Raw genomic sequence first — 70,036 nt, forward strand, 5'->3', positions numbered from 1 at the left:
TTTGCAAACAACAAAATCAATTCCCTTTTCTGTATGTCTGTAATCTGCAATGGTTCAATCGAGCCATAGGACTTCTCTTGTTTACGAAATAGATTCAAATAGGATTCCGTCTCACACCTATAGAGAATTGAGGTCCCAATGAACTTTATAGTAATGTGGGACCGGTTAACTGGTATGATACTAAACTCCACGAAAGTAGGCCAGAGCCTAGATTCGAACATAAACTGTGAACAAGAGGTCCAAAACACTTTCTGCACCTGGTTGCATTATCATAATATCCTTTCTTATTGTGTAAGCAAAGTTTCAATGGCATCAAACCGGCATTGAAAGATAATATCCCAGTAAAAGAGGCCAATGTTATCCAATGAGCGATCTTGTTCGCATAGAATTAGCATTTAAAATGTTACCTTCAAGACATTTTATTGTTATTGGCAGAGTTGCACGTCTTGCTATGCTAAGCATTGGCCGATTATCTCCCCTGATAGGCGGCTTAAGCGGCATGGAACCATGCGCGACCCGAAACATAAACACTTTAAAAACCAACATGAAATACTTTTTGTGTGTTTTATCTGGTGCTTCGTAAAATGATAAAAGGTCAAACCTGTTGCGTTCTGTCCGCCGGGTTCATCATCACCGCTTCCCGAAAGCTGTTATCCACATAGGACGCCATTTTCATCGTCTTGGAAGTGGACGGTGCGATTTAATCCTGTTCAAAATGTTAATTTAGCTCCAAAAAGACGGGAGGGGCAGAAAGATAAAGAAAGGCCTCCACCTCTTCCTCCAGGATCCGAGAGCCACTTGGCCGTCTGCCCGAAGAGACGAGTGGGGCTGGAGGCTTTGGGAGTGCCCCGGAGCCCCAGGCCCAAGCTTAAACCCCCTGTACAAACACTATCCCCTCGGCGTGGACTCCTGGCTTCAGCCCGGCACTGGACCGAGTGACAACCGAGAATCGCCAAACTTGCTCTCGACTAAGCTCGCCTCCCCTTTTATGTACTGTTCACCGCCATTCTGCTCGTTGCTACCAAAAAAAAAAAAAGACAAAAAAAGGAGGGGGAGTGGGGCCAGAAAGACTAACCCGCCGACAATAACGCGGTGCCCATTTTTCCCCCTCTATTTTTCTTAAGAGGCCAAGCCACTCACGGACGAAACATGGTGCTCCGCTTACGGACTCTCAGAAAAGTGTGGTGCGTGTTAACTCCACCGCCGCTCCCACTGTGCTGATCTGTTGTATGCCACCATGGTGACTGAATAGTGGCAGCGGCAGCAAGAAAGAAGTCAAACACCGTGACTTGTTCCTGCACGTATTTTCGAAATAAACTTAGCAGGAAGTACGTGTTTTTGCTAATAACAATAATAAGATGCAAATACATCATGCTGGTTTTTATATACACCGAATGTCGTTATTTTAACCACCTGTGGAGGATTTTCCACTTGGTAACATAGAACGATTGCGCGTTTTTTTCTTTTAATCTGATGGAAACTTCCGTCATTTTCCGTCTTGGGTTACGTCGGTCATCGTTTTACCGCTGACTTTACACGTGTGGAACCCTGACCGATTGCAGCCGCGTCAAAGCGTGAGATAACATTTCGAGCCATTCCGGTAACAACTTTACAATATAAACGACCAGTACTACAAGTATTATTAAGTCTTACATTAATACATATAAGTATATAGTCAAAGTATTATTATTCATCTTCCAAATAGATATGTTTACAGTGTTCAAGAACAGAGAATTATTTTGGAACTATGTAGAAGTTAAGGAAGTCTCGTACTTCAAGAACGTTACGTGATGTCTACTATGCTTCAATAATGATGTAACTAATGCATACTTATATTGTGCCTCGGATCGACTCTGTTACAGAAAGAGGGGAAATTACAGCTATGATTTTTAATATGACAGCTATAGAATTTCTAGTCGTGGAGTCAAGGTTGGGTTTACATAATTTACTTTGAAAGAAACCTCCGGTCACTTCCCGTTTGGCAGGCGGTGATCTTTCTGCCAACCCCACACAGATGAGTGTCACGGGGAGGCCCATAGACGAGTCCATGTAGCAAGACAGAAGAGGGGTGCGGCTCGAAGTAGGAAAAACGATGCTTTAGCTCAATCTAGTGGCAAGATATGGAACAAAATGATAGTTTTATATTTATTTCTGCGTTCTGTGATCAAGTAAACACACGCCTCTTGTTGTTTAATCGTTTAAAAATGCACTTTGAAGATAATTGTGTATTTTTACGTCATTTACTGATCATCAATGGTGCTTTATTACGTTTACTAATTCTGACAGTTTTACCCTCCCTCCCCTAGTCACAAAGTAAATGAGGCCATCAGCAGTTCGGTTCCCATGCCAACCGATCATGACCCATGGTCACAGAGGAGGACCTCGCTAACGTCATCTCTCAGCGGGGCCCAGTCCTGCGCCTGGCAGAAACGTCCCGAGGAGGACATCATGCAAAACTGCAAAGAATCTGCAGGACAAAGAATTATTTTTACAGGTAAGACAGAGCTGTCATTAAGCTTCAATAAAACCATCTTATTAGAAGTAGTTATGGTGGTATAGTAGTAGTATAAAAGCATAAGATGATATTTAACACAACTTCAATCATTTTGGCTGCCTAGACTGTATCAATTTATTAGATCTTATTTGTTAATTCGAGAATGAACAGTTATTTGTCAGCATTTTTTTTTCCAAAACATTCAACCATTTTTTAAGTCTTGATTTTTTTTTTTTTTTTTTGCTGTGCTCAGAAGAACCCTGACGACATTCAAGCTCCTATATAAGTAACTTGTATTAATGGGTGTATTTTTTTTCCTCACATGCTCATTAAGGGCCGGATGGTATCGGTGACTACCGCCCGAGGTTCAATCAGTCCCCTGGGGCCACAAGCGACCTCTCTTACCTGTGGAGGGCAGCCCCGGACGCGCCCCCGCCTTTACCCAAGAATGGCTACGTGGGTGAAGTGGGTTGGTGCTGGCAGTACAATTCAATGTTGAACCACAACACACTACGCAGTGGCATGCAAATTAAGGTAAAGCTTCAGAACACATATATGATCAAAATGATTAATTAAATACTAATTACAATACATAACTCAAATCAATTATATCAAGTTGGCATTATTTTTATTTGTTTACACATGTTGCTAAATTCCTTTTAGAGGGGCATGCTTAATTTTAAGTCTGTCAATGTAAAATATATTTTTAAAAAATCAGTTTTCTTTCAGAAAAGCATCACACGAATGGAAGTAGAGGAGCAAGCAAGCTACAAGTTTTTGCAGCAATCGTAAGTCAACAAAGACCGTGTGTTTATTCGGCCACGGCTGTGCAGAATCACATGACGCATGCCAAATGGTATGGCAGTGTTGAGTGTCTTGTGTTGTTAGCTCAACTCATCCATAATGCAACACTACACTTTGGCATCCACACACGCGCAGAGCATCAGATAAGAATACCGCAGCGGATAACCATGTTTCCTCCTTCAGCGAGATAGTCATTTTTAAGATTTTGCAGTTTTGAAAGAGGTTGGGAGCAATAAATCAAAAGCTTCTTTGCAGTCAAGTGGAGCTGATGGCCTGTCAAAATGGATATTATGATGAATTTTTGTTGTGTATTTATCCTCGAGGGTTTGAAAAGATTTAAAAATGAGGAAAAAGATTAAATCAGACAGCACTATCTGAACATGTTTAATGGAAATTTTAAAATAAGGAAAAACACATTTTTAAAAAATGCTTTCAAAAGAACAATATTCCAATTGAATGGAAACATCTTTGAGAATCATTGTGTTTTTGTTGATTTTTTTTCTTTTGTTTTTATATCCAGATCATATACAAACGGGCCATATAAAAGAGAACATTTTCATTTTATATTTTAAATTCAACATGTAAAATCCCATTTAATCTTTTTTATTTTTATTTTATTTTCCTGATGCCAGAGAGAAGATGACCGCTATGCAGAAAACTCAAAACAGAGACTGGCAGTAAAATGGCAAGCAGGACCAGACACTGGATGATTAAAATTAGATACTACTAATGTTCTTTTCCTTTAACACCAAAATATAGATACATGGCTCAGTTTGATGGCTCCTTTTATGATAAAAGTGTTAATTCAGGACAGAAGGGACTTCTTATGTATATAGAAACATGTCTATTTCTGTGGACATTGTTATAATACTGTATGTACATGTACAACCACATCACGATTGTGTGACGCCTTCAAAATAAAGTTGTGATGGGCTGAAAAACCGCGTAGCTCTTATTTTGATGGACCATACCAAATCTGCTACTTCCGGAGTACTTCCAGAACTTTCCCTCTTCCAGTCACACCGGCCGGCCGCCGTGTAGCTAGCTTAGCATAGGCTAACGGTTCAATAGTGTTTCAAAATGTCTCACCCAGTGCCCACCAACAAGCCGTCCAATCCTGAAAACCCTCGCGTTTTCCTCGACGTTGACATTGGCGGTACTAGAGGTAAGAAGACCCATAAAATTTAATATAAAATGGTAGGAAATATCGTAGTTACCGCTAGCCTTGTTAGCTTAGCTGGCTCGTGCTCTATCGGATAAACTTGTTCATGTTAATGTGCCAAACAGTGTAAACGGATTTATTTTAAATTGAATTAGTGGGCATATCAATGTTTGCATATGGCTTGCATACGGTATGTGTGTAATATTCCACTCCATGCACATGATTTGAATTTGGAGAGGCAGAGTGCGCTCCATTCATTTCCTTCCCGAATGCAGAGCACTGGCGCAAGGTTTCCCAATTCGGTGCGCCTAGTGCGGTTTTTGGTTCACTCTGAATAACTAATTGAACGTCACATTTGAGCAACGCTTGTCAGAGATGGTGTTAAACTGATGTTCAGGTATTAACAAGCACGTATTATTTTATAACTATACACTCCGCAGCTTGTCGAAGGAGGTCAAATACAATCAATGCACTGAAAATATGGCCTCGTACATAAATAATAAAAATGTTTAAATACCTTACAAATGGAGCTCTTGTACTGAAGTGCATGTCTTGTTGTTGTTTTTCCTTAGCTGGCCGAATTGTTTTGGAGCTGTTTGTTGACGTCACTCCCAAGACGGCTGAGAACTTTCGAGCCCTCTGCACTGGAGAAAAAGGCCTGGGGAAAACCACAGGGAAACCTCTGCATTTCAAAGGCTGCCCCTTCCACAGGAGTACGTGGCGTTACCGTGGTCAACATCCTGTCTTGGATTACTGTGCTTTTACTATTGAATTGTAAATTGACTTTTCTCAACAGTTATTAAGAAGTTCATGATCCAGGGAGGTGACTTCTCCAACCAGGACGGCACAGGTGGTGAGAGCATCTACGGGGAGAAGTTTGAGGATGAAAACTTTCACTACAAGGTAATAGAGACAACGCTGGTCTTTGTCCACAAAACCACAACAGTAATTCATCAGATGGAATAAAAGCGGCCTTATTGTGTGCATGTTGTTGTCAGCACGACCAAGTGGGCCTGCTGAGCATGGCCAACGCAGGGCCCAACACCAACGGCTCGCAATTTTTCATCACCACGGTGCCCACGCCACATCTGGATGGCAAGCATGTGGTCTTTGGACAAGTGCTCAAGGGGATGGGAGTGGTTAAAAAGCTCGAGGCGATCGACACCCAAGACAGCGCTCCTCTCAAGGTAAAGGAAGAACAGCGGCGCACCTTTGAGAGTGAGACCATCGCAAAATGTCTGAGGAGCGACCCGTGACTTTTCTTCTTTCAGCCTTGCGTGATTGCTGACTGTGGTGACCACAAGGACGGCGACAGCTGGGGCGTTGCCGCCTGTGACGGCACGGGGGATGCCTACCATGACTTCCCAGAGGACTCAGATGTTGACTTTAAGGATGTACGTCTGCTTTTTTCCCTTATTTTGTCCACACGCACACACTGACTTTTAAAAGTATTAAATTGTTGCACAAGCATGGAGCATATATATGTATGTTAATACCTTAAATGAAAATGGTGCACTTTGCTAATTCAAATTTCCTCAAAATTGATTGTTTTGAACTGTTTTCCACCCACAGGTGGACAAAGTTGTGTCAGTGGCCGAGGACATTAAAAAAGTTGGAAACACCCTTTTTAAGAGTCAAGACTGGAATGCTGCTGTCGACAAATACAGCAAAGCTCTCAGGTTTCTCAAGTTAAATCATCAACCACTTGTATTATGATTCCAGAAGACAACAACATAGCATCTTTTCCCACAGGTATTTGGAAACGTGTGGTGAGCTTTTGGAGGATGAGGGTGAGGAGTCTCCGGCGCAAAAGAAGCTGGTGCCCGCTGTGCTCAGCTGTTACCTCAACACGGCTGCCTGCAAGTTAAAGCTGCAAATGTGGCAGGAGGCCATGGACAGCTGCAACGAGGTTTGGCGTTGACAGACTTAGCCACTAGGTGGTGATACTACGCTATAAGTATGCTCAATCGTCTCAATTTGTCTTTGTAGGCTCTGGAGCTGGACAAAGGCAACACCAAGGCACTTTTCCGCAGGGCTCAGGCCTGGCAGGGTCTCAAAGAGTATAGCCAAGCCATGGTAACATATTTGATAACCTCCAAATTGTCTGGAACCAAATTGGTTTGTCCTAAGACCTCCATTTTATTTGCAGTCTGATCTGAAGACAGCTCAGGGAATAGCGCCAGAAGACAAAGGTGAGTTTTTGTCTTTGTTGACAAACTGCAAAATAAGCATGCCAGATCGAACGCAGCAGTTGGAATAATAATTAGGTCTGCGCCATATTTACACTAAGCCCTCTGATTGACCCTATTTAATGAGCCAGGCACCACTAATTTAACATTTTCAAAGATAGATGGTCTATGCACCTCCTGTGCAGGCCTACCATATTTACAATTCTGACACCCCAAATGCATCATGTTCACTCCATGGTCTGTGCCTCTCTAATGCAGCCGATTCACATTCACACCAGCAAAGTGAAAAATATAGAGCGTGACTACCATCCTCAATTACTCATACTTGTTAACTTTCTCCGGCAGCCATCAGCAATGAGATGAAGCGTGTGCAGCTCCAAGTCCAGCAGGAGAAGGAAAGAGAGAAGAAAATCTACGCCAAAATGTTTGCCTAAATGCTCCCCTTCGTTTAATCCGCCTACTGATGTAACGAAGCCCAAGTCGTTTTTCTATACTGAATGGCAAATGTGGTCACCGTTTTGTCCTTGGAACGAACGTATGACAAGATCCTCAGCGAGCGCACAACAGTCAACTAGTTTATTCACTGATGCGACATTATGTAAAGTACAACAAACTGTACCAGGAATAAATGTTAACTTAACAAAAATGCTATCCGTAAGTCCGTATTTAATATACTTCAAGGCCACTACTATGCAAATATGTTGAAGCCTCATTTTTTTTGTGTGGTAGCGGTAGTGTCACATCATAAATAAAATCCGGGCTCTTTAAACATGATTTGTGTCCATATAGTACATACATAGATACACTACCAGTCAAAAGTTTGACCACACTTGTGATACAATGAGACAGCATATCCAAACTTTGGACAGTATAAAAGCAACGAGGCACATTTTTACTGGCGAGAGGCCCTGAATATTCTTTCGGTCGTGGTTCAAGTTTACCGTATTTTCCTGAAACGGTGACCGGGCCAGTGTTTACATTCCATTGTAGGCCGGTCCACCTCCACCCTCGGGAACCACCCAGTTGATGTTCTGGCTGGGGTCCTTGATGTCGCACGTCTTACAGTGTACACAGTTCTGAGCGTTGATCTGCAGCCGCATGCCGTCGCCTGATTCCACGGGAACGTACTCATACACGCCTGAGAAAAACGTGGAATGCAAAGTATGGGATCAGGACATGTATTGTAACTATAAGATCTAATTTACCACATTCAAAGTATACATGTCTGTGCACCTTGAATATTTAATGGTCTTTGCGCTTCTCACTCGGACCCCATGTTATTTCAGGGTCTGAGCGCAGGATATTTATTTACCTGCCGGGCAGAAGCGTTGTTCAGGCCCGTCATAGATGGCGAGGTTCCTGTCGACAGGCACGTTGTCGTCCATGAGGGTAAGGTGCGCGGGCTGGTCCCCCTCGTGGTTGGTGCCGCTGAGCGCCACGGAAGAAAGCAGGTCAAAGCTGATCTTCCCATCAGGCTTGGGGTACTCGATGGGTGTGCAGTCTTTGGCTGGCTTCAGCTGGTCGGCGTCGCGGCCTGACGCGCACCCAAACCAGATAAGGCGATTCTGATAAGACGAGGCCGAACCATATTTCGGCAAATAGTGACTCACCGCAGTGTTTGAGTGTCCATGGCTCTTTGCCCCTCAGGATCCAGTAGAAGAGTCCTGTGTAGACCATGCCGCCATACAGGCCAAAGTAGTTGTGGAAGGACGGACGGATGTTCCTAACGGCGTGGAGCTCCTTCCACACCCACGATGCTTTCAGGGCCTCGGCGTATTCGGGAACATGCAGACCTAAAGGACCAAATTTCGAGCCGCTGAAGAGTTTGTGCACTACTAATGTAACGTTTACATCTCATGATCCTTGCACCATCTAACACACATCACAATTTGGTTTGCAACTCCTCAAATGTAGCACGGTGTACTGACATGAGCTTCAAATGGCCGGTGAACGTTCAATGTATCATATTAATAATATTCAACGGCCAGTACATCAAATGTACCTCTTTAACGGACTGTGCACCGCTATTGTATTTTGTACCTGCGGTCTCCGACCTGCCGTTTTCAGCCGCTGCCACCAATTGTGGGAAAATAGTCTCCGCTGCCAGCATGCCGCTCTTCATGGCCGTATGCGTTCCTTTGATCTTTGGCACGTTCATAAAGCCGGGGCTGCAGCCGATCAGTAGGCCGCCCGGGAACGTCAGCTTGGGGACAGACTGCGCCGATCCCAGACAGGGCAGACAACAATAGTTTTAGTTTTCCTAAATTACCTGAGGGCAGTTCGTAATGTTGAAGTTTGATGACATGACAAAATATAACACAAAAACAGTTTGTTCACCATTTTGCAAATCAAGCCCACAATCCTTCAAAGATAATCTTGTCCTCAGGTCAGGCAGTTTCACTGATTAACGTTGAAGTTAGTTTAGTAAGCCCCTACATGAATTTTCCCAATCAACACAAAAATGTACTGTCGATCTTAATGGGATGTGGAAAAAGGCTTCAGGCCTGCAATTGAACCGCTATTTGGTGTGAAGAGGCCATTTTGGGCAAATTCCAGCACTTGTTCTTTAACAAATTCAACGAAAGAATTCAAAAAATGAGCCACGACTCGAAGCAATTATCTTAGACTGTTTTGCACCAAGGTCGTCCAACATGGTTACCGCGGCAACAGTTGAAGATCATTTTGAATTAGAGCAATGAGAAAGTTTATGATCAGTCTTGTGTGTCGGTGAATTTCTTCTATAGCTCAAACCTTACCTGGAAGCCACCCTCGTTCAGGGCGCGGGCTCCATACGCGATCCTGTTGCCTCCCTCCAGTGTGGGGGCGACAAAAGGATGATGCTTCCACCGCTGGAACTCCCGGAAGGGGCTCAGGTAAGGGTTGGAGTAGTCCAGACCCACCTGTGTGCAACCATCATGACCATTTAACAGGGATTGTTTGACTTCAGAATTTTTTTTTACACCAATTCCAACTCACCACAAAGCCCAGAGCCACCAGGGGCTCTCCTTCGTTGAGGTGATACAGGAAGGATCCGCCGTACGTGTTCCTGTTGAGAGGCCAGCCCACCGAATGCTCCACTCGGCCCGGACGCCACTTCTTCTCGTCGATGCTCCACACCTCAAATCAATGCAAATAATCATCATGCAAAAGATTCAGAAGCGGTCCCCGCAATTTAAACTAAACTGTGAATGGCAGTTACCGCATGCATGAGATTATTACACTACGTGACCTTCGAGCCGCCGAGATGTCGGTTACCTCCTTGAGACCGATGGCGTACGTCTGCGGCTCGCAGTTTTCCCGCAGGTTGAAGCGCTTGTAGAGCTGCTTGGCGAGATGGCCGTGACATCCTTCTCCAAACAACGTCACCTTCGCGTGGAGCTCCATCCCCCGCTCAAAGATGTCCTGGACACAGACGCTCATTGGCCGCAAATTCCTTACATAGCCAATAGAATTTGGCGTGTGCTTGTAGGGTACCTTCGGTGAGCCGTCTTTGGCGATGCCGACGTCGTTGGTGGCTACTCCTTTGACGCTTCCGTCTTCGTGGAACAAAACCTTCACAGCACAAGAGACACAAAGTGAACAAATATACAGACAAAACAGGATGACATGATATAAAACGGATTGCTATATTTCATTCAAAATGTCAAAAGCGTCACCTCGGAGGCGGCATAACCGGGATACAACTCCACCCCGAGCTCCTCGGCCTGCTCGCCCAGCCAGCGGACAAAGTTGCCCAGTCGCACTATGTAGTTGCCATGATTCCTCATGGGCAGACCTGTCTCACACACACACACACACACACACACCAATCCATTTAGACTCTTATCGTGACACAATTGATACAGAGCATATATGCCACCGACCAACAGTACCTGGCAACATGGGCACGGGGATCCTGTGCTTCTCTGTCAAAATGCTGAAGATATCCTCCGTCACTGGCGTGTTGAGCGGAGCCTGAGGCAAGAAAGAGAGGAGACACACTCTTCATTTTAAAATGATGATCATATGCAAGGACAGGCACGGCTCCAAGTCAATACACAAGTGAGGAAACATTCATTCAGTTAATTTTTGGGGCGGATTTAACTCAAGGATGGCCACCACCAGATAGACAGAAACCTTATTTTACAATATGTTGGCGAAAAGTACAAAATGACGCTATAAAAATGTTACAATAGAGGTACTATTTTAATTCATGCTTTCATCTCATTCATTAGCAACTAGCTTTAGTTCTTCAAAACAGGCTTTCAAGCAGGGTTACAAACTAAGGTTCAGTTTAGAAAACGGGCTTTCAAGACTGTTCTCAAATAAGCGACTTGTGATTTGCGCAAGCAGACTTCCAATGGCAGCAGAGGTGTTTCCAATCAAACCTGGAAAAGCCTCCGATGCTTCAAGCTGCAAGAAAGAGTAAAGTCGGCGTCAGAAGCTCACCCCTCGTTCCTTCCAATCCGGAAAGAGTTCGTGGAGTGCGCTGGGCTCCAGGCAGGCCCCCGACAGCGTGTGCGCCCCCATTTGAGACGCCTTCTCCACCAGGCACACGCGCAGCTCCTTCTCCTGCTCGTTAGCCAGCTGCTTGAGGCGAATGGCGGCCGACAGACCGGCGGGACCCCCTCCCACGATCACCACGTCTGCCTCGTCCGCGAACCTTTCCATTTCCACGCCTGAGGAGAACCCACTTGTCACTGACGGCTCTCGCATCGCATAGGCAGAATGACTGACAGCTCATTACACTGGCTTCACCGCGGGCTTATGTTAAATAACTCAACAATATGGACTGGGATAAACCTGGGACATCTACAAAGCTCAGGAAACGTTTTGGAATAAAATAGTCTTTCCAGTCACCTCCCTTACACAGTGCCCTATTAGCACCCTGTGTTAAGATTTTATTGTAGAACTATACAGAAACCTGTAGAAATGGTTCACAGAATCAAGCTCCTCCTATGGCCATTTTTGTCCACAGACCTCGAGCTTGCTGTGGAGGAATGAAAAAGTGGATACACCCCCCCCCACACACACACACACACACACACACCTTTTTTGTGCGATATTACTTTTGGAAAAATAAGTATAGAGCGCAGTGTGTATTGACAGAGTAACTGCAACTTCCACCCCACCAGCAATTCATTCTTTAACCACAACACACACGTTGATGGACCCAGCCTCCGCTGTACACACTTCTCACAGGACCCATACAAAGTAACTGACCTTCCCATCTTGGATCTTTGTCCCGAGGGTGTACGGTATAGTGTGTTGTGATGCGAGGCGCAGACGCCGAGGAGCAGCTCCGTCTGTGTAATGTCGCGTAGAGCTGAGGTGACGTGTGCTCTCCCTGCACCGTCTTCAAAGCCCTGATACACCTGTGGGCTGTAGGAAGAGGACAACAGTTAAGAGCACATCGAGCTGCTTGCCAATTGGACCAAGGGTAGCCGTTTTATGATCAAGGGTCATTTTTTAAGTCGGAAAGTCCTCTGAGGGCATTGCATCAAAAAAAATGTATGACGCAGGTATTCAATAACAATGAATTCCAAAACAGATCTTCGATTATTATACATGATTGTGTGATAAAATACTAGCCCGTTGGCCCGACCTCCTGAGCAAGAGCATTCCCCCCCACACACACATACAGACATACACACACACAAACACTCTCAAACGATTGTTGATGATAGGGCATGAAGATATTGCAAGGGATCCGGCAAAGTGTGAGTTAGGAAAATATTTTTGGGGCTGTAGAGATCACTCCGTGGACCAAGCATCACAGTGTAGTATGCTATGGAGGTTCTTTCTAACATTTTGATCAAATTGGGAAAAAGTCTCACAGGTTAAATATTAACTTTGGACTTGAGTTAAATAAAAAAAAACGTGATTGTGAACGTGTTTACAACACTGAGCACAAAGTCGTAAATTTAAAAATATAGGAATGACCAATACTGTATGACTTGACATACGACTTGCTTGAAAATTAGCGGAAGCGCCCCCCCCCCCCCCCTCACTTGTTTACCTTTTACTAGTAACATGGGACCTGCTAGAAAATAAACAAGTTGCACTTGGAAATATGCGAGTTACTTTCTATCTTTAGATAACACATCCCATAACCTCAAGCAATGCATTTGATAACTGAGCAGGTGCAACATTGGAAAACACAAACTTTGAACTGGCCTATTATTTTTGGTTAAAAATGTTTTACAAACCCCTCCCAACAAGCAAATTATTTTATTGTTGACATACCATATTAAAAGGCAACAACGAGTATACGTGATATACGTAAGCAAAGTTGATGACCCATATTCCAAATGAACTTTACCCTACATTTTAGCATGGTGCTAAAATACATGCTAATGCTAGCACATACTGCAGCATTTCTGTGCGCGTCACACACAAGGACATAACTTCAAATAAATATTATTACATATAAGAGAGCGATTTAATTTTCTAAAACATGGCTTCGTTTCACGTCTCTGTGAATTAGCAAAGGATTTAATAAGTTTGCAGCTAGCCCGACGTACCTTTACTCGAGTATCTGCTAGCTGGGAACATCTCGCCACAGCTGGTGACTTTCTGCTAGTGTTTTCTCTTCGAGGACACTAGAAGCTTCTGTTGTCCCGTAGTGACCGACAAGTAAATTAAGTAAGCAGGTACGACTGACACGTTTCAACCTTAACGATTGCTTGTCTCATAATACTGCCATTGGGGAGGAGTGGGGGCACGACGCGAATGAACCGCGCATGCGCACATCTATAACTTTACGAAACAGAACCTGCTTGAACCGACTTGTGGGGTCCTCCACGTCAGTGTCCACCGTAGATTTGATTTGAGAAAATCATCCTGTATTCTGAGCTTCATGTAGTCCTTAAAAACATATAACGTTCTGTGATCATTTTAAAATGCATTAAATTTTGCGTTTATATGTTATAGGCATTTCCTAAATGTATTCAGGACCCAAATATTTTAGACCAGTAGAATGGTAAAATCCGTTCTCCGGTTGACTGTGAGCCAGAGTAAAACCTAAGTACTCAAGTTATATGTTCTGATTACTTTGTACTTGTCAGAGCCCAAGTTGTATTGTTTCAAATGTGCTGCAGCTATTTGATGTACTTTTGAAGGAGTCCAGTCAGAAGACCATTGCAATACTCAAGTCTACCATATATATCTATATATATTTATATAAGCATGGATACGTTTCTTCAAATATATATATATACATATATAAGCATGGATACGTTTCTTCTGGTCTACTCGGACTTAACAACCCTTCAGTCTGGATAGCTTAGTCATAGATTATGCAAAAAGTGTAATTACAGACAAGAAAACTGTATCCAACTGGTAGGCCAATCTATTTTTTCAGAATTTTGCAGCCTTATTTTGTATATTTGATGATTTTCGCATTCGTTCAAATTTTGCAGGCTTCTTAACAAGTGGTTAGAGGTTGCTGGTGTTTTTTGCTTGACCATAGTTTTTGTAAATTCCTATCGTTGACTGCAGAGCCGGTTCAGACCTCCAGGGGGCCCTACGCAAAAATATGTCAAGAGACCAATTTTTGTCATTTTAATTTGTCACAGTACAGACAACAATTAAAGCCACAATACACATCAAATAAATCCATCAACAATCCCCACAGACATGAATTCAAGAACTAGCAGATAAACAGTCATACAGTAAAATGCTGAGCCTCATACACAAGGAAAACTCAGCAACAAATGTTTATATTTACAAAGTCTGGAGAGAAAATGATTTCCATTGGAATTCATATAACACAGTGTGCTAAGAGCAAAGCATCCAATGCAAAAATATGTTGTCATGATCCACAGCCAAAGCCCAGTCCAGCTGGGGAATGTAACCAAAAATCCCATAAAACCCTATTAAAACATTTTGAAAGCATGACCAAGCAATGCAATGAAATCTGTAGAAAAATAACCATACCTGCTGGAGTGTTACTTAAACTAGATCATTCACTATTTTGTAACTGAGGAGTTGACTTTCACTTTAAGTTAAATTAAAAGTTGTGTTTTGTGCATCTTCAGATTTGTCGCTAGCAAATTATCGAATTACATTTTGTACGATGACACCGCATTTAATTCAAAATACATGACCTCGCTCTATCATTGATTTGAGGTAATCCCTGAAAGCTTGAGAAAAATTGATTAACCAACATAGCGAGTCACCAAAACATCATTTTTCCATTTCGTTTTAATTTGACAAGATGTATTAATCAATTTGGACGGGCAGTTTATGATGAAGTAAATTGGGCACACTGCATTTTAAACACAACTGAAATAAACAGACTTATATATAAAATGACATTTTCTGAGTTCCTTCAAGGCCGCTGTGGAAGCATTCCAACAAGCCGAGGTAGCTGCTGCTTGAGTTGCAAAACAACAAAGAAATTGATTATATTAACAATAAATGTTAATCAGTCATGGAATTTGCCGGAGGCTAGAATATGTAAGATGTAATTTCATTTGACATTTTTTTTCTTTTCCTGCAACACTCGCAGGTGGCCAGGTGTGTCTTGCTACATGAGCACATTGGTAATGTTAATGTTCCTATGCTGGTTGATGAGTGTGACCCACTAAATATATTAAAAACTAATGCAAAGAAAAATATTTAATCAAGAAAATAAAATAGAAAATAAAATAATGAGGCCATATCCTCGTTTTTAAAAACATTTTAAATAAATATAGAATTTGAGCGGAATCATTTTGACCCCCAAAATAACACACGGGGGGTTTTTGAATCTGGAAGTAATCTACTCATTTTATTTGCCTATTGTAACTTACAAAGCCCCTAAAGTGTAATATTGTGAGTGAACGCAAAGTATTTGTTCTTCTTTCTAATCACCAATCCTCCACTTTTGTGTTGTAACTTTGATTCCAGAACAAAATATAGCAAGGTCAAATTCAGCGAGCACAGGCGATGGCGGGCATCTTGATTGAGTTACCTTGCTTTTCTTAGCTTCATTTTTATTGCACAAACCCAAATCCGTACAACCAAGGCCACAGTGAAATTGATTAGAACTAATCTTTCCATGCATTGTGAAGCCTGAAAGATTGGTACATACCTACTATATTAAAAAGAACAAGAAGTTTTATGAGTGAAAGTGGATGAGTTTAAATCACTTGGGGTGAACTGTCCATAGTAATGGAAAGTGTGGCAGAAAGGTGGAGAAGAGAGTGCTGGCAGATGGAGTGGGTGGAGAAATGTGGCAGGGGGGGATCTGCAAGGATGAAGGCGAAAGTCTACGAGGCAGTAGTGCGACCAGCCAGCTATGTTGTGTGGCTTAGAGACGGACAGTATTAGGAATGAACATATCAGAGGAACAGCTCAGGTGGGGAGACAAAGTCAGAGAGATGAGACTTGGCTTGGACGTGTGCTAAGGAGAAGAGGGAGGCCAAAGAGGAAATTTATGGACGTGGTGAGGGAGGACATGCAGGTGGTTGGTGTGTCAGAGGAAGATACAGAGGACAGAGAGAGATGGAAACGACTGATCTGCTGTGCCGAAAGAAGAAGATTAAAAAGAACATAAAACGATGAACCAAGAACTAGCTGCGCTGTGATAGGAGTCGCTAAAAAGACTTATGCTTGCTATCACACTGCTTTTTTCCCTGATGTTTTGCTGACTTGCTGTCATGTGTAGAAGGTACCAACGTAGGATGGGTCGTTCAAGTCAACTTGCAAATTTGCCACATAATCAAGATTGCTCAACCTTGGTCGAGATCAGCGCCCAACCAGTTCATTTCCAATCGAGCGCACTGCCGCTGACTCTGTAGCGGATTCACACAGGAACGCCGGTGTCATTTTCCACGTGGCTGACTAGCTTGGCCGGGTTGGCCTCGGTCCCATCCCTATGACGTCCCTCCGCTGGGCTGGAGTCCTGCAGTGGCCACATTTCCTGCCAGGTGAGCGAGGGCTGATGGATGGGGTGACTTGCTACCACTGGCCTCCGCTGCCTATAGTTGGCCCACACCTGCATCAGGGTCTCCTTGAAGGGACGGGTGGTCAGGGTGTAAAGGATGGGGTTAAGGGCACTGTTGATGGGCAGGATGAATATGACCACCCATGAGGTAATCGTGCCTACAGGGGCAAAAGGAAGGAGGTGGCACAAAAAGCTAATTAGGGATTATAAATATGGACTTACCTATCGCCCCATGTGGTCATTATGCCGTTTGCTTTGGAGGATACCGTTAATTAGGCACTTCACTCAAAAACAATCTGGCCACATAATGAATTCACCACATCCCAATAGGGGTTCTCATTAGGAAGCATGCTAGATAATAAATTAGCACTCCAGTTTACAGCCCCTAACCCATGCAAACACACTGAAAGTGGCTCTTGAAAGGAACTGAGGCCCTTTAGGACACTGAAGGTACACATGTGCAAAACAGCACTTACACTAATCCTTAAAACGCATTACCCTAACACCACACACAACACTTATCCTTAAAAAAAATAAAAACTTACTTGTACCCTTACAACCCTAACCATTAAAACCTCAAATTATCGTTAAACCCAAACAATATCTATTAGGCCATTCAACAATCCTTAAAAATCCTCATCTAACCTAACATGAATGCTGAACACCGCAACCTTTAGAACCCCAAAAAAAAAACTATGTAGTACCCTTTAATTCCTAAAACTGCGGTATACTATACCGGGAATCTCCACCTGCAGCAAGGACAGTATCTTGAGGACGAAAATGGGGATCCAGCAAAGCGAGTCTGTCATGACGATGGAGAAGAAGCGTTTGGCGATGGTCACCTCCTTCTTGATGTGGTTGCTGTACTTGGTGGTCTGCGTACCCGTGCGCTGGATGTTGTAGAACATGCTGGCGTATGACAGCACGATGATCAGGAATGCTACAAGGTTCAAACCTGTAGGGGGCAGTACAGACAGAGACAGTGATCACAGTCAAATGTTATCTGACCGTCAACCGTCTAGTCTCATCAATGAACCTTAACACCAACCCTTGAACTCCAACTCCTACCTCGAAGCCCACTCACCCAGGAAGATGACGATGGAGTAAACGTGTGCCCAGAGCGTCTCGGGCTGCTCCGAGTGCAGTGGGAAGCACACACCGTTGGTACCATAGAAGTTCCGGAAAAGCCCCTTGAAGGCCAGGGGCAGGAATGCCACCATGAAGCCGAACACCCAGATGCCCAGGAGCACCGTCACGGTACGGCGCCAACCTGGTGTCAGGTAACGGAAGGGGTACACGATGCAGATGTACTTCTCCAGAGTCAGGTAAGTGAGCAGCAGGACCGACACCTCGGTGGACAGCATGGCCAGGGAGCCGATCACTTGGCACTGGCCGCTGTCCATCCAGGCCTGGGCGTGTCGGTTGTATTCGCCGCGGAACTTCAGGTCGTACGCCCCAATCATGAACAGGTAGACGCCCATCAACCCATCTGCGCCTGACAAGGGAATATGGGATGAGTATTCACCAGTAATATCTAGCACGTAGTAGCGTTTGTCATTCATTCGATTCATGCGATTCGAACGGTGCACGGAATGAGAAGAGTCGCTTGCAAAAGTGTTCAGGCCCACAACGGCGCAAACGCCCATTTCTTACTGCTTTGGTCTGTGAAAATAGCAAAAGAAAGAAGCGGGTTGGTGATTAATGCTATAATGTCAGATGTCAAACAAATTAAGAAGGTCATGTCTGAATTCAGACCAAAGGTTGTGTGGGGAATCAGTGTAGCAATTAAAGACGGAGCTCCAGGTATGTGACAAATACAATAACCATATTAAAAGTGCAAAGGGTCAGAAATGTAACAACACAAAGGAAACTAATTTCATGCAAAGCGCTGACGGTAAAAAAGAGGATTTGAATGCAAGTGAGTAGTAAATGATATTGGATTGATGTAAGTCAGTAGCTTAAAGAAAGCCGTGTGCCCTTTTTAATTTTTGCTGGCACGTCATTGAAACTTGTGAAGAACGCCGTGCCGTTATCAGCCAATTGATGGCTTTTCGTTGGCAACACACATCAAACCCGCATATGGCGTTTAATGTAGCAAGAAATGTCAAGGTAATAGGGTTTAAACCGGATGTGCTACTGCTGGCCCTTTTTTTCCTTCAAAGACAGAGTGAAAAAGAATAAGCTGGGAAATGTAATAATAGAGAAAAGATAAAACTGAGTATGTTGAAGGTATGGCAAGAAAAGATATGGAGGAGGGAAAAGAGCTCCCAGATATTCGTCAGTCTGCCATAAGATAAACAACAAAAAGCATTTAGTGGAAATTCTGCAGAAATCAGTGCGATAAAAACTGGGAAACACCAAGAGAGAAGAAACCAGACTTGCATGCAATGCAGCACGTTACACAAAAGTTTCTCACTACCACTACAGCACCTTCCACCACAGGCGCAGTTAAGATTTCTTGCCTAGGGTGTGTGTGTGTGTGTGTGTGTGTGTGCGTGTGTGTGTGTGTGTGTGTGCGTGTGTGTGTGTGTGCGTGTGCGTGTGTGTGTGTGTGTGTGTGTGCATGTGCGTGCGTGTGTAGTGGTGGTGCATAAAGGTTAATTAGGGTTGATTATATCTTATAGTAACCACAAAACCAAAATTAGAGGTTAATTAGGGTTGGTTATATCTTATAGAACCCACAAAACAAAATCTATTTTACAAATACAAAAAAAGTCCTAAATTTGTCTTTGATACATATTTAATATACAGTCAGTGTGTTAACAAGGATGGATGTAAATGCTGAGGGAAAAGAAATCAGAAAATACCCACAAAGTCAATTATCTTTGGCAGGACCCCTCCGGTCCCCCCCTTTAGTTCTACCAGTGCTATCCACATGCTGCTTCACCTCCGAAGCAGGTCTGACTCTTTTATAGTCGTCTCGCAAGCTAATATCTAAAAAAATGTAGCCCCCATAGCGAGTTTTATGTAGAAGCATGAACAATTGCCTAGCATGTTATTGTACAAGATGATACAAATATTTCGAAGCAACAAAATCATTTCCAGAAGTCCTCTTTGTGTATTTATTCGAATCAAATGACCAGTATGACTTATGCCATTGTGCAACTGCTTCTGCAATTTAAGTGCAGAAAAATGTGTATACAATTTAAATCACAAGAATGCTGCGATTTTTGCAGACCACCTTCATGACTGAAATTGTCATTCTGTACAAAGGCTACTGTGATTACGATTTTTATCCAGATGAGGATAAAGGTTGAGACTGACAAGGAATTTGAATGGTTGACAATGACACAAATGAGCTGTCAAATAAACCAGTGTAAATCCCATACATAGATCTCTTTCTATGGGCACAAATGGCTAAGCGTGATGATAATCTGCATTATCAGAGGCTGAACAAATGACAGTTCAGAGGGTTATTATGTGCTGTAATCACACAAATCTAGCATTCTGCTAAAAATGTTCAGCTGTGGGGGCGTGACAGTGAAAAACATCTATTTTTGACTTTTTGGGGGAAGGGCGGTTCCATCCATCCATTTTCTGAACCGCTTCATCCTCGCGAGACATCAGTAATTTCCTGAACTGATGTCTTTGTGATAAAACATCATTAAAGACCTCTTTGAAAAACCAATTGCTCAATATATATTCACTTAGCCCAAAATAAAAGAATATTAGTTTTAACCTGGGAGGAGAAAAAAAATCCATTTGACCAAATTTTCCAAAAATGGATGTCTGCTGTTCTAATGGAATTCTTCCCTTCCACTCCCCATATGTAGAAATGAATATCTATAATTACGTAATATCCTTATATAACACAGCCTTATCATAATCCATAATTGAGGCGGCAACTCACAGCAGAGGGAGATGATGCACATGGCGTGTAGCTTGTTCTCGGAGCGAATGTACGAGCGCATGCAGATGACAAAGATGTTGCCAAAGCAAGTGGTGGCCGAGACCACCCAGACGAAGACCCTCAGCACGATGTTGGCCAGCAGGTCTTCGAAGGACGAGATGCCGTCCGTGTTGGGCTTGCAGCTGCGCACGTGAGGCGCATAGCCGCAATACTGGAACTTTTTGAAGTAGCTGCCAAGCACATGCACGCACACACGTGTTCTAGTTAATTACACAAAACATAAATAAACAACAATAATAAATTCAAAATAATTAGGCAGCCTGTTGTCGCAGTACATTAATTTCTTGTGGTGAGATTTTGAGCGATGACTGGAAAGATTGAACATTTGCGTTTCAATTATTTTTCCTAATTTTAAACATTACAAAAGTCGTCCATGGAGCAGTAGCTCAAACAGGACGCGGGCATTTAATTAATAACGTGTCTGGGAAATACTCTCGCTCAAATACCATTCAGTAAAGAATGTGGTGAGCAAAATTTCATGCTCACAGGCCACTTTGGATTTGTTGATGAGATGAAAAATAATAAAATACTAACAAATTTATCTAAAACATTGTTTATAGGAGCCCTCAAGGACCTGAAGTGGTGACCCCTCGATTACGTTGTCTTCCTACTCTCCTGATTGGTGGAAATGTTGTACAGATGAGCGAGTGAGAATGGCTTCAAACTCACATGTGGGTCAAGTGTTTAAGAGGCTCGAACATTCGTCGTTGGATGTTGGCAATTTCGATGCCCTCGATGCTTCTGGAGAAAAGAAAAACACACGGGAACATGATTTAGAGACAAACAGATGCAAGCATCAATGTATTGAGTGTATTCCTGATTAGTTTAAAGTTTTCCTCATTAACAAAATAGCAATTTTATTTTAAAATTAAGGACTAATTTTTAAGTGACCCCAAACCTTTGAACTGTAGTGTTTGTATATACTATAAATGTGTGTGTGTGTGCGCGTGTGTGTTAGACAAAGCACAACACTCATACTCACAAGGACTTCAGTTTAAGTAGCTTGTCAAAGTGGTCCACCTGCAGCTCTCTGATGGGATTGTAAGAAATGTTTCTGTAAAATAAAAGAAGGTCACCAGATCTAGCTGGTGGAAACATATCCATAAAGGCTGAGAGACTTGAAAGACATTTAAAATTTCACATTTCTAAGTTAAACAGGCCTTGGGTTGAATTATATTTAAGAATCCTTCAGATGGCTATGACGTTTTTTATGTGTATATTCATGATTGACATTGCTACCAAATTTCAAGTTGCTAAGAAATTGTCTTTGACTGAGAGAATGTATTAGATAACCCAATAAATACAGATAAAACTCACAGTTGAAGCAAATCCCCAAGAGGGAAGAAGAGATTAAGTGGGATCTTCATCAGTCTGTTGCTCGACAGATCCCTGTGTAAAAAAACAACAACATGTTACATCAAATAAATAATAAAACATATATGTTTAATGACTATTAAAAGTCAAACTCTTACAACTCTCCAAGCTTTTGGAGGACCGAAAAGGCTTGTTCATGTATGTAGCTGATCCTGTTGCGTTGGAGAACCCTTAACAATAAAAACCATAAGGAGGATTTATCATAATAAATAAATAAAAAAAAAAACAATAATAGATAATATAAGTAAAAATACTTCCAATATAACAAATGTGTATAATAAAATGTGCATTGAAGGATAACTAATGTAAATATGCACTTTAATTAATTAATAAAAAATGTGCGATCGACTAAGCGTGAACTTTACACATGTAAACAAGTCAAGGCAAATGTATTTGTATCTGTAAATCCTATAATAACCACTAAAGCGTCTCAAGGCACTTCAAAGGCCCACACATCATTAATTTTGAAATATGCCCTAACGATGAAAATCAACATTACGTACAAGACTGTCAGCATACTGCAGGAGTAGAACGACACATTCTCCAAGGTCTCGATCAAGTTTCCCTCCAAATCCCTAAATAAAATAAATATAAATATGATGCACATATGAGTAAATACTACATCTCTCTCTCTCTGGGTTAATAATTTTTTTTTTTTTTTAAAGGAATTTAACTGATGACACAATTGGCCACATGGCTTCATCCAACTGTCTCCGATTCATCTTTTATTCCCTACACATTCAGCTTATTGCATTTTCTGGTTTTGTGGCGGCTCAATTTTCTACCCAACTTGCACCAGACAGTGTGATGATGACTTTTTGCACTTACAGCCAGTTGAGTCTGGCCATCTCACGACAAATGTCATCTAGCTTTGTCAGAGTGTTGTTCAGCAAAGCCCTGTCAATCAAAGTGAGGACACATAATTCAACTTGTCATACAAAATGATGCTTTCAAGGGTCAGTACAAAAGAAAGGAACTCACAGCAAGACCAGTGAGTTGAGCCCTGAAAAAGCGTTGGACGAGATGTGATGGATGTTATTGTTCTCCAAGATCCTACAACACATAATTTGTCTATCTGATTGTATCGTTGAGTGCTAAGAAAGCATTCCCTCCAGTGGAAGGGAATGAGTGCTATTCAACATTCAGCGGACATACAACCACTCCAGTTTATGCAGGTCCCTGAATACACCGGGCATCAGCATGGAGATGCGGTTGTAGTTCAGATATCTACAAAAAAATACATCAAGAAATAATATAAGATCATATTTGAAATGTAAGCATTTTTTATGAAATCTCTGAGCTCTACTATACCATAGAAGCATGAACACTCCCTGCTTTTATTTTTATTTGTCATCATTTATTATGTGGGAGAAAAGCCCTGCTGTTAATCTTTGAAATAAATGTGAAAACCACAATTAAAGGTGATTATTTTTTTCCCATTAAGTCAAAGTTAGTGTTGTGGCACGCAACATATCGTAAATAGATTAAATTAAAAATTAGCCCTGGAGCCTCCTGCTTTTTTTAATTCTCATCAGGATAGACACACATTTGTTTCGACAGTATTGAGGCCCCTCAAAAAAGGGTATGCTTGTTAAACAATGAGAAATTCCTTAGATCAAGGCCAAAATGGCTGCTTGAAACAAAAATTACCAACTTTCTGTTCAAGTTCAGGCATGGGTCTTTGAGACGTGCACTCAAAATGTCGAGACTAATATTTAAAAACTAAATATTCATGTTTTTTTCTGAAAGGGGGTAGGGGTTATGCTCACAAAAATGAAATTAATTAGACAATACACGCTTGAAAATCTTGGGGATGTTTTGTTTTGTTTTTTCCTCTGAGAGGAGCTCTGGAATTCACCCTAAATAATTACGTTCAACTGGAATTGCAAACTTTCTGTTCAGTTTCTGACGGACTGACTCCTCAAGACTTTTTTTGTGCATCTTTCCATAAATGACATGCCAACCCAATTTCGTCTCCATCAGTGAAACTGTCTAGGGCGGATTGCTATCTCGACTCTTCAGTCTTTAACAATGTCCCCGGAATTGTTTTTTCATGCGATATGATGAGACTTACAGCCTGGTGAGATTGTACAGTCCTCTGAAAGCAGTTGGGCTGACATCTTCGATCTCGTTGTGTTGCAGATATCTTAAGAAACACACACACAAACCAAAATACAAGATGTACGAGCACATTGGAGAAACTGCACAGTGTACAGTGTATCTGGAAAGTATTTTTTATGTTACAGCCTCATTCCAAAATGGAATAAATTCATTCTTTCCAAGGTCTCGTGAAGGATTCTCGCATATGAGAAGGAACATTTGGTCTTTGGCCAGGTGGAAAGCAGCACTCATCAACGACCATCAACAACGACTCTAAGCACACAAGGATTGGCTTTGGGACAACTCCGTGATTGTTTTTAAGTGACCTAGCCAGCGCCCAGATGTGAATCCAATTGAATCAGCTCTCTGGAGAGAACCGAAAATGGTTGCTGGCGGCAATTTCTGCCAAAATTACACTCATTGAGCAAAGGCTGTCATTACTTATGTACTTGTCGTTTAAAAAAAAATGTCATTGTTCAGGAAAAATCAATCCATCACATTTTGGGATGTAACATAGAATGTGGGAAAAAAAAAGAAACATTGTCTGTGAATGTTTAATGCTATTAGTTTCCGATCACCCAATTCGCAAATCTCTCGCTGTTTTGGCCTGAAATGGAACTGCCTGGAACAATTTTTGCGACGCATTAACGAGTGCAATGTGAAACTCACAGTTTCTGCAGGTTATGGTAAATGAAGAAAGCGTGTGCTTTCAGCTTCTGCAGGTGGTTCCTCTGCAAGGACCTGATAACACGAGACATACGCACATCACTGTACGCACACACCGTGACAGCTCGCACGTCGCAAATGTATACTGAAAGCTGATTTTATCAATATTTGATATTTGACGGATGTTTCACATGTCAAGTTAGATTTTAGAAGGCACATGTGGTCTTCAAAGCAATTAACAGCGAGCGCTCCTTACTCACATCATGGTGACGTTCACAGCCACCACCGGCACGTCGCGGAGCTGCGTGCCGTCACAGTCCAGCTCCAGATCCCGACACTGGCACAAGTCCGGAATGAGGCCAAGCACTGGTGGGAGGGAGAATTTGGGTCAGTGCAATCATATGTGTGGTAAAGGAGGAGCCAGGGTTGTTAGCATTTATGGAGTCTTCAATGCATTTCAACACAAACAAATACACAACAGTGTATTCTGAATTTAACAAAGCGAGGCGAAAAATAAAAAAGAGAACCCACGGCACATGTTGGATTTTGTTCTGTCACTGCGGTTCGGCATTCCAAAGTACTTGTCAAAGAGGTGCGGCCATCCGTTGTTATCTCCTGAGGAAGGATGAGAAACATTCCATCATTTTCAATTTTCAAAAAATGCTCTTTGCTGTCAAGTTCTCTAACAACTGCATATGGGTCTTTGATGTTTACCAAATTTACATAAGATCTTTAAAACAGTTTTTTTTTTTTATGTAAAACTCATGTTAGGGTCTGTGAAGACTAATTTATCTTCTACGTTTACAAGCCCAGTTCAATAGAAGAGTCTTCTTTGTTGACAACTACATATGTAAGCATCACGAACGATTCTAAATGCTCTTTGATCTCTTGAAACATGCAGAACATGTCTGAATAGAAAATGATCTCTACCATATTATATGGAGGGCGACTGTAGTTCAAGGTGAGCATCAATAGAAATCACTGTCTGCCGTTATTTCTGCGGCGAGGACATCTTTTGTCTTCATCTTGGCTTTTTTATCGAGTGCGTCACCCATCACGCCATTCACATTCATCGGGTTCCCGTCCTTCATTTCCTATCCGCCAACAATTAATTAAAGCCCAGAGCGGGGCGCTTCAATTTGATTTGTGCTTTGACCACAGGGACTCAATGCATGATGAGCGATTCAATAATGTGTTGGAATTTTTTTGTTTTCGAGATTCCAGATTGTCTTTAATGTTAAGAACACGGTTGGTAAACGGAAATGTGAAATTTTACATGTACAGTACTTTATTTCTTTTTGAAGAGGGGAGCTGCTGTGCCTGATACCCCCTCTCAGGTGGATCCTGAACCCTGCTGAACCCCTTGGAACAATCTTTCAAAAACCTTATTGAGCCAAGGAAAAATTTACGTTTGAAAGATGGATGGCGTACCATCCAAAAGTCACAAATTGTATATGCACGAACATTACGACAGTTTCATTTCAATTTACTCCGAAACTCAGACATACTCCATTTGAAATGTGGGTCATTCTTCAAAAGCATTTATGGCACTTTTCGATTGCTTTATTCTTTTGCCGTTCATACAATTGCCTACGCTTTAACAAGAAAGGCATTTTTCCCAAAGAATGGATCTCCTTGAAGCGAGCCATCATTATGAGAAATGCGGAGAAACGCACAATGAGCGCAGGAATATTTCAAGAAGTGAACAAAAGACTTTGCTGGCCACCGGGAATTTTGCATGTTTGATACAGCAATGGCATTACTTGTATGGATAACCCAAGACATGTTCCGTTTTTGTTTTTTTTTCTCCATGATGCAAGGCATGCATAATCATAGCATCTAAAGATAATCTGAATGCGGTGAAGACAATGCATTTGCCTCGCTAAAATTTCTTCCCTGGAGATGTAAAGGTTTTATCTCCTTATTTATTGCTGCGGGGATCTCAAAGCCCATGAAAATTGAATCTTGTGTACCAACATTCACATGCATACTAATTTATTTGTACTTCTTATGGCTGCAGATTACAAAGATGTGAAAGGCATGCAAATATACTGAATAACGGAATTATTTTTGATGTGAACAAAAACATGTATGTCAGGTTCATTTGATGATTTTAAATGGTTTTTGAACTACTCAAACAAACTGCATTTTCTGTATTGCAAATGTACGGTACTCAGCAAAATCATACCATTGGCAAAGAAAAAGTATCTCGTGATTTTTAAAAACAATACAATTGGTGAAGAGAAAGGTAAATACGCAATCTAATATTGGAGCTTGAACTCATGTAAACAATTAATTTAGTGCAACTGGATTTTTTAATTATTCTTTTAACTTTTTAATTATTTCAAGCACTCGGAAATTAGATTAGGTTGTCTTAATTACTTACATTCCCTAACATCTGTTTCGTGTAGTTAAGGTATTAACACTCTCGTTGCTACAGTGATAGCACTATGGGTATTTTTAACAACGAAATAATTTTATCCTGACAAACAAGTGATTCAATGAAATAATAATTTTAGACTTGGTGCCTCCACTTAGCAGGAAAATAAAAGAACCTTTGACCCGCCTAAGAATAATGAAAAACACCAAACAAATTGTAATCAAGCGTGAAGTTAAAACAAAAAACGGATCTGAATTTGTCAGTGCTGAATAGGCTGAAAAATTATTCAAATGAAAATTGAAATGTCGTACAATACTGTTGTCAGATCGCTCCATTTGGGTCCTTCGGTACTGTCTTTCATATATATTCAAGGTTCATTTTCCTCGATTTTAGACTAACCTATAAATCCAAAACCTTCACGTAGAATACATTTGAGAGTATATTACAGGGCTATTCGCTTACAAATTCAGTTGGTCTAAATTTTCAACAGAATAAAAATCAGCCCTAATGGTGAACTTTTAACATGCGTGGGTTCGCTGTAAACGCACCAAAAGACTGAGCAGTATGCAAGTGATTAAAAAAAAAAATCCCAGAGCCGGCCGGCTTTGCCTTATTGTTTTGCTTTCTGATCACAAGTGCTTTAAGCAGTGCTTAAAAAGAACTTTGCCGATGTATTCCCGCTTGCTGCCTTTAATGTCTTGCGGCGGCCTGATGGCCGAGGCGCACGTCTTCATTTCCATATTGATGGACAAGTGCTGCGAAAACAAGTGCTTGCCTTGAATGAAAGCGTGATAAAAAGGTACCGACCGCTATGCAGCCGCATCTGCAGGGATAACAAAGAAGCATGCTGTCGTTTTTTTCTCTTGATTATAATCTGAATTATAATTTAGGCTTTAATTTCTGTTGTTGCCTTTATCAGAAACGGCATCTTCAATCAACCTACGTTTTTAAAACATCAATGACAAGGCTCAATGAGTTTTCTCTATCGTCCCGGTTCTGTCAAAGATTTCACTTCACTGATTCGCTTCACACTGAGACCTGATTAATCCTCTAACTGAGATGGATCAGACCACCATGGAAAACTCAATCTGTCGTCGGTAGGACACATAAAACAAAAAAAAAAGTTATTACCGCTGACAGACAGATTTGTTCGGCATGGACGGCTGCCTCTTTTTAAAGTCGTCATCATTTTTAATATTCATAAAGACGTCAGACTTCTTGAAAGTTTAAGCATCGAGAACTTTTGGATGGTTTCTTTTCTGCATCTGATCGATGAGCTAATTTTTCTTCAAATTTCTACTTTTAAATTGATATGTTCATCAAATTCTAAAGATATAAAAGCACAAAGAGGCTGACGCACCAAACCAATAACTGAAAACAAAGAGGTGGATTATCTGCGGAAGCGCTGGTATGAAACCACGATTTCTGTTTTACGCAAAAACTCATTCCACTTGATAACAGCCTCCCCAAACATACACAGACACACACACACGCGCATACACACATACCACCACTGCGATCCATCTCTCAGGAAAAAAAAAAAAAGCAGAGGAAGGCTACAGTGTTCCCCTTTGCGAAACATGTGAAAGCGAGTGAAAATGAGTGCAGATGAAACATTCATGGCTTCCTTGCCAAGCACCTGCTCCTCTCACTGAAATGTGATCATTACTCTAGCTGTGGATAATCAGATGAATCTTCATCGTAGATTCACTTTCGACCAATGCCATCTTTTTCAAAAATTATGAGAAGAGCTGGCCGACGCCTCGGGGGACCATGCGTTCATATCAATTACCATGTGGGTTTAGCAGGTCAACGGTTAAGACGGTGGAATCACAGCAGGAATGTTCCAGATGGCAAAAGTAGCTTTCAGCTCAGCACTACCATGAACTCGACTTACATACATGACACACTTACATGAAATTTGAAAAATCCAAGGAACAAAAAAAAGGGTTGATGTTAGGAAAGCGTATTTTCCTGACCTTAAAGTTTGAGTCTCAATGAAACCAGAGCATACTGTAACTCTGTAAACAAATTAAAAAGACATGATAGCCTTTGATTTGTTTTTGATGCCTTTTCAAATATTTTGGTTCAAGGGTTAACGTGTCTTTGATATGACCTAATACTTCAAAAAATCAAAGAAAATTACTGTCTTTTTTTCAAAAAGACCCATTCAAATGTCTTGTAAGCATCAAAGACACTTCAGTCTAAGTCAAGTCAAGTCAAGTCAAGTCAAGTTTATTTGTATAGCCCTAAATCACAAACAGTCTCAAAGGGCTTCACATAGCCAAAATTGACAATTATTCTCAAAGCATCCCCTGATCATAAGCTCCCAAAAGGGCAAGGAAAAACTCAAAAAACCCCTACCAGGGGAAAATGAGAAACCTTGAGAAGGGACCACAGATGGAAGGATCCCCCTTTCAGGATCACCAGGTTATAATGGATGCAGAGAGTACACAAGTAATACATAACATGAAAATCAATGAAAAAAAAATGGATGTCGGAGGTGTCCTCGATTGTCCTGGCAGTGCCCTCAAGGGGGCCGAGCCGCAGCTCCCCTAAGATCAATTGCCTCAACTAATCCTTGTATACATTAAAGACCATTTGGTCTTTGATGCATTTTTGTGAACAAAAACAAATTTGTCTTCAATGAATATAACATCTTGTAAATATCTAAAAAAAAAAAAAAAAAAAAAATTGTCTTCTTCTGTCCAGCTACTCAAATGTAACTTTTATGGACTTCAAAGATCTTGGACAAACCTAGTGTAGTTTCTGTGAACATCAAAGATACTTCAAATATTCAATTGCCCTATCATGTATGCTTTTTAACCGTCAAAGACCAGATGGTCTCCAATGACATTTGGACAACATCAAAGAAGTTAGTCTTCAGTGAATGTAGCATACAGTACATATTTTCTAAAGATGAAAAACATTCTATTTTTTTTTTTTTTATCAAATGAACCCATGTTTTAGTAACTACATTCACTGTACATGCGTGTTTTTCTGACCATCAAGGGCCAGCCTCCAATTACATGCCAATCGACCGAATCCACAACCCCCTGCAAGTATCGTTGGACCTCAATGACATGAAAATATGAATCACCGTAAAGCCTCATCGACCTCACTGTGCCTTTGCTGCTTTTCTCTGGGAACATTAGCGCAGCAATTTCAAAGACCAGATTCAAGTGAGCAGTAGGTGTCCACGCACATTACGGGATTAATTTGAGTGGGCTTGGTTAGGCCCCCTGAGCATTTTTAGATTGGGGAGACACCGTGATCTTTTGTCGCAGCATGTTAAGTCAAAATCAAAATGTGCCCTAAAACTAAACCCCGGCTGTCTTTTGTGTGAGTCGCTGTGGCGATATACAGGTGGGATACAAATAAGTGACGCCACTTCAAATAGCCTATGAAGAATGCAACTGGAGACTTTGAAGGCATAGAAAGTCATCAGTTGTTTGTTTGTTCATTTGTTGATCCAACCCGCTTATCCTTTCTTTCTTTTTCTTTCTTTGAGAAGACAAACGTAGAGGCAAAAACGTTTTGTACTTAGTTGAAGGCAAAGAAATTATTTTTCTTGGATGTACTGTATTGATTTTCTTTTCTCAAACAAACTGGAGACAAAAGTCAAGGCAATAAGAACAACAAAACATCCCTTTAAAAATTGGTGACTGCAGAATTTACAGCAGACTTCATTGACCCCCATGGAAATCAAAGTAGTCTGTGGAAAGTTGATTTGAGAATATTTTTCTCTGTATAGAAATGGAACTTAAAGCAAGCAATGCCACAAACAAGCGGTTCGTAAATACATTTTGATGACTTCAGGTGTGTGAAAATGTCAAACCAAAATGTCACATCAATCTATGCTGTAATTGTATTGTGAACCATGTGTGTGTGTGCGTGTGTGTGTGTGTGTATTTATGTAATTATATATATCTATATCTATATCTATGTATATATACACGTATATATACGTATATATATATATATATATATATATATATATAGTATATATTTATCTATTTATTTATTATATTTATTTATATATATCTATATATGTATATATAGATATATATATACATATATATATTTCACAAATATATAATCTATATATAATATATATAATCACAAAAATAAATGTAATGGATGGATGCTAGATGTTTGGAATCGATGCGAGACCAATACAGGGAAAACTCTACTTACGAGGTTGTAGGTTGAAGCAATTTTTAGAATGAATGCAAAATGTAAAATTAATGTTTAAGAGCTTTACCTTGAAAGACGTGACAAATTGCTATAGAAGTAGGCGCTTAAGAAACAGCGAGTGGGAGGGGGGAATCATATACAGTTTGCTTAATTCCTACATTCGATACACCCTCTTCTAACTATGCTCGATGTTATTTGCACTAGCTTTCTTAGGAGTGACAATAAAACTACGGAGGAACTATGGATGAACTTTTCAATATGATAACTCGCACACAGGAACACTGGAGCTGGCCGAGTGAAGGGTAGAAACACGCACACAGGTCACAACGTCACCTGACACGCTCTGACAATCGCTCACAGGTTCGGATATTGAATTTGTTTCGTAAGTAGAGGTGAAAAAGTCTCAAGGCTCCCGTTCGTATCTCAAAACGTTCGTAAGTACAGCATATCTGTACTCACATTAGTATCGATTCTATGAACTCTTGGATCTATCCGTGCAGCTCCGACATAGATTGCGAGATTAAACATGGCTTTGCACATGACACCACCCTGCAAAAATTAATCATCATCATCACTACTTAAAGGTCAGTGAGAAAAAAAAAAAAAAAAAAACCCTCCACATCCATCACATTTGGGAGGGATAATTGGCCTTTCATGCCGAAGGCGGGGAAATTCAACAAGCGTAATTAATTCACTGGTATGATCAAACCTTCAATTAACTGCACTGACTTTGTTTTAACTAACGGGAAGAAAAATTAGCCTTCGGTGCCTTTTCGGGAATGGCTTGTTGATGCTTTTTGATGGACCCATGCTTGATTGACAGGCCAACCAAATTTCACATCAATAAGTAAAGGTTTAGGGGAAGAAATTTCAACATTGAATACATTTATTGAATTTACTGAATTTTGAATTTGCTGAATTTAGAGTTTTAAATTAAGCCTAAAATGTCTGCCTCAAACCAAAATAACAGACGCCTTTTGTTACTCTGGGCATGGCTTCCAGAAGATTTTTGTGAATCTATTCATAATTTCACATTTGTTCATTGGATGCAGAATTTTCAAAATAGTGAAGTTTCTACATTAAGAGTTCATTAAGAGTTGCATTAAGAGAAAGACTAAAATGGCGGACTTCTTATGTCTTCCCGGGGACGTTATTGTAAGACTTTTTTTAATGCTTGATGTCATCTTGCATATTCCCACCTGTTTCTTTTTGAGCATGTCTTTTAAAGACTATTTTTGTGGGTCTACTCATAATAAACATTCCCACCAAATTTCATGGCGCAAAGTCAAATGTTTGAGGGGCTGATTTTTCAAAATTGTGGCTGGATTGAGAGAGCTGATCGTGAAGGCAGCTTTGTCCCTTGTCTTCACCTCCTTTCCAAGTGTGAACACAAAAAAAAAAACTCGAACTCCCACCAGGCTGCAGTTTGTTGTTGTCAAGTCAATGCTGCCTGCCCCCATTTTTCTACTTAACAACCTTGCCACCTTCTGTCTATGTACCTCCAAACCTACTATTTACCTATACAACCAACCTACTGGCATAGACCACTTCCGACTACTTACCAACCAGCCTACCTACCTGCTTGCTTACCTACCTACCTACCTACCTACCTACCTACCTACCTACCTACCTACCTACCTACCTACCTACCTACCTACCTACCTACCTACCTACCTACCTACCTACCTACCTACCTACCTACCTACCTACCTACCTACCTACCTACCTACTATTTTATAGTATTTTCAACTCTGCACTCTGCCTATTTGCCCTTCCACCAACCAAACCCATTTACCTATCAACAGACCTGCGACTGACTTATTTACTTACGTACCAAACATGGGAAACTGTAACATGCCTCTGTCTGACATTTAGTCTAAATAATACTCTAAGTTATTACTTGGTAGACGTTGATGAGAAACCTCCAGAGAGACAGCTGAGTATCATTTGTTCCATTTATTTTTTTTGCCACTGCTACAATCTAAACACACCTCCAAATGCGCATTTGGAGAGACAATACAGTCCCTTATAGAGACGATCAATAGGGTTTTATGTTCCTGTTACCAAGCAGCGGGATATAACATGCTACTGTGACATTCTGTGCAGGAAAGGCTAGTTAGTTTCTGACACAAGCAAGAGAGGATAAATACTGAGAGTACGAATGTCAATGTATACGTGTAGGGTCAACATCAGTCATACAAAACAAACGATGTGTCCGACTCTTGTGGTGAATTCCAGAATAAGAACCAGGAGCCAGTAGTGTCTGAAAGATAAAGCGTTCCCTTACAGTCAACCTGGGCCCTAATGCTAGGTATACTCCAGTTTCCATTTTGTTGCATCTGACCGTCAGTCTCCTCTTATATATGTTTTCTTTACTCTACAAGCTCTCCTTCAACCCAACAATGTACCTATCTATTTCACAATTTCTTGCCTACTAACCTAATTAGTGTACCAACCAACCTCTTAACTAATTTATATACCAAGCAACCTGCCTAGCTATTACACCCACGCTCCTACTTCCTACCTCATTACCTGCCTACCTGGCAACCCATAGGCACAGTGTTGCACTTGTTGATCAACAAGAAGGAACACTAATGTGAGTGAAGGAGGGATCAAAAGCTTTGGCTGAGTTAATTACGGCTCAATCCGAGCACACAGATGAAATGTGATGACACATACACTGTATGTGGGAAAGGAAGTGGTTAGCTGGCGGGTTAACTGGCTCACCGCAGTTCTCCTCGTCCGCTTGGTTCCCACAGTCATCGGCACCGTTGCAGTGCAGCACTTGGGGTAGACACATGGTAAGGTTGCCGCACGGGAAGAAGCCAAGAGGGCACGAGGGCGACACTTCCGTCACGTTAGCGGCTGGAAAGTAAGCAGCGATGAAGGATAAGTTAGTAATCGGTAGGCATGTACGTAAGCAGGAGTTTGTCGCCCTATTGCAAAGTATTATACAACACAGACATCAATAATATTGAAGGAAATATTCTCAATTGGAGTAAAATGGCTTAAACAATCCAGTTCAAAAAATGCAGTGAGACCGATTGTTGTGGCTGTAGTCATGCAGATCTGTAATTGATTTGATTCCCTCACTGCCACAAACAATCAGTCCAATAACAATATTCCACTTTACATTACACTTCTCCGAGGAAGCAGTGCACATACGTATGTGGCCCCGGGGCCTTGAATTTGACACCTGTGCCTTAAAGGGTTCCAAGCTGCAAAAAAAATCAGAGTGGTGTGAAACTGAACATCCAATTTGTGTGCTTTAGAAAGCCCCTACCCCAAGAGCTTAAGCTATGAATGAAAAAAAAATCCTTCTAGAAACGTTGGCAGAATGGCGAAGCAGCCCAGTAGTGAAGACATCTGCATGCACTCCCTCCCTTTCTAGGATGTGCTCACTCTTCAAGAGTCCGCAGGGTATCGACTCAACCCGTCTCAACAAAAGTGGCGAAAGTCGCCCCCACGCCACCCAAAGTGGATCCAATTCACACGCTTTCAGGCCGCTTTGTATTGAACGTCGCTTTTTGCCCTTTGAGTGGAAAGTCTTACTTTTATAAGTGTGTATTGATTGTTGTGTGTATCCATCAATAAAGTTTATTAACTCTAAAGGCCATCTTTTAGCCCTCTGAACGGTCAAATAAGTTAAAGAATTACTCTCTCATTATGCTGTATGTCCTGTTGAGTCGAGGGGGAAAATATAGATTTAAAATGTCCCATGAGGAAAAAAAAGAAGAAAGAATTCCTTTTGCTGGTTTGATATACTTGGGAAAAAAATTATCAATGTTTTGTTTATTTTCAATTTTTTTCATCTCCATTTAAGCTAACTAACAAAATCATCAAGTCCACAAAACAATTCATGACTTGTCATTTCTCTATCTGAATTTTCCGGGCTGTTTTTCTACATTACACTCATTCACAGGAAAAATAAACATGTCACTACAATTAGTATTTCCACCACCGTCTTCTGTATTTTATGAGTCAAAAAAGATTGGAGAAAAGGACAAGGAAGTTTCCAGATTACACTGAAAATGCTTTTCCCCCTCTATTGACGCACAAATTTCTATGGTCAACTCAAGGTCTTGCCACCAATATTTGCTCAGCTTTTCACAAGCCTGTTTCTGCACATTACTGCTGCTAAGAGTCCAAGCAATGCCTGAAACCTCAAAGATTGGCCTTTTCAACATCCAACGACCTCATCAGCAATCTTATCATCTATCTTCATCCCCCTCCCCGCGCTTTCTTTGTGACATTAAGCAGCCATGAGAGCATCAAATTGTGCACTCAAAAGCTCGGAGATGAGCAAGGATGAAAGTGTTACGGCATCCCGCTGCTTGTGCCGTATCGGCAGCATTGTGACGTCAAACAGCGACATTCTCTGCAGGATGCATCTCCGGTCTTTTTTCTGGCTGTATTGATGAAAGCGTGGTAATAAATTGTAGAATTTGCAAACATTTTAGGGTGTGTAAAAAAACAAAAAAAAAAACAACCCTAACCCACGACTGAAGGCAAGTAAACTTTTATCAGTTTACATTGGTTTTCTTGACGTAGAAGCACAATGCTGTCACTATTGCATCATGATGCTGCTTTGTTATCCACTTATAATACACCCCACGGAGAAGGAGGAAGAGGAGGAGGAGGAAGAGGAGGAGGAGGAAGAGGACATTTCAATGTTTGCGGGTACTGTGCGTGTTTACGTTGTTGTTTTTTTAGTACAATACTGTTCAGTCCAATTCTCTTATGAAAAATCCAAAGCACTACTTTTGTCACGATGGAGCTCCTTAATTCACTTACACATAATTCCTTGGCACCAGCATTCCACAAGATGGTGGCAAAGCACAACTTTTGTCTGAACAGAGCTCCTCAGTTAACTTCAACATTAGCTTGTGGCACCCAGATGCCACAAAAGGGTGGCAAAGCACTGCTTTTATCCAAACGAAACACCTCAACTCTCGTCAACATGATACCTTGACAGCAAGATGCCACCTTAAATGAAGATCAGATTGACTTAAAGATAGTTCCTTGGCACCAAGAAGCCACGAGATGGAGGCAAAGCACTACTTTTACTGTAGTACCATTGACACAAAAGTATGTATTGGGGTTATGAATTTAGTTTGCAGTTTTTAAATCACAGCATTTCCAAAATGAAAAAAATGAGTGAAGTTTTACAATTGAAACCAATGGAGTTAATGTGAGAGTGGCATTAAAATAACAGTGCTGCACATTCAAAATCAATCGGAGGTCTGAAGTGGCATTGAACGGCAGGATTTATCGGAAGTATACACTATTTAGTCGAACCTGATGCGGTGCCTCGAGGTAATTGTGATGCAGGTGGTCATCACACATTACAGTGCAAAATCAATAGATCTTAAAAGACTTAGCAAGGCCTAAATGTATTTTCAAAAGCAGAGGTCTTGACAATTACGTGTTGTTACACCCTTCAAACAGCTGGGTTAAAAATTGGCCCGACCCACCCAGGAAGGTGGATGATCAATTGAGCCCAACTTTGGGTTACTTTGGTATCAATTAAAGCATAGGTGTCAAACTCAAGGCCCGGGGGCCAGATGTGGCCCGTCACGTCATATTATGTGGCCCGCCAAGACAAATTTTGCATTGACTTTGTATCATTACTAAAATTATAAATTGTCTTCACTTTTTATTACCATTCATCTTTTTAAACAATTTGAACAGTTTTGACTAGTCCCTGATTCCAAAACTAGTTATTTATCAGTTTGCCGTGTAGCCTATACTGTAAATAATAAGGCATTGACAGTCAACTGTGACTACAATGCAGCCCGCGACAAAAATGAGTTTGACACCTCTGAATTAAAGACAAGTGAAAAGTTGAACTGACCCGACAAGACGCAAGCCACAATAAGGAGCACATAAACTTGCGCCACGCCACATGAATATCCTGCGGGGAAAGAGATCATCTCCATCAGCAGGTTGTCGGTTACAAAAAAAAAGGGAAAAAAAAGTGGAGAGAGCAAGTCGGCGTGACTCGGAGATGAGAAACGACACGGCTGCCGGTCGGTGCAGCAACCTGCTGGTTGAGTGCAGCGAGCGATGTGCGCACTCGAGAGAGTGTGAGGGAGCAGTGACGCACGAGAGGAAGCGCAAAACACCCTGGGTGGGTGGGTGGCTGGCGGTATATGGCTTTATTGGAGGAGGGGGCGTGCAAAAAGGCTCTCCCTGCCGCAGTTACATTAACTCCTGCTCACTGTTAAAATATCAACACCTCTTCCTTTCCTTCAATCGGGAAAATAAAATATATAAAAAAAAAAATCCCGATAAGGAAAATAAACAATGCATTTTGTAAATGGCTTCCTATAGCCTAATCTCTTTTTACCATGAGGGTTTCAAGAGAGGTTACATTTTTACCCCAAATGCATACAGAAAAATGAATGCCTCCCATAAACACTGTCAATATTTAAGCATTTAAAGATTTGTAGCATATTTCTTTCACGTTGTAAACCAGCCTTGATAGCTTTGACGTCAGGTTTAAAAAAAATAAAAAAATCAGTTCCACCTATAAACATCCCTCAAATACTAAATGCATGATCCCTGTTCTCCAATCAGGAAAATAAGAACGGCTCACAACGTATGTTGGAATTGACTTGCTTGAATTGTGAAAATAAGTATTCTTCTAATGAGAAAACCATCTGTGAGTACTTGAAACAGTCTCTTGAAAATGTTTGGTATGAATATCTTTGAGTGACACTGACAACTTTCCATTGAAAATGCAATATCCTGCCTTCAATGGGTTCTATGTAAAGGCTATCTTAAAGACAATATCTTCCGTCAGGGTTTTGATGTGGCAAATTTTTTGGAAACACCCCAGAAATGTGAGGAGAACAAAAAAAAGTCTGTTGTCGGCCTGGGGCAACATTTCATTCAAGTCGGGTGGCGGGAGTCGGGTGAGCTCTGCACCAGTGTTAGCTTTTCAATTAACTTTCAACACGCGCCCTTCCTTGTTGGAACAAAATCAACGCTTTGAGGGATATCTAAATCTGATTGCCTTTTTTGTTTAACCGCGGTTGGGGATAAGACGTCCCACGATTCCTTTAAAAGACGTTTCACAGTCTGTCACTACAAATTGGGAGAGCCAACAGGATAGCTTTGACAGCAACTGACTGAAGTCAGTTATTTTCATAATCCATCTGCATGCCGTTAGAAGACGAACAAAATCCCTCACACTCAGCGTTGTTTAGGATTATCAATCGTTATCTCATCATATTGATGGATAAGATCCACAAAGCTCCATCCGCACCAACCAAAAATAGATTTTGTTGAGTTTACGGTATAGTTCTTGAGTAAGGTATCTGGCTCCAGATTATTTTGTTTTGAACAGACAGAATAAAGTCCTTGGTTATTAGCAACTATCAACTGTTATAAAACACAAAACAATTTTGGGCTCGACTTTCTACCAATTCCCTGTGGATTAGTTAAAGTGGTGTAAGGTGATTATTTTTTATTGCAAAACAAGTATTAATCCTTCACATCATGCTCTGCTATGAGTAGATGATAGACAAAAAATAAACATCTTGATGTAGCATTGCCAATCTTTCTAGGATACCTTCTTCTGATTGGGGCTTATTTGCGCAAATGATTAAGAATTTCTCTAAAATATCATGAGTGACTTCCAGGTCAGTTTTTAGCATGTTCTCTTACCTGAAACATGTCGCACTGATCTCTTGTTGCTTGGTGAAACTGGTGTTATTTTGACTATTTTCCAGGGCGCATTACTGAGTTTTGTTCTAAGTGGTGGTCTAATATACATTTGTTAAATGGAGAACAATTCGTAAATCAGAAATGAGCTTTCCACAAAATTGCAAGAATTGTAGAATGAATGTAAATGTGAAATCCTTATTGGATTAGACAAAAATACGTCTGCTCATTTGGCAATCAACATAACCACCAGCCGAGGGTTCATAATCATATCATTTGAAACTGTCAGTTGATTATACATTCATATACGTACTTTGAAATAATCACATTGTAATGACTCATAATCAAGAGGAAATTGTGTTTGCTGTTACCATGGCCACTGCAGATTGGCTACTTTTTTGGTGCTTTTGCTTCTACGTGTATAATACACGTGCGATAAGGAGAACCAATTAATATTGGTTGCGAAGCCACAAAAAACTGAAATGTAGGCAAAAAAAAAAATACTGCAATCCTCAGAGGGTCAAAACCAAAAATTTACCTAATCACGCTGTGTCGAGGTTTTTAACGTGGGAAGTTTACACGCATCTGATATATTTTCTATTTAGACAATTTACCAAAAGGATTCGACTCACCCATCTGCTGCTGTCACCAAACATTAACCCGAGCAGTATTTCTCTGTTTCCCTCTCTCTACTTTGTAGAAATGAAAAAAAGAAAATAAAGTTAGACAGTAAATGAATATTAACCTGTAACTGTTTAATGCCTGATCAAGCAGAGTAATCCAGAACCTCAAGAGGCACCGTTACATTGTGTGGCTTTTTTCTATAGTGCATTGGGCATCATGAACCCGCGTGCAGGGTACACCAACATCTTAAGTTGCTTTTTGCTATCAACAATTTTGTCCTAGTTTTTACAGTGATGGAGTTGAAGTACTTTACCAAATGTTGTGTGCTTGCACTGGATTTTTGTAGCCTCAGTTTGTCAGATGCTAAAAGCCTCGAGGAAGAGTAGAAGGAGGGGGCATGGGGAGAAAGGGGATTTATCGGAAAAGCTCCAACAGCTTCCTGTTGAATTAAGACTTTCACCAAATCTCCTCACTGATCTCAGCAAAGCAGATTGTATTTTTATTTTTATCCTCAATGCCGCTTTACAATCAATGTTTGTTTACAGGCTGCTGAGGGGAGGTCTGGGGTGCAGGACGCGATACGTGGAGGCTCTTGTCGCCCCCTCCTTCAAAAAAAAAAAAAAAAATTGCTTACATTTTTTACTGGAATAGGGCAGAAAAAAAAAAGTCCATTATCCATTATTTATATTCTGAATCACTGGCATGCTGGAGCCTATCCCAGGTGTCTTAAGGTAGTAGGCGGGGTACACCTATAACTGGTCGCCAGCCAATCACAGGGCAAACGTTACCTCTCGATTATTCAAATCAGCTACTGCGTGCTTAATACGACGTTAAATTAAACCAAACACTGAAATGTGGCAACACGGTTGATGGAGCAAAATCAAACAAGCTGACAAGAGGGATTTAACTCCATCGCTCGTCACCGTTACCGGGTTCTGCTGGCGCGACAATGCGCACGAATCGGTTGACTGGTAGCGTATATCAGTTCTGACAGGCTCTTCAGGGTAATCCATCACTCGCAGAATGGTCGGGTCAAAATTTTAATCATGTCTGCCATCCACATGTCGGGTAGGCCACTGGCGTTTCAAAATGTGGGAAGAATGATTTCATGTCTGATGGAGTTTTAGACTGTTGAGATTATCAAGGAAAAGATATTAAATCTTTTAATAGAACTCCATGGGTTATGTCACCACTGATTTGATAGCATCATCATCCAAAATTGTTGGTAGCCTTCAATGAAGAAAAACCTCGCAATGGTTACTAAAATAGGTTAATATAAAAGGTGACGCAATCCTCCTCAGCTTAGCCATTCTTCACAGAGGATAAATAACACTATAATAATCAATTATTATAAAATAACATTATAATAATCAATTATTACAGCCTGTTTATGCCCCTCTCACATCCATAATAATGGTTTAATCCAAAATCATGTTTGTCCCGCAAAACAATCATCAGCGATTGCTCAACAAATAAGAATTTAGCCAGACGAAGGCATTGTCGGTGTCCTGATAAAAAAACTTTTTTATTACATGCAATATGATGATGTCCTTGGTTTAGATACTGGAATGTTTTTCATATTAAATAAAACATCTAGATATATTCAAAGCAAATATAACAGTTGTATTATTTAGTTATTTTATTTTACTTTATGACAGTTGCTCTTGTTTAAAAATATATATGTAAAATATGAAACTGTATTTTATGTTTTGATTACATTTTTTATTATAAATGCATTTCCTACTGAGTTATAATACATGGAAATAAATTCCAATAAATAATTTACATTGAATTAATCTACAAGAGTTATTTTGCTTTGCAGCAAGAGTAAAAAAAAAAAAGTATGGTAGTGTTCATATCAGTTCCATCTTACATGTGAGAAAATGTCTGCGTATGAAGTTTGAAGCAACTGGTTGACCGATGATGGCAAGAAACAAATTTGTGAAACTTCCCAAAGGTTTCATGTGTCAATCAAACTGCAGCTGAGTAAACATTGGATTTTCAAGTGATGTATTGTATATGGCTGTGTTTTGATGGACTAACTTGAAAAGCTGAAGTTGACATTAAGCAAGAGTATTTTCTCTTTGAAAAGTTGGCATAATCCACTCTTTGTGACAGTGCAATCCATTGTGAAATTAATGTGGTGGATTTTTAATTGTGATTATTATGATTAATATATTATATATTTTTATTTTGTGCAGAAAAGGAAAACTAAATATGACTATAAAATAGCATTTCAGCTCAAAAGAATGAGTTATTTATTAATTATTATTAATGATGAATTATTACGTAATTTGAGTTCTCCGTCGTGGGTTTAATGGTTGGTGAGGAACTGACAGATTTACAAACTTATTAGCCAGACAAATTGGTATGGCACCCTTAAATTAAAAACTTCAAAAATAAATTAGAATCAAGATTCTTTTCACACACATTTGCGCATGATGAGCTTTGGCTTTTGAGTGGTTTGGAGAAAGTACATTATACGCTGTCATTTCTTATTTAATAGGCAACTCATTAAATCCCCAAGTGGTGTGCAAAAGTGAAATTTTAACAAGCTACTCCACATGGGTGAATCGCTCCGTTTCAAATGAGCAGGTTATTATCTGACCTTTTTGGTTTTTTAATGAGGTACAACTGAAGCATATTGACAACACCTGTACAAGAGTTGGTAACACGATCCAACTTTTGATGCAATTGTCACATCACTCTCCACTTAATGTTTTGTATTATCAAATAGCAAATATTGAAGCCATAAGCCATTATTATTAAGTTCCCATTTACTTACATTGATTTCTAGACAAGTCAATTTGGGCAAATGTACACCACAAACAATGGTATAAAACCCCTTAGTCAGCAATTCTTACAAACTAAGGCTGATTTTATTTGCATCACAAATCAATTGAATATGTTCCATTTTGATTTACCGGTGGTGTTATTTTTTGTAGCACATACGTACATACCTCATGGAACTTATGCTTGGTACTGGTTTGGGCATGTCTGATGTTCCGACCATGGTCTATGTGACGCTCAGGGAACTTGTTTGAATGTTCAGACGCGTGGAAAATTAGAGGGAAAATCACGTCAGAACACAAATGCTACACGTGAGCCCTTTGTGTTTTTAACAATAGGCAAAACAGACTTAGGCAAAGCTATTTGGCTGGTTGTACACTGTAATTCTTGTTCTGTTTAGTTTGACAGTGAAAGTCCATTTGGAGTGGCAATAAACAGCTTGAAGCCTATTTTGGGGGAAAATTGTTTACAATCTGCCACACTGTTACGTGTGTGTGGCGTCAAAACTCCAATTTGAATGTTAGTTTGAACATAATTGCCTCAGTGAGCCAACAAAACAGCAGACAAGTCCTGCTGAAACCAGCTAGCTGACTTGATCTTACCAAACAGCATGTTCAGAACCTTTTTTTTCCCCTGAAGATCACTCCCCACTTGTTTTTTGTCATTTTTTAATTTCCTCAAGTGCAGCTACATGATTGCTAATCTAATTCAGTGTTACCAATGACTCATCCAAGTGCCACCGCACGCATAGTAGGTTGCATGTTCACAGCCTTTAATAACGCAGCACAATGGCTAAAATTATGCCTTCTTAAATGGCCTCGTTCATTATCACGTATCGTTAACGAGACAGACAGTAATAAAACGGATGGCGCAGTGACAACAGTTTGTTAGTGTGCAAGCTGACGGAGCATTCGAGAACCTTGTAAAATGTAATCAACACATGCAATGAACTGGTGAAGACAACACGGAAAATTAGGACACTAGAGGTTGGCTGGCACTTGTAGTAGATAGTGCAAGAAGGGGGGGGGGGGGGGGTCTGGAAAACCCTACAAGAACATCAGAACTTTATTTAGGGTGAATAAAAGGCACTTCTGTTTGAAATGCGTTTGAATGTTATTGGCTAATCCTGAACACAGCCACATCTAATCATAAGTCTGTGCGCACTTCAACAACCACATCTTTGAAGCTACTTTTCATTTTAGCTGAATAATGTGGAAGGGAAAAAAAAAAGGCATCTAAACAGGGGTATGTAGACTTGCACAATATTTGCTATATCACGGTTCACCTATAGAGGTCCAACTGGATGATGTTTAATTGTATTACAAAACTAATATCGTGCATATTAAGAATGATATAAATATGAAATATTTTCATATCAAGCCACATTTGGAAAATGTGCCTCAAAGTTTTGTCAAAGTGCTGCCACACACACACGCAAGCTTCAGTTTTAAAACAGGTCAGCACTTCAAAGCCAAATGAAATATTAGCCTTTAAATGCAACCAGTGAGCGTGACTGTTGGTATTAATATATTCACAAATAGACAGCTCAGAGAAAATATTGATTTTTTTTCTTTTTTTTTTTTTTTCTTCACAGAATTGGTGCAAAAACGTGACAATTTGCACACTCGTTGGACAGATTTGTTGACGTTTATTAGTCAGAAGCTGTTGCAAGACATTCCATGTGCTTGCAGTGCACTACTGCGATTACAAACCACGTGTATATGCGTATAAATTACAAATTGGAGATGGCTGTCAACAAGGAACCAGTCAACACCACGCAGGATGCCAGGCAGAATATTAAGCAGTTCATTAACCCCTGAGGAGACGATAAAAACAGTCACTTGAGCATCTTCGACAGGGTGGGGGCAAATTTGACATTCATTGAAAAGTGTAGCCTACATCTAAAAAGGTATGAAAGGAGGCAGTGTAGAGCAAAGAAGCACCGCATGGAAGGAAGGCAGGAAGGAAGGAGAAGAAAGAAACAAAGATGTCATCACAGAGTTTATAAAAGGAAGGAAACAGCTGGTGGAATGACAGATGGCATAATGAAGCGAAATGGGAAGCAGTTGTGCACAGAGCTTCAAATTTAATACTTTGGGCCCAAGGTTGTTTTAATGCATTTCTCACCTTAATCTCCCTGAACAGCAGACTTCCCCAGAGTGCTGCAACAAGCCCGTTTCCCTGTAGAGGACATTCACAAAAATTAAACACATTATCAGCACAGCAGTGACGCTAAGTAAAGACTTTGTCTTTAATCAAGAAATATGACGCATGCCAGCGTGCGTGACAAAAATAAAAGAATTAAAATTAAACATTGAAACGAGCCTAGCGTGACTCGATTCGGGTTGGTCGAATTCGAGGCAATAAAAAGGATCGGGGCCGCTGGTGGATTGAGATAGTAGCGCTGGGCAGCTGGCAAGAGGGCGAAAAGAATGCATTCCAAAATTGACTAATGCGGATAAATAAGCATGCAGTTTATTTTTACTATGTTTCTTTTTCAAAGGCTGGTTCACCTGGCAGCAGTCTGCCTCACAGCCAATCAAGGTATAAAACAAACTTTAAATCTTTAAAAAGACCAATTGTATGAAATTAAACACAAACGTAGCATGTTTAGTGCAGTCAAAAATACCGCAGCAACTTAATTCAAATGCATGACAGACAGCAGAAGCATGCAATGAATAAAAAAAATTAGAATAAATATAAATAAATAAGTACTATAAATAGATAAATAAATATCTATATAAATGAATTCAAATAAAGAATGATTTAATAAACATACGTCTAAACTGAAAATATGACCAAAAACAAGCCAATATCAATTGGAGAAGAAAAATACATCGGAAAAATTATAAAATGAAATACGTCAAATAGTATTTTTAATATTGTGATGCAATATTTTATTGCATCACAATATACATGAAAAGTTAAAATGGGTAATATTTCAACAATGTTGACACGGAGAAAATAAAAATTGAAATGCAAATGACAAATGATTTATGTAAAATACAAGTCGAATAAAATACTTGATTAAAACAAATTAAAAATGCAATCCATGCAATAGTCATTACTTTTGACTTTAAGCATGTTACATGCACATTATTTTTCATCATTTACATTTTATCCAGTGTCAATACTTTTGACCTCAAGCATGTTGTTACATGTACATTATCTTCGATCATTTACATTGTATCCAGTGATCAGCAATATACTACTACTTTGACTTGAGTACAAAAACGGCCACCGGAAAAGTTTCAACAAATAATGAAGGATACAACTTGTGACATCACAAATATAATAGGAATGACACCAAAATGTGATTGAACAGCTTGCATGCGTACTCACTGCTGTCACAATGGGAATGGTGACCACGACACTCAAGTAGTTGTTGGCCAGTGTCCAGCAGTACGTAGCCAGCACCCACATTGACCCCGACAACAGGCCTGCAAGCAACAAAATTCACATCTTTAAAAGAAAATTATTACTGCAATTAAAAATCAGGTGTATTAGCACTATTATTCTTATATTAAACACGTTCTTTAGACTTTTACTCATCACGAGCTGCTCCGTGATGAAGATACAATAGTCTACTCGAGCTCATACAAATAAAAAATAACTTTGAGGGGGGTCATATGCTTAGAAAGGTAAAATATATTTAACCCAATGTTTAGAAAGATTGAGTGTGCAAGATAAAGAGAAAAACTAAAGTATAGTTGTAATTTCCTCAAAATCATTAAAAGAAAAATACTTGGCAGAAAATGTGATGTAAATTAACAAAACATGTATCAGATCAAATTAATCGTAGAAATTGTTTCAATGAAATGCACTTTGAAAAATATGAGGGAGGCGCAGAGGCCAACAGTCCGCCTCACAGTGCAGCGGTTGCGGGTTCAATCTTGTGAAAAGTGGTTGTTAAATAATTAACGAATGAAAAATAAAAATAACCTCTTGAATTTCTTAACTTTCCTAATTGTCAAGCAAGTGTAAAAAAATAAATAAATACATGAAGTGTAAATAAAGTTAGAAATGGATTAAATATGAAAAAATTCAGTTCAGTGTTAGCGGAATACAAATGCATAAAAATTTCAACAAAAAAGTAAAATAAATAAGAAAATATTGTTCTTTTTAATACTTAAAGCAGTAGTTCTTAACCTTGTTGGAGGTACCGAACCCCAGCAGTCTCATATGTGCATTCACCGAACCCCTCGATTTTTTTTAAATTCAAGAGGTAGATGTTTTTTTTTGTTTTTTTTACTGGTGCACAAAATGAGCTGTGCATAAACATCACCTTGTTCAAAGAACAAAACCAACAATGCATGAACTCACAACAAATTACATACCGGCAAATCAGAATTTACACAACAAAGCAGGTTTGTTCGGAGCTCCTCGGTGGAGGCTTTGTCGAACCCCTGAGACCGACTCACGGAAGCCACGTTAAGAACCACTGACTTAAATGATGGCGAAAGCTGAGGTAGGCACAAAAAGTACGGCGGGCCGGCTACCACTTTGGAAAATAACTAGCACAAGGAGCAGACAGAAGCAATGATGATCACAGTGAGGGGGAGCAAAGCTTACAAAAGGCCAGCTGACTCAATTCTGTCCTCTGATGCACCATGAGGAAAATACATTTAAGGACTTCTAACCCACTCTATGAATGAAGTTCATTTCACAAGCCAATCACTGTGTCTGTTTTATGGACATGTGGTAGTGACATGTCTCTTTTTTGGCCCCATGAAGTGCGTCCAAACAAAATGTACCAGACATTTGAAATGAACAAACAAGAGTGGTCTCGTTGTTCTGTGGCTCTTTATGCAGCATGTTTAGACATTTAATGTGCACAGATACTTTCAGTAAATAAGGGTAATTGCTAGTGAAAGTTAATGGAAGAAAAAAAAAATTAAGTACTCAGTGTCTCCATCGAGTGCCTCCATTTGGGTATATACAGCAGACCTTTTGTGAAAAATTCATCCAGCGTAGTCGAGTACCGCAATTACAGGACCAACCTGGTAGAATGATCCTGGAGTAGATCCTTGGCCTGCTCTTCATGACAACACAATAGATGGCCAAGTACACCGTGCTGGCCACAAATATCCCACAACATTCTGCGAAGACATAATCCAGGTCTGCGGGGAGCAAAACGAAACATGTTTTTGGACATATTAGCACACCGTGTCCCAAAATACGCACCGTAAACGCTGGCTCCGTGGAACATGCTGTCAGGGCATGACGAATGACTCTTGATGTAGAGCATTGGCGTGAAGGAGGAGCCGAAGAAGATGCCAGACAACACGGCCAACAGGAAGCCTCTGAAGGTACAGACAAAGGGCCCGTGATAGATAGATAGATCCAACACGGCCAACCCCAAATTATTATAGGATGTAGTAGTATCTATATTTAATCATTTATTAAGTAAACCAATATATTAACTGCACGATTTAAAAAAAAAAAAAAAAATTGAAAAGAGTTCTCATAAATTCCCAAGCTCTATTAAAGGACCTCCGTAAGCTTGAGTGTTTGAATTGTCCAAAAGCATCCTCTCTTCTCAACAGAGGTGGGGGTGTGATAGATGCGTTCGTTCATCCCTACTGTCGGCTATTATAGAATTTATGCTCAGCGAGCATATATTTTACACAGCCAGATAAATTATTGACACTGTTTTGAAACAACGGACTTCCGAGAGACAATTACGGCATGGAAACATCAAACCATTTTCAATTCAACCTTTGACAACTTTTTCCAGAAACATGTTTGCTGACATTATACCTTTCGCTAACAGCCAACCTGGGTAAAGAGCAAATGTGAGGGCCGGTTGCTGTCACTGGCTCTAGCTAATATCACGCATTCAAACTAGAATGAGCCACATTGGAAAATTGATCATTGGGTTGGGACCGACTATTAATTGGACAATTTCACTTGGGTGCACTAACTTTTGTGGCCAGTACTTTAGACTTTAATGGCTGCGGTCAATTTAAGTTCAACTGTGCATTTCAGGTATAGTTGATCTGTCAAGTCTACCAAAGGTTGGTCTTAGCTGTAGTCTGATAGGCCAATCAGTGTCTTTGAGGCATAACTTGGCAACATTTCAAATCTCTTAGGGAAATTGAAGGAATCAAATTCATCTCACATGAAGCGTCTGCGTCTGACTCCGACAAAGTCAATCCAGAACATGGATGAAGTCGGGCTGTAGGAGCCGGAGCTGGTTCGCTACGGGGCAAAAAATATTACATTACAAGGGTAGAAGGAAAAAAAAAAAAAAAAGCAGCCCCTTACCTTTGTGAAGCATTTCCACCCAGGTCAATACAATACATCAAATATAATTAATGGGGTTTCTTTTTTTGAATTAGTTTCAATTTCTTAAATTTACAAATTGACATTTGCAAACAATTTTTCATCCTGAAGCAAAGCTAAATCAATTTTTTTTAAAGTTCTGCTGTAACATATATAAATCAAATTAAACGAGCATTAATTTGTTCAATGTTCTTATGTAAAACTGAAAAAAGGATAACATTTGAACTGTTAAGAGTGGTAATGTGTTCTGTTTTGAATGATTATCTTTTTTTTTTTCAATCTTCACATCATTTACGGTAGGGGTAAATACATCCAAGTTAAAACCTGTACTTAAAATTCTGCTATATAAATATTTTCATAAATTTTGTCTGACATCAAATATGACACTCATCATTACATTACGTTACAATAAATAGGAGCCCAGATTTACTCTCAATATATGCGGGAATGATGTCATGAGCAACATGTACCAACCCTGTCGATGAGTAACGGGACAATTTCGGGATCAGGATGAAGCTGCACGTCTGTTTTCACAAAGAAAAATATCATGCCACTGAAAAAAAAATAAAATGAAATACTAGTCAGGTCGGAAAGTACACTGATCATTTTCACATCTGACAAAATGGGAGCAGGGCGTTTTTGGAGAAAACTCCCCAATGATTTTTGAGACTAATGCTAACTGACAAGTAGCTGAAGGGAGCAAGGGAGAGGGCCCACATACAGGAAGCAAGGCAGATTCTCATGTGGAATAATATCCAATTAATATCCATCAAGACAAAACCAAGCTTGATTTTCACATTCTTGCTCTGTCAGTGTTAATACCCTGCTGATATTGAAGGAGATCCTGCACTGCACATCCAGATGACCAAGACCTCAAGCAATACATTTGTATTCAAGAAGTACACACAAAACCATAAATTGTGTAAAGTCCTAGGGATTGATTTTGAAGGATAAGAGCCAGAATTTATTTTTTCTTGCAGTGAAAGATAGCTACTTTATTCAATTTGAAGATATTTTAGAATAACAACATGGTGCTGGGGGGCCACCAAAATCAATGGATTACCTGAGCAGACACAATCCAGCACCGCAGTAATTCAACACCGGACGCGAAACATCCTCGGGAGTGATCCCGAACCACCCGAACCTGAGCGATGCCGAATGCCAATTAGACAAGTCTCGCAGTTTCATATGAATTTCAAAATAGATCACATCACCTTGAAGTGGCCCAGCCAATCAGCAAACTGGAGGAGCCCCAGATTAAAACCCCCAGACCGAGCCCAATGGCTTTGACGATGGTGACAACCATCACGCAGCCTGAAAATCATGGACAAGGACAAAAAGCTGTGCGTTGCGGACTTTTGCCTTCACTTTATGCAGGAAATGATCAGTCTTGTAAATTAATGTCTGCATTCATACGGATGATAAAGCAATTCATCTTGTGAGCATTTAAAAAATAGTCTATTTTGATGAAAATTGTCAGTTTTTGTGTAAATTATTAATGGACACACACCACACTCCATCCAGTGTGCTCACCCCAGCTTCCCATAAAATGAGGACAGCCATGAACACTCGAGTTCAATTTGATTTTCCATGGCTCCGGCTCTAGCATGCATATATATGTGGTTCATTTGGAAGGAGGGGATGTTAAATCTGGATCAAATCCCAATTTTATAACCATGAACATAATGTTTGGAAGATCCACAAATGAACACATTGAGGTTTAGTTATGAGCCGTTTTTTTATTTATTATTATTATTCTGGAGGGGGCGCTGTCTCAATATCACAAAAAATTAATTATATCGCATGTCATAACTGGGTACAATATTATGACACTAAAGATGCAATAATGTTGAAATCGCCTATGCTATGAGAAAACGGTCAAAATAGTCTGAAATAATAGTCATGAAGTCGATGTTTTGGGAATTCAAAGTTACAATCAGCCATGGTATGCAGCAAATACTGATGACAGAAAACCAGACAATACTTTTTACACTGAAAGCCCACTAGAACACGTGACTTTTTTTTTTTTTTTTTTTTTTTATCAGCATCACTTTAGATGGTGACAATTGTGCTAATATCCTTTCCTCGTCAATTTGAATGTGGTTGTGTTGGCAAATTCTGAACACAGCTACAGCCACTGTTACAGCAAGAGGGTGTGCACACTTATGCAACCACACTAGATTAATTATTTTTAGTACCCCCTTGCTTTCCAATTACATTTCACAAGGTATAGGTTGCACGAATGATTTTTTTTATTTATCTTGGTTGTTTTTATTTCTTTATACCCCAAAATCATGGCTTTGAACAGGGGTGTGTTGACCCAGTATATCTGCTCTTCACACAGATAGAATCAATCTCATACCTGTGGCCCAGATGACACCCCCGAGCATTGCCAAAGGATGGAATTTGGGAGAGCGGAGCATCACATCTCCAATCATGGCCACCAACCAGATGCCTGCACAGTATACCCACTGGAAAAACATTCCTGTCCAAAAGAGTTCAACGAAAGTCAGAGACAATTGTGTGCAGACAAACAGCCATCAATAAATGATCCACTAGTACATGCAATTAGATTGGTACTCACCATCTCCCGACTCGATCCGTTTAACCGGAACAAAGCTGCTTCCGTACAGCAGCACGGCGGCCAAATTTGCCATGATTCCACAGGTGAATCGTGTCATATTATTGGTGGAGTTCAAAGCGGGTGTTCTACCTTTTGCTTCAACCTCTTCATCTCCAACGCCACCTTCAATGGGGAGAACCAAAAGACACCTTGAAAGAAATGGAAAGATCTGGTATTGATGACATTCGTTTTCTTTCAAACCTGATGCCTTTTCATGTGTGCCATGGCAACAGGCGACCAAAAGGAAGACGACAAGTAAAGTGCATTTGGCCATAAGCATATTCAAAAATAAAATGTGATGTCCAAGCCGGTCAAATTCAGCCGGGGTTCAATTCGGCAGAATGTCAGGGGAAGACTGAGAGCCCGGCAGGTGCTGTCCATCAAACAATCAATTCCAGTCTAAATAGCGCCAGTAGGGGGCAGCAATCATTGGATCATGTCACCCCAGCTTCAGTTTTTTTTTTTTTTTTTTTTTTTTTTTTTTTAAAGAAACAAAAGTCTACATGTCAGCGGTATGCATTGCTCCGGGAAATGAAGGCTGTTAAATAATCCTGGAACATGTCATGTGGAGAAACAACCAACAAGTTAAATATGGATTGGATCCAGGTTGTAGATTTGTTGACAGTGTAAACGCATGGTAAGGAAAATCCCATTGAAAACATTGTCCTTTTAGTGCACAAACTATGCAGTGGTACTGTTGTGTGATTAATGTTCTAAATTGTGAGGAAAAAAGTGGCAATATTATGTCATAATCTGACCAAAAAAAAAGTTGCAGCAGAGCTGCGAGCAAAAAAAAAAAAAAAAACAGGTAAAAGTATAATACAAGAAGTCACAATTGGATGCAGCACAAATATGTCACAAAAATGCAAACGTGTTATTATATTATTCCCACAAAAGATGTCAAGAGACTGATGAGAATATTTCGAGGGAAAAATGTGTTGCAACGTTATAAGAATATTGTTGCATTATTTTACAAGATAAAGGCAATGCTATGTTGTAATATTCTGAGCAAAAAAAAAAAAAAAAAAAAAGACACCATTCACAGAATAATGTAACAATGCCACAAAAGGCAACTCTGCGATGTGAGGTGAGCGTCGGCCAACCATCGTGCACATTTTCATTATCCTATACATCAGTTGCGAATACAGTAGTGAGGCGGCGTCTCCATGGAAACAGGACCATATTAACGCTGCATTGTTTACTTCCATGTTCTTGATTTCTGAGCTAAAACATTTTGCTAGTCAAACTGTTGGTTTTGTTATTACTGATGAATGCTGCAAATAGCAAAGGAAATCCTACGAGAGGCAGAGGCACAAACAACATGCGTCTAAATTTAAACCGGTTGACAACCACTTCAGGAAGTCCTGTAAAAGTGCTGCCGCGGCCTTTCCTCCTGAGTAAACTTAATTTATTTTTCTAGCTGGGTATTTTTCAAGTGTGTTGAAATATTTCCAACTTTTTGCCCTTGTTAATGAATTCAATATCCACCAGTAGATGTCGCTTTTAACGCGTGACTGACACATGAAATCGACGTGACAGCAAGCACGAGCACATGGAATGTAAAAACAATTACAAATAATGCTGCCCTCTCAAAATGTGTATAATTGCCTAATTACTCAAATAACTTGTCAAAATAAAGCTACTGTTACAGAAAAACGTTGCGAATGTTACAAAAGTAGTGTTGCAATATTATATATATATATATATATATATATATATATATATATATATATATATATATATATATATATATATATATATATATATATATATATATATGAACTGTGTAATTTAAAGAAAAATATCACAATTACATACTATCTCACAACAGTATGAGAAGTTAAAATTGTAAGACAAAATTAATTTAATGTTACCAGGAAAAACAACAAAAGTTCCAATATGATGGAATAAAGTTAGAGCGATATAGAAATGCTTTCTTTTATTGAAGCAACTTTTTTCCCCGTTTAACTTATCTAATCAGTATGTTGAAACGGTCCTGTTGTAAAAGCATGTCTATGCGAATCTGCGGGGTGGGTGCAAACTTGAAAAAGTTTTGGTTGGTCCATATGGGTCAGGAGTGAGCTTCGATGCGCACTTGCATCCTGTCAACTCAACACTCCCCAAATTTACTCGGTTCGAGTTCGGCTCGGTCCACCATGCCGAGAACATAAATGGCTCGGAAGAGTCGCTTCTACCGGCCGTGCGTCTTTTTTCTGTCCGGACTCTGGCGCCGGCGGAGGTGCATTCTTCCCAAAAGAACTTTAACTGCCGCACTTGTATGCGCCCTATATGTGTTTTTCACCCAAGTGGACCTCTCTCTACGGAGCCCCACCTGGACTACAACCGGGCGGAACCAAGTCACGGCAAGGGGTGCGTTGGATTTGGGTTTATTGAACAAAGACTTGGCGGTTCCGACCCGCTCCAATGTAGTGTACATCACACTCAGATCCAAGCGCCTCAAGCCGGCCAACATTCGCGGCACAGTGCGACCCAAACTGCGGAGGAAGGTGAGAAGAACTTCGCTTCCGCATTCGAACTCACAGACTGGATCCGAAACGGAGCCTCCCATGAGTTCTATCCGGATATACAGCCGCACTCCTCCGCCGTGGCTGAGCGCGCACGACGTGGGCACCATGCGCGCACTCGCCGGTGCCAAAGTTTTACGCGTTGAACAACCACAGGAAGCTTCGTGGCCCCTCTTGGTCTTCGAGGGAACCCGCTTGGAGGAGCCGAATGCGGTGTGCGGACTCGCCCTCGGCCCGATGGACTCGGTGGAGGTGTTCGCCTTCCATTTGGACAGAGTGCTCGGACTCAACAGAACTTTGACGGCCGTGAGCCGGAAGTTGGCCTTTTTACACGGTGCGCCATGAAAGAGTAACTAACATGAGACACAGTAAGATAAAAAGTACTTTAGTACTGAAAGTATAAAAAGTATATATATATATATATATATATATATATATATATATATATATATATATATATATATATATATATATATATATATATATATATATATATACTGTAAATTTCGACTCGTTTACTAAAGTCAAATTAAAAAGGTGATTTTGATTTAATAAAAAAAAAAAAAAAAAAAAACACACACACACTTATATCCATGCCTGCATTTACAATAGCAGCAAGCATGTGTTTGGAATGTGAAAAGGAAACGCCACACAGGAAGGCACCAGCTCAAGATTCAAACCCCCTAGCCCAGAATTGTGAGGCGGATATGCAAACTCATCCACAATGAAAAACAAAGAAACAACAAAAGCAGCTACTGTAAGTTGTGTAATTATTATCATCATTAGAAGCATCTATCAATAAATGCAAGGGAATCAGTTGCATTAGCCATTTTTCCTTTGTTTTATTATTATTTTATACCTAGCAGAAGAGGTAAATTGCTGTGTGAATCGTAATCGTAGTAAATAGCTACATAAGTAGTCAGCTAAATAAAGATACTATAGGTAGCTAGATAGAAGGGATCAAGATAGAAGAAAGGTAAACAGCCAGCAATCTAAACTGTTGAATATATACCAATTAAAGTAATTAGCTGAACAGGTATGTCTGTAAATAGCACATACGTTGCTAGCTTGCTGACCAGATTTTGTGAATAGGTCGGGTGTATGGATAGCAGTTAGTTAGCTGCTTATGGACATAATAGTAATATTTTGCTAATTGCTATATTAGTAGGTATAATATGGTGGTAATCTTTCTGTTCGCATCCCTGTCTAGATGGCCAGCCCAGTCCAGTGGTGGCCTGGGAGGCATCTCTCTACCCAGATGACGTGAGCCTAACATGGGTTGAGTACCAGAAGTCCTTGAAACAGAGGTGCTGGGTTCAGAACGTGGCCCCGAAGCCTGAGTCAGGCTGCTCCGCGGTCCATCACTACGAGTGGAGCAAACTGGCACTTTTTGATTTTCTCTTACAGGTAACAGAATGTTGAATGGCATTAAAAAGAAAATAGCAATCAAAAGATAAATGCCAAGGCTAGTCTCTGATATTGAAAATATGAATCATCTTTTGTAAGTGCTTTGGGGAAAGCATAGTCCAACAGCTGTTTTGTACTGAGAAAAAAAAAAAAATTCTCAGAGGAAATGTCTTTTGGCTCTTCAATTTCCTGTGTGGGAGGCCTGAATCACCAGTCTGGATTTTGGCTTCATGAACAACTAAGGGAGGGAGAGAGAGAGAGATTTGTTTTTGTTGGGGGTCAGACAACTTTGGCTTTTAAAAGTAAAGTGTCATTTTATTAGCTTTCTTGGCAGAATACGCCCTAAAAGTCGAACCATTTGGAGATGAACAGATATTTTTTATGAACCTTTCAGAGGCTCCCACTGTGACCTTAGGGGTGTCGCTTTGGGGACATTTTCAAGCCCCCAAATAGGAGATGAATTAGTCAGAATGATAACGATAATTCACAACATTTCACTCAACTAGATCTCTTAAAAAACTGTAGCTGAAAAAAGCACTGTACATAATAAAAATCAAGCAAATTGTAAGACAAACGATCGTAATTTCAAAGTAATAAAGAACCGATGTGCTGCTCTGCAAGAAGCTTCACCTTTGTCAGCTCACTGAGGTTAAAAAAAAGATCATTGTCACTGAAAGCCAAAGCTGGACAGATGCAGGCTTTACAAGCAGTCGAAATCAATGGGTTCACTCCAAGTATCTTATTGTCTGGGCGACCCCAAACCTTAGTGCATTTTCTGACACCTGAGCTCAACTGCGGAATGGATGTCTATCAGCCTGTATCTGTGTATATTATGTGTGATCCCTATTATGGCGGAGGCAGTACATGATTTGTATCACCACAACAGACGCCGCCCCCCCCGCACATCATCCGACAGGTTTGTCGATGCGTCCTAATAAATCCTCGTCTCCAATTCAGCCCAAAGAGCATCATCATCCTATATATATATGGCAGTCAGGTCCAATCTGATGTTCCATCTGTGTGGGCAAATCATACATAGCCATCAATTGTCAGGACATGATCAGGGGAAGCGAGTATAGCACGTTCGCTAAAACCAGAATACAATTCCCGCTGGCTGTTCCTTTCGGGTTTTATTAAAGTGAACAAGCTAGGGCTGACAGTGTTGACAGGGCTGACAGCCGTTCCACATAGTAATACGCTACCAAAATGCAGAGTTGGCAAAAGTACTCACTCTGTACTTAAGCAGGAGCAGGAATACTGATTGACGCCCTTTACGCAAATCAAAATTAAACAGTTGATCGATTTCTCAAGATGGTTGACCTCGCTCTGTTTCCATCTTTTTATGTCATCATTGGCGGAAGTTGAACAAAGTAGTGAGCCTATTTTGACAAAAGAGGAGTAAGCACAGAATTTGTGTGCAAAATATGGAAGTGTGGCTCTGCCAACATGGAGTAAAAATAGTTTGATTGGCAAATTTAACAGTTAGCCTACAAGTCCATTAACTAAGCTGACAATTAACTAACTACTAACTACTTCCTTGTCTCGCTGCAGATTCACAAGCGTCTGGATCCCAGCTGCTGCGGATTCAAATCCCGGCAACAAGATGGGTGCCATGAACCTGGCCGCCATTTTGAATGCATGCAGCGAGACGGCGTCCTACTGGCCAACATAGTGCGCAGGCAGCATGACCCGCGCCGCCTGGTACTCGCCGTCAACAAGGGCTACTTTGACCGCAACGAGGACAACCTGGACTTCAGACTACTCGAGGGGATCAAGGAGTAAGTGGATTGGATCACGTTCTTGTCCCAACACCAAGATTTTTTTTATTTAATTGTGTTTACTAGGCTAATAATTCTATATCCAATTAACTATATATTCACTAATTAGCAGTGAATACAATGCGGTGTCTATATGAAAATCCTCGACTCCATAGGAGCTTGTATTTTTCAATACAGAGAATCGGATTACGGATTGCTTCAAAATCTGCAGTTCCCTATCTCATTGGGTTCGTTTTGCATGACTTTGGTCCAGGTTGCCTGTGAGTGCCGTGTCGGTACTGACGAGCGGTCGGCTGCGGGAGAAGCTGCTGCAGTCGCTCTTCCTGGACCGGACGTACTGGGAAAGTCAAGGCGGGCGGTCCGGCGTCGACAAGCTCATTGACGTCATTGAGCGTCGGGCCCAGGTTCTCCTTACGTACGCTAACGCTCACGGCGTCCATGCGGTCGACATGAGCGAGTGATGGCGGACAAGATTGCGCCTCCTATCATCTACAAAAAAAAAAAAAAACCTGAGCTGCATTCTCAATCATTCACTCATTCCTTACCCTTGACTGTCTGTAAAACTACAAACACAAAATTTGAACTGCATTTAAGATTAAAACCTTGTAAAGACAAGATTTGTGACACAATTCCAGTATTTCCATAAGCTCTTGTTTTCAACTAAACTTTTTGTTTTTTTTACTTTATCTTTGTACTTCATTTGTAATTGCTCAAGTGACGATCAATAAAAACCATTACACACAGACTTATTAATAACAACAAATGTAAGAATTACACTACGTCTCAGGGTGCTCCGAAAATCTATCGAGGCAGTGAAAGCCGAGTCTGAGTAAAGCGTCCTTTGCTGTTGTGTGCTCTGGGAGTCCGAAGGGGCTTTGCGGGTTATTTTCCAGCGTCGGAAGGGTCATTCATGCGGTTGTTATTTTAACCCCTCTGCACCCGCATTAGTGTGCCAGCGGAGTCCCAGCTCTTACATGTTTGTCTTACAAAAGACCCCATTGAATTCCCATACCGCTTCCTACATAATAGCGATTACTGTACGTCTGTATGTGGATCCACGCTTGCTCCAATATGAGACCTCTCTCAATGTCATGTGGAAATGTGATTATTTATTCTGTCAGGACATTCAATCTCTAAAAATAAGAACGCTAAACTGCGATGATTTATACACATTTCAAGTGTACCCCCGCAGATTCACATTTGAGATCTTGATGAGCAATAAAATTTGGTTAATATATAGTGTCCTCATTTTTGAGTCTTGTATTTGCCAGATGACCTTATAATAAGCTGCCTTAGGAGGAAAGAAAGGAAAAAAGCCCATCGGAAAGCTCATTATACCACCTAGGATCCTCATTCGACATGAGGTGTCCCCGGCATCACTCCGGCTAGTAGAAAACACTCGATTCTAAAGAATCAATCATTCCTGCAATTTTGCAGCGTCAATACTGACGAAGGCGTCAGTAAACTGTCATTGAAAAGCCAGCGTATGAGGAGGGGGGAAAAAAAAAAAGCCCACTGCCCACCAGGCAGGCCGCAAGCAAGATCAGCGGCGCCACTGCCGCCTACTTCGATATGAGATCTCCTCAGCATCTGGTTGGAACACAGCCCCTACATATGTAATAAATATAAATAAATCCAAGGTGATATGCCACATTCAACATCCAGGATCTAAATAATAAATAAGTCAGAGTCCATCGACAAACAGCTGTCCAAGGAATAAATAAATAATCAGAGTCCAAGTTGAGCGTGGCATCTCGACTGGGATTTATTTTTTTAGCATGCGGGCTGATCATGCGCCAGTGGCAAAAAAAACTCTGTTTACTAGCCACGTGATTGCCGTGGACATCTCATGCTGAATGAGGAAGCAGGCGGCGGACTTGCTCACGAACTGGCTGGCAGTGGACTCTTACTTTTTTTTCCTTGAATGGCAGCTTATAAAGGTCACCTAATGATTAAAAAAAAAAATCCATCTATAGGGGAGTGATCTGGCATATAAGGCAATGACAAGTTGTGGATGAAAGAGACTATCACATGACATCTTCTGTTCCCAACATGGTGAAACCATGGAGAGTAGGCAAGACTCGACAAAAAAAAGAAAAAAAATGGGAACACCAGATAAGTATCAAACTTTACAGTATTGCTCCCTTTCCCCATCAAGACCTCAATCTGGGATCTCTGGAGGTACACTTAAAATGTTTTTAAAAAAATGTACAGTTGTTGATTTTTCATACAAATAATAGGAGCCGCTCTCCTTACTATCTATTAGTATTTCACACACTCAAGCCAGTGTCTTGGTGCTTTTTATTTCTCTCACTTTCTTACCCCTACAAGACAGACAGATAAAATGATTGGCTATAATTTGAAGGTTGGGTCTTGTCAAACTGTCCTTGGTACTGTGTCATTACAGATGATGAAAAGGTGACAAGCCAAGCTCCAGACTGAGCTTGCTAGCTTTATAACTGAAAACAATGGTGTTGTAATTGATTTACTTGTAGATGAGGTTAAGACAAATAAAATGTAAAAAAATAAATAATAATAAAAGACACAACATAAAATTTGTCTGTAAAATAATGTAAAAAATAATTTATTTTAATTATAAAAAAACTGTCAGTTCTCATGTCTCATTGTTATTAATAGCTTTTATTACGATTCACAAATTTCTTTTACTACTATTTCTCTTTTGTTACGTACAGTAAATCAACCAATTATTTATAATCAATAAAAAAATGTTAGCTATGCTGTATGTGTAAACAGTTGCATCATGCTAATATTCTTTCTGTTATTTATAATTAACCAACAAAGTTAACATTTTTTGAATGAAGACCGAAAACATGCAAAAACGCACACGCATATTGACTGTTATTTATCCATTTTTACATTTGGCACTTGTCTCTTGTTTTCTTGCACTCTTGACAAGTAAATTTCCCCGCTGTGGGATAAATAAAGTTCTATCATCATCATTCATTGAAGAGTATAAATTATGTATTTGTGCACGTTTTAGTGCAATTGGCTGTTTGCCTTTATGTTACCTTTGATTGATTAGCAACTAGTCTTGCAACAACCCTAATGAGGGGACAAGTGCTAGAGAAATTGACCGAATGAGAAAAAGGCGGAGTGGGCCCTTTTTATAAACTTTAATTAATATTCTATATCATATACACCATTGCAGATAAATGAAACCAACTGAATCCTTAGTGGCAGATTGATCAGAAGGCTTGCTATAAAAAGGGGATGGGGGCGCCTGAAGCTGGAAAAGTTGCAATCCAGCCGCTTGGGACTTTTGCTTTATACATTTTTCGGGAATGTTGAAAAGTATTTCAGGATTTGCCTTTAGGCGGTGAGCCAATGTCTGATGTTTGACATTAATTTATCTTCGCCCCAACATGTTCACTTTTTTTTCCCCCCCTCTCTGCGTGACCCACTTGTCTTTATCGTGGCATTGCCCCGCTCACTGCATTATTGATTGTCAAACCCAATTTGGCACGATTCAACAAGCATGGTGAAGTATTTGGTATGCCGTTGATCCTTTGAATCAACTCCATTTGAAGGTGAGCAAACGAAGCTAAAATAACAGCAGGTTTAGCAATATGTCACGTCCACGGATCATATCATGATCCCATGAGCCTCCAAGGAATGCGTCCGCCTCACCTTTGTCATCAAATATCACTGCAATCACTGTTTTTGTTTCAGATGATAAGGTGAGCATGAAGGAATAGTAGGAATTCATCCATGCAGACCTATGTCAATGACGTGACGTCATCATTAGGAGACGTCTCCCTTTTTTTTGCCGGTGAAAGCCATTACAGTGATCCCTTGCTACTTTGCGTTTCCTTTATCGCGGCTTCACTACATCGCGGATTCCCCCCCCCAAATTAAACAAACACTTAAAAGTTAAAATAAAACTTCAAAATTGAGGAAGCATATGTCTAACCTTTAAGACAATGTAGTATTGCTCCAAATGTTCTTTTACATTCCTTTAGAAGTCCGCATGTTAGCACGATCGCAAATTAGCATCTTTCCGCTAACTCGTTAGCCTGCCCTGTACTTCTTGTTGGTGACCGTACTTCACGGATTTAACTTATCGCACGTGGTTTTTGGAACCAATTATCCGCGATAAACGAGGGATCACTGTACATACTTTATTTTCAAAGTACGTTCCGTGGAGCCTCAGACTTGATGAATGAGGGGATCATGCAATTACGAAGAAATGCAATAAAATGAGTTTCATTGCAACCTTGTAAAGCATTTTTTTTTTTTCATTTGATGGACTTGCCAAACACATTGTGCGGGTGCATTAAAGCTGACGTTCATCAATACACATACAGGGTACAACAAGCCTTTCAACCTTTGATCCTTCCTTATTTGATTTGCTGGAAAAATGTGTGATTATCCCATCATCTCATCCCCCTGGGGCAACAAGTGTGTTTTCAGGTCACAGAACACATTTTTTCAGTAAATGTCACATGGATAATACATGAGTTAATGGGACATGAGCAAATGAGCCCTCAGAGTCACAACACGATGACTGCGTCTGAGCATGCCGACGTCTTAACAAGCCTGGTTTCACCTGTCTGTATGTGTCAGGAAAAACAATGTTCATATCTGGTGGGAAATTACCCTGGCCACATAAGGACAGTATAACTATGTATTGTTGCCGTGTACGTTGCCGCCAGTCATGATTGAAATTCCATGAGTCGCTCAAGGGCAATCCAGGTCAAGGCGGAGTGTTGTCGGCCTATTTTTGAGTTGCTTTAATTCATTACACGTCAGGAGATGGTTTACTTGACTAATTCCTGCCTGTTGAGTCCTGATAATGGTTGACCCTTAGATCTTAAGATCTATTTATATGATGCACCATGGTGGATTAAAAAAAGAAACAAACAAACACACACATTCTATTTTTTCTGTTTGAAGATTAATGGAAACAATTTAGTCCAGCAGGAAGCTATGACATAATCGCAGCATGATGTGAAATGTCATTATCCAATAAAAAGTAGTTTCATTGCAGGAAAAAATAAATAAATCAGCCTCTTACTAATACAATGTAATACTTTTTTTCGAGAATGAAATAGGGGGATCTGAATCTACCATGAGTAGGCATCTTTCAAGACAGCCTTTTTTTTAATAATTTTTTTTTTAATTGAATACAAGATAGTATAAATCGGGACCACAAACCCTGAACCAGCAATGAAGAGGGTTTATTACAAGCAACTGCACAGCACAGAGAAATACTACAAAAAAAATAAAATACAGCTTTGGAAATTCATCAAATTCTGTGGAACAAATATTCAAATTTCCATTTTGTAAGTTCTCTACACAGTTAACAAACAAGCTACCAGATGATGTATTTGCTGCTACAGTCTGTCCGAGCTCGCTCCCTAATCCTCACCACAAACTACCACTGTGCATAAAATTGCCCGCCTAAACAGGTTTGAAATTGAAAAGTGACTGGACCACATTTGTTGGCAGGTGGTGCTGGAAAGAGCCACAAGCTCCAATTTTCCCCTCAAGTGTTCCTGAGTGGATGCTGCTTTTGAACCGTGATGGAATATATTGGAAGGATATCCTTCCACTCCCTAACCAAATTACAATATGGAAGAACTTGACAGGAGGAATATTCCAGTGAATGTGAACTAGAATCTAGAAACAGGAAATGAGGGATTCCCGGCAAGGCCTCGGGGTGCGGCCTGCTCCTGAGTCCACTGTGAGTTGTGGAGCTGCATTGTATTGGACTTACTGATGTTCCTAATGTTTGGCCCATCTGGCCAAAACTATTAGAAACACTTGTCAAATCATGTAAAGTAGATGAATAAAAGCTTTCAATTATGCTTCTTTTATTAATTCTGCTTATTTACCTTAAGAAATTAGTGGATTGATTTATTAAATATCATTACGTAAAAAATATTAAAATAAACTACAATACAGACGTCACTTTCCTGCTTTGACCTCAGAGGTAAACAAAATATTTTTCATATGAACAATTCCTTAATTAATTTTCATGAAATTAAGAATATCTATAGTTTCTAATTTAGTTTTTTCTGCTTTACTGCGACAGATGCAGGTCATAATCATAGAAACAGCGGTGACGTCACTGTATGAAAATACGGTATACACTTTGGAGCCATTTTGGAAGTGGTGGTCTGCTGCCCTCAAGTGGCCAAACGAGATAGCACATGTTGAACAGCGTTTTTCACTCGCTGCTGGGGACTGCTTTAATAGCATCCATCCATTATTCGACCTCATTTTACCCACAGCCAGCCATATCTGGGGCATTCTATGATAGGCTACATCGAGCAAGTTATAAGCAAGTGATAGCAACCAAATTATCCCAATCCAAAATAACTGGAATTCATAGTGTCAGAGTCAGTTTCTTAGCAACATAAAAATGTGTTGGCATGTCCAGTAGTAATAGTAGTAGAACCATATGATACCATATTAGAAATACAGATAAAAATGAAAAATGTTCATTTTGTGTGGGCGGAGCAAAGCAGCCAACAAATAAAAGACAAAACTCATACTCAACTCAATCAAGTCACAAAGAATTCTTCATGCTTTTCTCCTGGAGTTCCTTGAAAAACGACTTGTGATGAAAAATGCATGCTGGACCCCCCCTGGCAGCATCCCTGTCACCCCAAAATATTGCGGCCTCCTTGAGTCGAGCTGCCTATTTCTCTGTCTCGCCTCTGACTACATATTTCTGGAGAATGTCAAGTTGCAGACAGTAGAAACTTTACTTTTAGATCAGGGGTGTCAAACTCATTTTTTTCGCGGGCCGCATTGTAGTCATAGCTTCTTTTGGAGGGCCATTATGACTGTCAACCCAAATAAATGTACGAGCACCTCATATTATATACAGTAAAAGCTACAAAACAAACTGACAAATAACTCGTTTTTAAATCAGACGAGGAAAAACTGGTCAAATATTAAAAAAAAACGATATTAAAAGTGAAGAGAATTTGCAATTCTAGTTATGACACACGAATTTGATGCACAATTTGTCTTCGCGGGCCACATAAAATGATGTGGCAGGCCGTATCTGGCACAATCCAGAAGCAGCCTGGATTTTTCAAGCCATTTTCGGGTTGTGTCCTGAAAATGAAAATAAAAGCCCCGTCCCCACATCAGTTTTGCAAATCAACAAGAAGGTGTGTGGAGTCGATTATCATAACAGGGTGGAAATTGGGTGCTTATGTCTTTCATTACAGGACGAATGATCAAATCTAAAGGTCCATTACCCCAAACCAAAGTGGAATTCTGCCATTTTGGTTCAAATAATTCAAGATGGCCCAATTTTAATGAGGTGTCATACTGATAAATCTTCCGTCACCATGGGGCATCTCTCTTTCATTTTATTATTATTTTTTTTTAGCTTGCTGTCAGTGCAGTAGCTAAAAAAATAAATAAAAAACGAATAATAATCCCTACAAAATGAGTCTTTGGCTGGGGGGGGGGGAATTATGTGCCATGTCAGTGACAATAGCTGTTAAAGAAATAAATATCACCCAGACTAGAACAAGTCTAAACTAGCAAAAAAAAAAAAAACTGGGGAGACTGCAATGAAAGTAAACAACAACGGGGTGAAATAGGGCCTGTGAGAGCTAGAATTGATTTTTTTTTTTTGCAACTATTTATTTTTACTTTATCATGGAGCGACAGTAGAGAGCACTAATGAGCATCTAAACAGGAGATTGTGACAAAGTAGGCCACTAGACTGCGCTGTTGTATTCCAGTTCGTGAAAAAAGGAGTGTAATTCATTGAAAGAGGGGGAGGTGGACTCCAGCTGACAAAGCAGTGGCTGCTTGAGGAAAATGACAGCGTGCAAGCATCATGTTATTTACATGTAAAAAAGAGTGATTCAGCATTTTTTTTTTTTTTTTAAATGCCATGTTAATCATCTGGCTCTCCAGTCAGGACATGATGCATTCATTAATGACACTTGTAGCATTTATAGTACTTAAAAGGTGAGAGCAAATCTAAATAAGATTTAAAGCAGCAATGATTAATCCTTGAAATGATTATCGGACATTTTTATGGATCTACTGTACTCGCATGTGTATACAATTTCATTTTGCTAAGTAAAACTGGCTTCAGGGGCTGAATTCCCTTTAAAGTAACCCTGGAAACAACCAAAATGACACCAAAAAATGCTGCTTTCAACCAAAATGACTTTTTGTGGCTTTTGGGGAATGGGTCCTTGAGACTTTTTAGTGGGTCTCCTCATGATAGACATACCAACCAAATTTGATGTAGGAGATGTAGGAAATCAATGTGTCCTGCAATGCAACTTCAAACTTTGCCACCTGATGAGATCCTCTAGAAGAGCTGTTTAAAAAAATGTCAGGCTTTGTGAAGATAATTATGCGTGAAAATGTATGTCTGCTTAGATTGGGTCATAGGTGTCACATGATTTGACGGGAAAATTCACCTCAAAACCAGTTTCACTCAGCAACATGAAATCATCAGTCGAGGCTGAAGGAGCCATGCCTGCAAAGACGTAAGAAGTCAAATTGGCCTTTGTGTGATTCATTTGGTGATTTCCAGGGTTCCTTCAAAAGCAATGTAAACCCCATTATTTGACTATTTATATTATTTCAAAGACGTGGATCAATTTTTGCCCATGCTAACAAATTAGAATCACGTGCACAAAACAGATGGACAATGCTTTGTTTTGAGTGTGGATTGGGCACGGCGGCAAAGTTTGATGACTCACCCATAAAGCACAAACTTCAATTAACTCAAGTCCACAAGGTCAGAGCCTGACCAAAATGATGGCTGCCATCCCATAATAATATCATCCCCAAACACCTCCCTGCCCATGCTGCAAACATGGACACAAGCCAGAATTCAGAGGTGAACGAAAGCACGGAGTCGAGTGGTGGTCTCTCGAGACGCAAAGCTGATACCATCAACTCGGCCTGTCAAGCTCAACTGTCGCACACACAAAGTGCACACACATGCAGACACACTCACACACAAACTCACAACCTGCAGGCCTTACCGGAGCATTTTACTGAATAACGTTAAAAAAATCCCTTGTCGCTGGCGAGGCATAGCTCTCAATCAGACAAACCTGGTGAAAGATTCAGGAAATCACACCAGATATAGAATTTCAACATTTTAAACAAACAAACGAACAAACAAACAAACAAGCAAACCGATAAACAAGCAAAACTAATGATTAAATAAATATATTTAAATATTCTTTTTGAAATTACTCTTAAAAAGTATTTCGGATTAAAAAAGAAGCCTCATGAGGAAAAGTGATACAGAAAATAGATGATGGATGGATGAACACAGTTCGTAAATATGTTGACAATTATTAGTAGATTTTTAAAAAATATAGTAAAATGAAAATAAGCTTTGTTTTTAAATTATATTGGAATAGTTTTTACAGCCATATTTTTTAAAATCTTTCTCAGAACCTTTCCGAACATTAAAAAATATTGAATTTAAAATCAATGTGTTGGTCTTAAATTTAAAACAAATTTAAAATGGATCATGACGAAAAGAGAAAAACAAGTATACATTTTAAATAGTCTTTTTAATGAAGTATTTTTAAAACAGTTATTTTGACAAAGTTAAAAAAATTAAAATCAAAAAATTATTTTACTTAAATTCTATTTGAAAATCTAAATTTTAAATAGTTTTTTTGATCATGTAAAATGCTAACACACGAATAACAGTTTGATCAACATTTGATCAACAATTGTAGCTTTTTCATTTTTTTGTTTTGCTGCAGTCAAAAGAAGGATTAATGAATAATTTTTACAATTAGTGTAGGTTTTCAAAATATTGCCTATATAGTGAATTAGTTTTAGAAGTGACATTAAACTTTGTACCAGATTCTTTCTATTTTTTGTGGTTTAAAAAATGCATTTTGACTTCTACAAAAATGTTTTAACCTGCCCATGGATGAGTATGTTTGTCAACATTGTCTGTGGTCGGTATCCTCAATGGTGTCATTCTCCTAGAAGTTGGCTAAACATATGACTCACGACTGAAAAAATGTTTTGCGCAGTGTGGGTGTAGGCCGATTATATGCTGGAATCAGTGTGTCATAGCCCACCCGGTGCATTCTTGACGGGAAAGTCGAGCTTGATTTTTACTTTTTCTCACGTGTTCGTGCCTCCTTTGTGTTTTAATGAAACACATAAAGGCATTAACAACATACAATGGAACCCTTTGGTGTGCTTAAACGATGTGACTCTTCCTGAAATTAATGACATTAAAACAAAAATCATTTGATACACTCAACGCAAGTGTGTAATTGTTAGTCTTTATAGCATCTATACAGAAACAAGAATGTAACATTTTGAAAGATTAACATTTCAGGCTTTACCTTTTTTACATCAGCGAGACAGTCGGAGGTGCTAGGTTGTGCCGTTGGATTTAATCTGAATTTAATCTGAAGTGTTTTTGTATCTTCTTAATCCGACAAAGAACAAAGCGTAATCACTCGAATGCACATTTTGCCGCCCGCCACTTTTTCAAATGTCAGTTTGGATCAGCACCTTTGCTCGCCACCTAAACCTGTCCGCCGGGCCAAAGTGCACCCGTGTGACATTTTTGGGTGTCCTTCTCTGCCGGATAAATAAAGCTGCTGTTTTCACGTCACTTGATCAGAGGCTGGGAACGTTTTCTCAGTTTTAGATGAGGTGAGGTACTGCACGGTTAAATGAGATGAGCTAAACGAGAGGAGCCACTGCCAAATAAGCTAAAGCTAAATTAGAACTACAGCTAAATAAGTCGAATTTTTAAACGCAGTAGATGGGGGTTAGCCGAGCGTGAAGTTAGCCAGCTGCTGTGAAATGGTTTTTCCATCAAAAGGCCGCTTCTTAAAAACCTACTTTGAAACCCTAACACTGGCTTGAAACCATAACCCTGTCTTAAAACCCCAAAGTTAAACCCTAAGCTTAATTTTACTCAACAAAAAACTCTGCTTCCAAACCGTAACATATGTGAAACCATTCCAGGCGTCCCGTCCATCTCTCAATCGTTATACTGGTGAGCGCTCATGTTTTAAGTCTGCGTTGATCTTAGTGAACAGGAAACTATAACTAATAGTGATTTTGTTTCGAGGTGCAACGATTAATCAAACAACAAATCGACTTTTGTGTTAAGTGATAATCAATCATATTGAGACTTTGATTTAAAATAGTCCAAATCCTTGGAATCACAGCCTCTCAACAGTATATGTTCTCAGATTTCTATAGACTTTTTGTTGAATCAAAATAAAGCATTTTCAAAAATCCAATTTTACTTTGCCGAACAATGGCCAACATTTTTGCAAATTTTCGGGGACATTACGAAGCAAACCAGTAACTGACTCTTACTTCATTTATCTTTGTGCATTTTCTGCATGGTCAATTTGAAATACTGTATCTCCTGTTTTTAATACTGGGCTAGAAATTAAAACTTTTTAACCCGATTGACAAAATAATCAACAGATTAATCGATTATTGAAAAAAAATCGTTAGTACTTTTGTCTTAATAGTACACTTTTGGGAATATTGGTTCCTGGTTCAGGACGGCAGTGGTGAAGAATTTGGTGGTTTTGAGTTGGACCACTTTGAAATGTCTGGTTCTCATCCATCGCACTTTGCTCCTCCATGAAGCGTGCCGCAAATCTGGTTTTCAGCTTGATATACTTTGCATCCTTAGACTTATGTTTTGAGGGATTCGAGGGCGAAGAGAGGCTTATTTTGGAAGCAGGTTCTTTGGCTTGATTGGCGTGGTTGTCTTCATCTCCTGTTTTTAGTCTTTTGGGGGGATTAAATGTGGCATCGTGGGACTTTTTGTGGACTCTTGTACTGGAATTTCTCTTCTTCTGGTTTCTTTTTGTGGAAGTTCTTTGAAAGGTTGTCGAAGATTTTCTTTTGCTAGCATGAGATGTTTCCCTTTCGCAGTAGGACATCAACTCATAGCATGACTTTGCCCTACAACACAAAGGCGTATTTATATTACAGGTTGGAAACCATACTTTGAAAGCATAACCTTGAAAATGTATAATCCAGTCTCGACACCAGTGTTTGAACCCTCATTCCACTCGGCTACCAACGTACTCCTGGCTGACATCACGATGAGGCTTCAAGTGGCTCATGGTGACGAACTGATGCGCCAAGACCTGACGTGGAGTCAGTCGCTGGGACGCGTTGAGGTGGAGCGTTCCCATGAGCACGTCCACAAATGTTTGCTTGTCGTCTGCGTGCACATCTTTGTCAGCTGGGTACTTGGTGTCAAAAACCCAAGGCTGGAGCTGAAAAAAGCCGAAAAGCAATAGTACGATTATTGGTAGTTTTGTGGCAGGGCCGTCCAGCTGTCGGAGGTTTATTGCGCAGTACTGGCGAGGTCTTTGATTTTTATGACATACTTGCTGAAGGTGATTGAGGGAAGTCATCTTAATCTTTCGGGTGTCTCGTGCTACGAATCCTGTCTCTTGCTGGTAATATTCTGGAGTCTAGGAAGACATTTTTGTGGTTAGCCTTAACGTTTTCTTTAGCTTCTGACCTCCAAAATTCAAATGAAGTTGCCTTCAGTCTCCAAGAACTGGTTTTGTTGTCCCTCAGGAAAAAATCTCCAGTCTTCTCTCCAGAAACCAGGATGTTCTCTGGAAACGGACCTTGAGTCTCCATAATGTACCGTATCTGAAGGCACAACACGGAGACCAAGATTAAGAACAATTTTCTTGGTCTTGTTTAGTGGGAAATATAATCTGGACATTTACAGTTTCATATTCCCTTCTGCCTGGGTACATGTGAGTGCCGATGTAGAGGAAAGCCGCCACGCAGCCGACAGACCACATGTCCGTGGCCTCGTTGTATGGAGCCCCCAGTAAGATCTCTGGAGACCTGTGAGGGGACGAATGCTCAATGAAATTCATCAAATTCATTCATTGAAAACCCTAACTTACTGCCAACATTTAAAGTGATTTTTCTAAACGAGCCAAAAGTAAGTCAGAAACATTAAACCAGTACTCAACCAAGGCAAGATTCACCTTTTGTTCTTAAACAAGATAGAGACGGACGATTCAAAATCAGGTTTTCCAGGTTCTTACCGGTATTTGTGACTCTGACCATTGGAGTTGGCTTTGGTGGCCGACGCGCCTTGGGCCAAGCCGAGGTCGCTGATTTTGATTCTGAACGGTTGCCG

The 70,036-nt window shown here is 40.1% G+C and overlaps 7 protein-coding genes across 9 annotated transcripts in view; 3 read left to right on the forward strand and 4 right to left on the reverse strand.

Annotated features, from left to right (window-relative positions):
• The first annotated feature begins 1,480 nt into the window (after positions 1-1,480).
• Positions 1,481-4,239, forward strand: LOC125991284 (protein SPMIP2). 2 transcript variants are annotated; one of them, XM_049759098.2, is made up of 6 exons: positions 1,554-1,600; positions 1,986-2,080; positions 2,307-2,494; positions 2,829-3,028; positions 3,224-3,282; positions 3,931-4,239. In XM_049759098.2, exons 3-6 carry the CDS (start codon positions 2,344-2,346, stop codon positions 3,977-3,979), a joined length of 459 nt encoding a protein of 152 aa, XP_049615055.1. In that variant the 5' UTR covers positions 1,554-1,600; positions 1,986-2,080; positions 2,307-2,343; the 3' UTR covers positions 3,980-4,239. The 2 variants fall into 2 exon arrangements, with proteins under 2 accessions (XP_049615064.1, XP_049615055.1); XM_049759107.2 differs by lacking the exon at positions 1,986-2,080 and having other exon boundaries at positions 1,481-1,600.
• Positions 4,240-4,282: 43 nt separating this feature from the next.
• On the forward strand, positions 4,283-7,423 carry ppid (peptidylprolyl isomerase D). The gene is made up of 10 exons (XM_049759060.1): positions 4,283-4,463; positions 5,033-5,173; positions 5,257-5,363; positions 5,459-5,647; positions 5,732-5,854; positions 6,033-6,139; positions 6,213-6,369; positions 6,450-6,536; positions 6,610-6,652; positions 6,995-7,423. Exons 1-10 carry the CDS (start codon positions 4,379-4,381, stop codon positions 7,081-7,083), a joined length of 1,128 nt encoding a protein of 375 aa, XP_049615017.1. The 5' UTR covers positions 4,283-4,378; the 3' UTR covers positions 7,084-7,423.
• Positions 7,212-13,373, reverse strand: etfdh (electron transfer flavoprotein dehydrogenase). Its single transcript, XM_049759047.2, has 13 exons — positions 13,153-13,373; positions 11,852-12,010; positions 11,078-11,307; positions 10,522-10,603; positions 10,306-10,424; positions 10,124-10,201; positions 9,905-10,051; positions 9,626-9,766; positions 9,406-9,549; positions 8,690-8,864; positions 8,260-8,442; positions 7,962-8,183; positions 7,212-7,787 (listed from the first exon to the last, which is right to left on the reverse strand). Exons 1-13 carry the CDS (start codon positions 13,181-13,183, stop codon positions 7,624-7,626), a joined length of 1,875 nt encoding a protein of 624 aa, XP_049615004.1. The 5' UTR covers positions 13,184-13,373; the 3' UTR covers positions 7,212-7,623.
• An 804-nt stretch (positions 13,374-14,177) lies between these two features.
• On the reverse strand, positions 14,178-37,265 carry rxfp1 (relaxin family peptide receptor 1). Of its 2 annotated transcripts, none has more exons than XM_049748239.2 (18): positions 37,041-37,265; positions 33,914-34,051; positions 25,141-25,224; positions 24,870-24,975; positions 24,613-24,684; positions 23,918-23,989; positions 22,999-23,070; positions 22,825-22,896; positions 22,672-22,740; positions 22,347-22,418; positions 21,942-22,013; positions 21,787-21,858; positions 21,452-21,523; positions 21,139-21,210; positions 20,410-20,639; positions 17,644-18,054; positions 17,296-17,514; positions 14,178-16,717 (listed from the first exon to the last, which is right to left on the reverse strand). In XM_049748239.2, exons 1-18 carry the CDS (start codon positions 37,123-37,125, stop codon positions 16,419-16,421), a joined length of 2,289 nt encoding a protein of 762 aa, XP_049604196.1. In that variant the 5' UTR covers positions 37,126-37,265; the 3' UTR covers positions 14,178-16,418. The 2 variants fall into 2 exon arrangements, with proteins under 2 accessions (XP_049604196.1, XP_049604202.1); XM_049748245.1 differs by having other exon boundaries at positions 16,495-16,717; positions 17,309-17,514.
• Positions 37,266-43,896: 6,631 nt separating this feature from the next.
• Positions 43,897-51,561, reverse strand: LOC125988821 (transmembrane protein 144). Its single transcript, XM_049754482.1, has 12 exons — positions 51,378-51,561; positions 51,138-51,299; positions 50,916-51,038; positions 49,768-49,867; positions 49,617-49,697; positions 49,028-49,106; positions 48,390-48,469; positions 47,453-47,571; positions 47,269-47,388; positions 45,611-45,708; positions 44,396-44,449; positions 43,897-44,084 (listed from the first exon to the last, which is right to left on the reverse strand). Exons 1-12 carry the CDS (start codon positions 51,454-51,456, stop codon positions 44,001-44,003), a joined length of 1,179 nt encoding a protein of 392 aa, XP_049610439.1. The 5' UTR covers positions 51,457-51,561; the 3' UTR covers positions 43,897-44,000.
• Positions 51,562-53,240: 1,679 nt separating this feature from the next.
• Positions 53,241-58,443, forward strand: gask1b (golgi associated kinase 1B). Its single transcript, XM_049753470.2, has 4 exons — positions 53,241-54,035; positions 54,912-55,108; positions 56,660-56,886; positions 57,140-58,443. The coding sequence occupies exons 1-4, from the start codon at positions 53,348-53,350 to the stop codon at positions 57,345-57,347; spliced, it is 1,320 nt and encodes a 439-aa protein (XP_049609427.1). The 5' UTR covers positions 53,241-53,347; the 3' UTR covers positions 57,348-58,443.
• Positions 58,444-68,126: 9,683 nt separating this feature from the next.
• Positions 68,127-70,036, reverse strand: part of LOC125979575 (homeodomain-interacting protein kinase 2-like) — a 6,238-nt gene continuing 4,328 nt past the window's right edge. Inside the window, exons 3-8 of the mRNA XM_049737975.2 lie at positions 69,942-70,036; positions 69,612-69,735; positions 69,418-69,531; positions 69,258-69,344; positions 68,950-69,143; positions 68,127-68,823 (exon numbers count right to left, since the gene is read on the reverse strand). The exon at positions 69,942-70,036 is cut by the window's right edge and continues 87 nt beyond it. Coding sequence (XP_049593932.1) covers positions 68,361-68,823; positions 68,950-69,143; positions 69,258-69,344; positions 69,418-69,531; positions 69,612-69,735; positions 69,942-70,036 — 1,077 coding nt within the window. The 3' untranslated portion in view covers positions 68,127-68,360. The remainder of the gene's footprint in view (positions 68,824-68,949; positions 69,144-69,257; positions 69,345-69,417; positions 69,532-69,611; positions 69,736-69,941) is intronic.

The sequence above is a fragment of the Syngnathus scovelli genome, chromosome 1 (assembly GCF_024217435.2).
Source record: "Syngnathus scovelli strain Florida chromosome 1, RoL_Ssco_1.2, whole genome shotgun sequence".
NCBI lineage: Eukaryota > Metazoa > Chordata > Actinopteri > Syngnathiformes > Syngnathidae > Syngnathus > Syngnathus scovelli.

Bases quoted from the DNA above. Each gene is read 5' to 3' on its own strand.
- ppid (XM_049759060.1), top strand. From the start codon at position 4,379: ATGTCTCACCCAGTGCCCACCAACAAGCCGTCCAATCCTGAAAACCCT. The intron at 5,364-5,458 runs GTAATAGAGACA...TGTTGTTGTCAG, and splicing joins ATGAAAACTTTCACTACAAG to CACGACCAAGTGGGCCTGCT. The intron at 6,653-6,994 runs GTGAGTTTTTGT...TTTCTCCGGCAG, and splicing joins AATAGCGCCAGAAGACAAAG to CCATCAGCAATGAGATGAAG.
- gask1b (XM_049753470.2), top strand. From the start codon at position 53,348: ATGGCTCGGAAGAGTCGCTTCTACCGGCCGTGCGTCTTTTTTCTGTCC. The intron at 54,036-54,911 runs GTGCGCCATGAA...ATCCCTGTCTAG, and splicing joins GAAGTTGGCCTTTTTACACG to ATGGCCAGCCCAGTCCAGTG. The intron at 55,109-56,659 runs GTAACAGAATGT...GTCTCGCTGCAG, and splicing joins TTTTTGATTTTCTCTTACAG to ATTCACAAGCGTCTGGATCC.
- etfdh (XM_049759047.2), bottom strand. From the start codon at position 13,183: ATGTTCCCAGCTAGCAGATACTCGAGTAAAG. The intron at 8,184-8,259 runs GTGAGTCACTAT...GGTGCGCGTCAG, and splicing joins ATGGACACTCAAACACTGCG to GCCGCGACGCCGACCAGCTG. The intron at 7,788-7,961 runs GTAAATAAATAT...CGTTTTTCTCAG, and splicing joins ACAACGCTTCTGCCCGGCAG to GCGTGTATGAGTACGTTCCC.
- rxfp1 (XM_049748239.2), bottom strand. From the start codon at position 37,125: ATGGAGATGATCTCTTTCCCCGCAGGATATTCATGTGGCGTGGCGCAA. The intron at 22,419-22,671 runs GTAAGTGCAAAA...TATTTTATTTAG, and splicing joins ATGGCCAGACTCAACTGGCT to GGATTTGGAGGGAAACTTGA. The intron at 22,014-22,346 runs GTACGTAATGTT...TTTATTGTTAAG, and splicing joins TGCAGTATGCTGACAGTCTT to GGTTCTCCAACGCAACAGGA.
- LOC125988821 (XM_049754482.1), bottom strand. From the start codon at position 51,456: ATGCTTATGGCCAAATGCACTTTACTTGTCGTCTTCCTTTTGGTCGCC. The intron at 47,572-48,389 runs GTGAGATGAATT...CTGTACCTTCAG, and splicing joins GTCAGACGCAGACGCTTCAT to AGGCTTCCTGTTGGCCGTGT. The intron at 45,709-47,268 runs GTTGGTCCTGTA...TGTTGCTTGCAG, and splicing joins CTCCAGGATCATTCTACCAG to GCCTGTTGTCGGGGTCAATG.
- LOC125991284 (XM_049759107.2), top strand. From the start codon at position 2,344: ATGCCAACCGATCATGACCCATGGTCACAGAGGAGGACCTCGCTAACG. The intron at 2,495-2,828 runs GTAAGACAGAGC...ATGCTCATTAAG, and splicing joins ACAAAGAATTATTTTTACAG to GGCCGGATGGTATCGGTGAC. The intron at 3,283-3,930 runs GTAAGTCAACAA...TCCTGATGCCAG, and splicing joins TACAAGTTTTTGCAGCAATC to AGAGAAGATGACCGCTATGC.